A 72,089-nucleotide genomic window follows, 5' to 3' on the forward strand; every position below is an offset into this window, starting at 1 on the left:
TCAAAATTTCAGACCACTCGGTGAGTGATGAAGGTTGCCCGCAGCTTGGTGGAGATGGCTGCCCGCACCGAAGACAGGAAGGGAGGTACTTACCCACACTTTCCGTGCAGGAAACAGAAGCCATTCTAGATACTTCCCGCAGAAAGGGAGTTAACATGGGAGACTGAGTGCTTACACGATTTGCTAGACTGAGCTCGAAGTCAGGAGCCACCACGGGACGGTTGAGATTTCCAAGTACCCGCCCCCACCCCCCCCCCACCCCCGCCGCCCCCCGGAGCCGCAGTTCAGCCACCGGGCAGGTGCGGGCGCAACTCGGAGCACTATACTATCTGCAAAGCGGACCGCGACGGGGGCATCTGCACTGGAAACACACACAGCTCCACCGTTCCTCCCCAGCACGCCGAACGGCAGGAGGACAGCCTCCACCTCACTTCCAAATCCCAATGCTCCTGCGCTGACAGCTCGGTAGCAGAATCTAAATCAAGTCCGGAACTAGGGCTGCAAAAGAGCCTGGAAAATGTAGTTTCGAGCCTCCGCCCCTTACAATCCAGGAGAGAATAAAGCAGCACCCAGATGAAGCGAATTGCCAGCACACCACCTCACCTCGCCAGGGAGAAGAGCTTCGCCGGGGTTCGTCCCTCTTCCCCAACTTGTACATCCGGTCGTTTCATACATAGCCCTGGCGGTTGTCATCTGTCGCCCGGATTACTGGAATGGCTTCCTAACCGGGCTCTCCTCCTCAAGGCCCAACCAGCGTCAACTTGTCTTCTAAACTGCCTTTCTGAAATGCGAATAAGCATTCCTTTCAACGTTCCAGGCTCTTTGGTAGCGGGTTTCCCCTGAGCCACAGAATAATGCACGAGGCCTTCAACACGGCTCACAAGGCCCTTCGTGCCCTGCCAGCCACCTTCCTCTACAGGCTTACGCCAGGCGCGCTCCTCATTCTCATCCCTCTGCCCATCCTGCGACGCATGCTCCAACCACTCCGAACTTCTCCTCCCCTGCACGTGCTATGGCGCCTCGCAGTGCCCTCTTTACATACACTGTTTTGCTGACTGGAATACCATGCTCCCCTTCTCTGCTTAGAGAACGATTCTTCCTAGTTCACACGCCGTATTTTCCAGATGTGATGCCTAAGATCATTACTCACTATGTACTATTTCAGTGCTTCTACTGGGGTATTTAAAAGGACAGGCAGGGCGCCTGGGTGGCTCAGTTGGTTAAGCGACTGCCTTCGGCTCAGGTCGTGATCCCGGGGTCCTGGGATAGAGTCCCGTATTGGGCTCCCGGCTCGGCGGGAAGGCTGCTTCTCCCTCTCCCACTCCCCCGGCTTGTGTTCCTGCTCTCGCTGTCTCTGTCTCTGTCAAATAAATAAATAAAATCTTTAAAAAAAAAAATTAAAAAAAAATAAAATAAAAGGCCAGGCAGTAGATACTCAAGTGGCCCTAGGCAGCCAGTTCAAGAGTCAAAGATCCTTCGGTGGATGACAGTTTGGTTCGCATTCCTCTCTCCAATGTTCTCTGAAGGTTGCCTTTTAAGAATTACCTATTGTTGCAGAACATCCTACAGAGCCCTTTTGTAATGAGTACCTAATTACCTAATCAGAGCTGTGTTTCACCTTAACATTTGTGCTGTATAGGATTTTGTGCAATCCTGATGTTCACCTTATTTATTGAGGACTGGATATTGGTGTGGACACTGATGGTTCTCAGCAATATCTCTGTTATCAAGCAATCCAGAAGCTTTGACCTAGAGGGAGCTTTTACATATTGGCCAGTCAGTCCTGCCTATTATATTAGCTCTAAGAGAACACCGACGATGCATGTTCATCCAACACTAATTACAGGAATAGGTAGGCATAAAATATGTATCTGCTGAATGAGGGAATATAAGGAGTCTACCTATTGAATACACGAGATCATCAAGGATGAACTCTTTTAAATTAGGGGTGAGAGATGACACCATTTCTACTTGATAGCAGTGCTACTGTTTCTATCTTTCTGCGAGTGGCTTCTATTGCTGATTTTGGAATGTCAGTATCATGGTATAAAAGGTCACCGTGTTTAAATGCGGAGAGACACTTAGTTTATATAAACACCTTTTAAAACTTTATGTTGGGGCGCCTGGGTGGCTCAGTCGTTAAGCGTCTGCCTTCAGCTCAGGTCATGGTCCCAGGGTCCTGGGATCGAGCCCCGCATCGGGCTCCCTCCTCGGCGGGAAGCCTGCTCTCCCTCTCCCACTCCCGGGGCTTGTGTTCCTGCTCTCGCTATTTCTGTCTCTGTCAAATAAATAAATAAAATCTTAAAAAAAAACCAAAAACTTTATGTTGGTCTGACTTACCTTATCACCTATACTTATGACATATCAAACAAAAGAAGAACCCACCTGTCCCCAGAAACATTGCCTTTCCAAGGCTGCTTGTACAAACCAGAATTTACTTATTTTTATTTATTTATTTTTAGTATTTTCACTGTTGGGGTGGACTTCCTTGTTGGCTCACCCTTCGGCCCTCTACTCGTTTTCTTTTCTCTGTAGTTTTCCAGACCCCCTCAGCACACCTCTTGCTCTCCACAAAGGGTTGCATCAAGAGCTCAAAAAATAACTCTCCTGGAATTCAATGCCCGTATTTATTTTTACTTACAGCTATTTTGCAAATTGTATTGTTCTCTCGTTATGCTGAAGGTGTGGATCATATGTGGTCTTACTTGCTTTTGTTATTGTTCTGGATAGTTTCTAGAGGATGTGTAAAGAGATTTGGATTTGGGTGACTTCCATTATCCTTAGAATACTAGGTTCCCATTTTTTTTTTCCTCTTGGCCAACCGATTTTAGAAACATTCCATGGCACAAGAGATTGAGTAAGGGACGGCACCATAGCAAGAAGAATACTTTAGACTGCCATACACCATTTCTGCTTGACAGCAGTGCTACTGGACAAGTTCAGCTTTATGAATTTGGTGATCAAGTAATAACCCAGTTCATAATAGTCTCTAACAGCTAAGAGCTGTTTCTCAGAAAGGCAAATTGTTTCAGAGAACCTGGCTTTGTTCCAAATCTTAGGGTCTTCTTCAGTATGTTTTTCCTATTAGAGATTATAAATGCTTCATAGTGACATATTTCAAGTACACTGGACCCATTGAGTCAAAAGCAGTGACGTGCACAGCTGCTTGTATTGTTGCATTGTATTTACCACCTGGGCGTATTTTACCCTGGATCCCTACTCAAAACCTAACTTCTGGTCAGTCAGTGATCAGTGATCAGTGTAGATTTTCTTAATGTACTTGTGTTCAGACTATGGTTCACTAGAGATCTTCATTTTGTTTCTGAAAAGTTACATGTCTTTTTACTTAAAAAAAATATAGTTGATAGATTAGACACACATAGATGATAGATAGATAGATAGATAGATAGATAGATAGATAGATAGATAGATAATCACACTGTGTCTGGAGTAAAGGGAAATTTTAAAGTGTGATCTTATCTGCTTTCTCATAATCACTTAATTTTTTGTATAGTCTTGCACTGGTTGGTGTGCAAATATAAGCACAAGTCTTCTTCCTCTTATTCCGAAATACAGCATATTACACACATACTTCTGAACCTTGCTCTTTTCCACTTAAAATTATCTCTTTCTATATAGGAATAAAGAGTGTCTCTTTTTGTACTTCTTAATATGCACCAATAAATGTATTATTTTAATCAGTCCCCTAATGATGGGCATTTGGGCTATAAAAAATGTTTCAATGAATCACCAAAATATATCATTTTGCACACACATGCAAGTATATTCCAGAATTAGGATTGCAGGGTCAAAAGATTGAAGTATTTGTAATTTTTGACAATAGCTGCCAAATTGCTCTTTGTGTGAATTATACCAATTTATAATCCCAGCGGTAATATATGAGAATGCTTGTTTCTTTAAAATCTTACCAAAACTTTATCAAACCTTTGAATTTCTTCAAATCTGAACTTTTAGTTTGCACTTCTGAGATAAGGCATCTTTTTACACATTTAAGGGCCATCTGTTATCTGCCTATTTTATCCATTTTTCTCTTGAGTGGATGGTATTTCTTTTAAAGATTTTTATTTAAGAGAGAGAGTGAGCATAAGTGGAGGGAGAGGGACAAGCAGACTCTGAGCACACAGCCTAACATGGGGCTAGACCCCACAACCTTGAGCTCATGACCTGAGCAGAAATCGAGAGTCAGATGCTTAACTGACTAAGCCACCTAGATGCCCCCCGAGTGGATGGTCTTTTACTGATATTTTAAAATATTAGAGATTAGCCCTTTGTAAAAATAACTTGCAATTCTTGTTCAAGTTTATCATTTGTCTTTTGACATATGGTATTTTCTTGCCATGCACACTTTTCTTTTCAAATTGGACTTAACAACCCATAATGGCTAACAATAATGGCTAACAATCTATAATGGCTACAAGATTTTAAGTCATACTTAGAGAACTCTTTCCCACTGTAACACTATAAAAGAACTAAACTAGAGAAATGAGGGTAAGCTTTCTGCATAGCCTTCTGATCTGTTTACAAGGGGTTTTATGCAAAATAGATCATCACGGGGACGCCTAGGTGGCTCAGTCGGTTAAGCATCTGCCTTCGGCTCAGGTCATGATCCCAGGGTCCTGGGATCGAGTCCCACATCGGGCCCCATGCTCCGCAGGGAGCCTCCTTCTCCCTCTGCCTCTCTCTGTCTCTCATGAATAAATAAAATCTTTTAAAAAAATAGATCATCACTACATAATAGGACCTACTCCACATCTCAGCCATGGTCTCTTGCACAAAGCTGCAGAGAGAATTTGATAAAGGACTGTCTTAAGAATTGTTTCCTTGACCAATGAGCTATATCAAATAGCTAAGAGGCTTATCCATAATAGTTTTGTGATGAACTAACTAGGGAAGCCCGTATTTGAATCAAAGGCCTTATACAGCCTGTAAGGACTAAAGCATCAAGTAATTACCAGCTATGTTCACAAGCCAAATGAAATTTCATGTGCAGTATGAACAAAATTAATTGCTCATTTATAATATATAAAGGGACAGTGTTTGACATGAATGTACTGATTTCTAGATTTCTGCTTGAAGGGAGAAGAGATGAAACACTGGTACAAATAAATGAATAGTGTATGATTTATATAGTTATATCCAAATAACATCAGCTACCATTTGAGTGCCTTCTACTTGCCAGGTATTTTTAACATCACCATTTTACAGATGGAAAAGTATGGCCCCGACAGATCAAAAACTGTCTTTAAGTTCAAAGAACTGTTTCTTGGCAGAAGTGGTAATCCAATATGATAGCCAAAGCTTACATATTTTCCATATTACTATGGATCTCCAAATACACTGTGTGGCTGGTAAGCGCTCTCAATTGTTTGTGGCTTTGTTTTTTAATGAAAAATGCTATGTGGGAACTTGTAATTATGATTATTTGGGCCATTACAAACATTCCTATGAAAAACTATATTAATGTGTTTTCTTTTGGTTTGGAATCTGAGTCACCTCCATATCCGAAGGGTATTAGCACAGTAGTGACTACTAAACACTCTGTGTGTTTGCCAAAGGAGTGACATGAACCTGTAAATCATGGTAATTAAACTGCAAGATCTACACAATCTATGTCAGGAAAAAAAATTAATTTTGGTTAAGTATAGTATCTATGCTCATTTAAATTAGAAAATCTAAGGCAGTAACCTGGAAAGTTAAGTACTGCATATGGTTATATGGAATGATCATTCTAGAGGGTGAAAAAAAATGAGACTACAGTTGACCCGTGAACAACAAACACAGAGGCTGGGGGCACCAACTCCCCCCCCCTGCACCAATCCCCACATAGTCAAAAATCCACATATAACCTTAGACTCCCCCAAAACTTAACTACTAAGAGTCTGTTGATCTGAAGCCTTACCAGTGACATAAACAGTCTATTAACACATATTTTGTATGCTATATGTATTATATACTGTATTCTTACAATAAAGCTAGAGAAAAGAATATGTTTATTAAGAAAATCATAAGGAAAATAGATTTACACTACTGAGCAGTATAAAAAAATCCTTGTATAAATGAATCCGCCCAGTTCAAACCTGTGTTGTTCAAGGGTCAACTGTAATTTATTCTCCATACAACTTCTGCTAGAAACTTAAGCTAGAAGAAATATTTGCAACCATTTCATATTCTACGTATGCAAATCCCATGTCCTATTATGCTGCTACATAATGAGTTAATCAACAAAGTTAACATCTGGTATCTAAGAGTGGAAAAATTTTTGTCCCTGATTATCAATTATGTAAACCATCATTAGAAATTCATCATAAATGTACATTACCAAACCATTAAACAGTCAAAATGGCTGGATTCACTAAGTATTCATAAATAAAAGAAGGAAACTTCACTGGCTTCATCAACAAAGTATTTCTATTGGCTCCTGAAAAGGATTTTGGTTACTATGTTTCACAAAACTAACAATTTTTTGTCTGCAGTATGCTTTGCTTTGGTCCCATGGACCATGACCAGAGGACCATGGCCTCTGAAGAGGTCAAGGTGACTGTGAGAGCTAACATTTTTGTGCATACTAATAAACAAAAATAAAACACATGCATATTAGAAGCATCACATATTTAATGTCAAAGAATTTGAATTCAAGTACAAAAATTAAACAACACATGATTTCAACATTAAAAAACCAGAACACTTATTATTCAAACAACTATACAGTGAATATCAAAAACACAAAAGAAGCATAACTATAAAAACCTGAAATACATTAACAGCAAAATTAAAATTTATTTCTATAACAAATAATTAACTAAAATATTTATAGTTATTTTCAAGGACCACAATGGTAGACTGCTTTTCCTTTAGTACTGCATAAAATTTGTATCTTAATCTTTTTGCCCTTCATTTCTTTATACATAATAGTTAGATGCTTCTGGTTATGTAACTGTTATAATCTCTAATACAGTTAAGTGATCCTTGGTAATCAAATCTAGTATAACGATCGTCTGCAAGTGCTTAAATATTTGTGAAATGCTATTTGGCAAAGTTATTATGCAAAAATTTAACATAAACTATTGGGTTCTACTGCCCTCTCAGGAATTAGAAGTATTTAAAATCCCAAAAGTTTAAAAAGAGTAGTTTGCTATACCTTTATCAAGAGAAACCACTGAATAACTTTTTAAACTTAGCATTTTTACAAGTTCTACAACTGTAGGTTCTTCTGAATTATGGTTGATGTTTACTACGTTGAAATAAATATATATTTATCATTTTAAAACTAAATGTGCAAACCGATTCTAAAATAAAACAGTATTTTAATTTGCATGCTTTACAAAGAAACTTGCATACTCATGTTTACAATATCTTCTTCAGAAGAATGAGGCCTGATTGGAGATATATAGTCGCTGTCCAACATGGCTGCCATTAGCAAGTGATATTGTTGGTGACAAGGGATAGCTTGGATAAGAATAAGGCCTTGAAGTATAAGGAAGCACGCTGGGAGTCCCAGAAGAGAGAGTAGTACTAACAGGGGAAAGACTATTTATTGAGCTGCGACGGAAATTGTAGTCTGTAAATAAATACATGAACAATTATGCTGCACATCTTTATGGATACAAATTTAATTCAAAGAGACAAAGCATTAAAACTATAATCACAGTTTAACATAATGTTCTAACATTCAAAATCCTGCTAATATTATCTCGCTGGTAAAGACTATTTCAACATTCACAGCATTGCAAATCCTGATAATTTTATCAGTCAGTCCTGTTCCTTTCACTGATACAACACTTCAGAGATCTTACTAGAATGCATTCTTGGATATCTTTTACTTGCATATCTATTAATTGTTTTGTGTGTTTTTGATCACAGAAAAAAGAGAACCTCTGATTTCTCTTGTTCCACAATGCAGCTCCTTTTAAATTTGGTTCTGATGCTAAGGCGTAGTCCATGAAGAAAAGATAAAAAACAGCGAATTCATATTTGCTTATTTTTTTTAACTGTATTAGGCATTAAACCAGCAGAAACATCCTCCCCTGGACTGCAAAAACATTTGGTGTAAACTAACTGTCCAATATTTCATTATTTAATTTATTTAATTTAACATCTGTATACTCAATACACCAATTTAACATTAGTGTTCCTATTTGTACCATAAAACAGTAAAATGAATCATGTTTATAAAATAAACTTCAAGAAACCATTATCAACTTACAGTATAGAAAAATCCAAAAATTAAAACCAAATTATTTTTTTAAAAACCAGTTATATTCGAAATATTACTATTTCACAATAAACATTCATCTTATGCACCAATAATTTCCTGCTTCATTAATTGTAATGTTTATATGTGTGTATGAATATTAAAGACCAAATTTGTAAATCCTGTACTTTCCAAAAACTCAACTATGTTCTTTAGGGTAGAATAAGCCAAGGGTCTAACAATGACTATAAAATGACTATTTATAAAAGTTATGGTGTTTTTAGGAATGGAAGAAAAGGAATTAGGTAATCTAATGTACAAGTTTTTTCTATATTTTCCTGGTTTTATAGATGAGGCCTAAAACATATGAGCATTAACTTAATGTTGTCATGGGACTTAATATTTAGCCAACAGGAATGAGATCAACTGCAGGAGAATAAGTTCAAGCAACATCAGTAAGGACCTAGTTAAGAAAAAAAATGGAAAAAATAAAAATCAGTTAAATATAGGTTTAATTTCTAGCACTGCAAAACTCTAACTTGATTAATTCTATAATCTTTTTATTTTTATTAATGGTACCATAAAATCAATAAAAGCAGTCTGTTCCAAGAAGACAAATACATTTAAGATATCCAGTTCAAAATATTTTCAGTATTTTGAAATTGGATAAGGAATTACTTTGATACCATTTGCTTTTCTAATATCCAAAGTAGGATAAATAGATTATCACAGAATTGTTTTTCTTTTTTTTTTTTTTTAAAGATTTTATTTATTTATTTGAGAGAGAGAGAACGAGAGAGAGCACATGAGAGGGGGGAAGGGTCAGAGGGAGAAGCAGACTCCCCGCCGAGCAGGGAGCCCGACGCGGGACTCGATCCAGGGACTCCAGGATCATGACCTGAGCTGAAGGCAGTTGCTTAACCAACTGAGCCACCCAGGTGCCTGAATTGTTTTTCTTCTCTTAAAGGATCCACTATGCCTAAAGGGTATGGTATTTAGTATTAACAGAAACCTTAGTGCTCCTATAATTCAAATTAATTGCTTAAAAAAAAAGTTCTGATTCTCTCCTCTTAAAGAATATTACACAAATACAGTCAATTCCTTATTAGACATGTATCTATGATACAACTAGCTCTTTCAATTTTTAACAATGTGGTCATAGACTATATGATTCAGAGGAGCAGATCTTTAGTTACACTTCTGTAGGTGGGGAAAATGTAGTTTTCAGAGAAATCACTTTCATTTTGGGTTTATATCCATGTGACAGTTAATGCAGCCTGTTCACTGAAATGTAGATAAAAGAGATATATATCTTCAGGGAATGATTTCACAAAGAAGATAGCCAGACAATTGGCTACTGGCATAGTACTTAGGTCTGAAAATGGGCATTTTAAATAGTCTCCTACTGTAAACCTTTAATTTAAAAATACACTAATCAATTGTCGTCTTCTCACATTTCTAAGGAAACTAAATTAAAATACAAAATTAAAAGTTGACTTTGATGACCTCATTCACACAGGATAAATCAAGAGAAAACAATTTCCCCCTAGTACTACAAAGGTTAGGAAATGAAAAGCTTCAATGTTCATAAGATTTTACAAGCATTTCAAAAATAAATTTTATTATAAGAATCTAAATATGTTCAGAAAAAATCTGGGTAATTAGATTTCTGTTGACAGATAAATGTGTTAGTTGTTTCTAACTTTTGACTATTATGAATAAAGCTGTTACAAACATTCTTATACAAGTCTTTTTTTGTTTTGATATGTTTTCATTTCTTTTGGGTAAATAACTAGGAGTGAAACTGCTGGGTCATAGGGCAGACAGATACTGCTCAACAGTTCCCCAGTGTGACCATCCTACATCCACACCAGTAAACTATCAGAGTTCTGGCTGTTGCACATCCTCACCAACATTCAGTATTGCCAGTGTTTTGAATCATACCTATTCCAGTGATGTGAAATGGTATCTCATCTTGGTTTTAATTTGGATTTCTCTCATGACTAATAATGTGTTTAGTCGCCCATTTGAACATGTTCTTTAGTAAAGTATGTATTCAAGCCTTTTGCTCATTTTTATTGGTTTTACTTTTTATTGTTGATATTAATAAAATTTTTAACTAATCAAATTCTCTAATTCAAAATCATAAACCAGGGATAGGTTGGTCCTCATAAGTCTCTAATTCCAACCACCTCTTTCACTAAAGAATGACACAGACAAAAGATGGTTGATTAAGTGACTGCTGGATACTCTCACAGTTAAATGAAGAAAAATGAATTAAAAATTAGGTCTCCTAATTCCTAGGAAAGTATTATTTCTACTTGACCAAGCTTTTGCACTCTGGCAATCTTCTCAAAACTGGGTTGAGGAAAGTGTCTCAAGATGTTGCTACAGACAGAGAGTAGAAATACAATAGATGGTGCTCTAAGCTATCTGGCTGCTGCTTGCACCTACCCACCCCCACATTTTCCATTTCGACCCACACAGCTCTGCATTCCCGTTTTATACGCTCAATATTATCTAAGAATGCCACTTGAAGAAAAGCCCTTTTGCAAAAAAAAAAAAAAATACTACTAATAATAAAACGACTTGCTCTAATGTAATGATTAGAGATAGCATTTTGATCAAATCGTATAGAATTTCATATTTATAACATGAATGAAAACATACAAACATTTTCAGAGAATAACTTTGGTCTATACAGCAAATAGGCTTAACCTTAAGTGCCAATTCTCATCAAGCAGTAATGGCTCAAAGGACCCCAGATTCCCAAGGATTCAGAAGCTGTGGCTAGGACGAGCAGAGTAACTGTTGGGCCACTGACCTGGGAGTGAGGGCAGAGACTGGCAGCACATTCACCACCTGTTTGTCAGTCCCACTTTTGTAAGTGATAATTCGGTCTACCACCTTTCTCTGTCTGACACAAGAGATAAACACCACCAGGATGCTCCTCGGTGAACATCTAAGCAATGGATATACACTGCTTTACTCCATTTGTGTCTCATTTGTTTGTTTCTAATTCTCCTACACATCTTGGTCAAAAACCATGGATTCTCAAACTGCTTTTCTGCTTCATGTGAAGAGGGAGGAAACCCTTAATGGAGACTTTAAATTGAATTCAAAGTGTCTTCTTATGCTTATTTTGGTATCTTTTTCTTCTGGTTTGTTTCTGACCGTACTTATTAATTTTCCATTAATAAGTACATTCCTCATAATTCTTGTTAACTATTTTTTTTCTTCTCCTTAACTATTTCAGCTCTACCTTCACGTCCTCTCCCTCTTTTTGATGTACGCTTAAGTGTACAATTCAGTGGTTTTTAATAGATGCACAAAGTTGTGCAAACAGTACCACTATCCAGAACATTTTCATCACCCTAAACAGAAACTCTGTACCTATTAGCAGTCACTCCCCTCCCTCTCCCCCAGGTCCAGCAACCACTAATTTTTCTGTTTCTATTGATTTGCCTGTTCTGGATTTTTGATATAAATGGAATCATACAATTTATGTTGTCTTTTTTAACTAGTTCCTTAGCATTTGTTTTCAAGGTTTACCCATGTTGTAGTATATATCAGAACTTCATTCCTCTTTAGATCCCTTGCATGAAAACACCACATTTTGTTTATACACTCATCAGTCAATGGACATTTAGGTTGTTTCTACCTGTTGGCTGTTAGGAATAATGCTGCTAAGGAGTACTGTGTACAAAATTTCATGTGGACATATGCTTCCAATTCTCTGGAGTAAATACCTAGAAATTGACATGCTGGGTCATAAGGTAGTTTTATGTTTAACTTTTTGAGGCGACTATAAGACAGCTATACTGTTTTCCCCTCCCAAAAGCAGTGTATAAGAATGAAGCCCCTGATATTCTCATCTATGAAATACATTTCCCTTACCTGTAATACATATTCTATACCTTTAATACATATGTTAAGTACTTCTTTAGATTTCTATAGGATCTTTATTAAAATTTTTGAAAAAATATCATTTCGCCATTTTATTATTTCAATTTCTAACATTCAAACAGGCCACAACTGAAATAACTCAGTAACTTTCTTTCACTGAACTCCATCTGCCAAAGTGTTAACACTTGTTAACACAGCATTGTATACACACAGAACATAAAACATGGCTGGGTTCAAAGAGAGATTTAAAAAATCTATATTATAAATGACATTTATCATTTATTTTATACTTTCCATACTAGTAAAGAATTGTCAAGAACTAACGGTAAAGCAGAGGAAGGAATTTTCAAAATTGCTAATTATTAAACAACTCATAACCTATGACATATTTAAAAATCATTAATTAGAAATTTTTAAGTGATATTTTTGGCTACAACAAATTAGTTACTATCAAATTTACTGGCATTTTTATCTCCTTTACTTTCCCTATTACAAAATTAAATTAAATTTTGACCAAAACAAGGTATTTTTACCCTCTACTTAATTTTTGCTATAGGCAACTGATAGCAAAGAGCAAGAAGCAGACATGAAATGACCAATGTTTTCTTCTTAAGACTAGGCTCACAGAATAGCTTAGGTCAGTTTTTCTGTTTTAAGATGATTTTTAGGAGGTATGTTAATCTAAGTAATGGTGGCTTGGATAAGAATGAAAGTTATTATCTCTAACTCCTTTTTTATAAAGTTCTAGTTGGTTAGTTCTCTGTTTTTACTAGAGTAATTATATTTTTCAGATTCAGTTTTGGGGAAAAAATCATCTGCTTTTGTTTTTAATTAAAGTATTTTCTAAATTTACAATATATTTTCTATATAACTTTGAAAGAGTGATTTGAGTTTCAAATTCTTACTGTGAAACTTTGACAGTATATAACAATTTTCATAAATGTAATTGTCAGATACCTGTACTTTTATTTTTAAGAATTTACTACTGTTTCATTCTAAGTTATCTAAAGATTGTAATTTAAGCTTTCAAAAACAAAGGTTTGAAAGTCTAGGAAAAGCAAACTAATCTATAGTAATAGCAATCAGATCGGTGGTTGCCTGGAAAAGAAGAGAGGAGGAGGAACAGGTTACTGCAGAGGTGACAGAAATATTTGTTTTCTTGATTGTGGTATCATTTCACAGATGTATATATAAACCCAACTGACCAAAGTGTACACTTTGTGTGTACTTTATTGTATTTCAATTATACTTCAATAAGGTTATAAACAAAACCCAAGTGTTTGAGGGGCGCCTGGGTGGCTCAGTCTGTTAAGCGTCTGCCTTCAGCTCAGGTCATGATCCCAGAGTCCTGGGATCGAGCCCTGCATTGGGCTCCCTGCTCGGCGGGAAGCCTGCTTCTCCCTCCAACCCTCCCCTGCTTGTGTTCCCTCTCTTGCTATCTCTCTCTGTCAAATAAATAAATAAACAAACAAACAAACAAACCAACCCAAGTGTTTGAGTTAGTTTCAGTGTTTCCGAACCTATATCCCCGTACGATTCAAGTACCTCAAAACAAGAATTCCTTAGTCAAATAAAATCTTGAAAAAAATCTAGTAAAACCGGATTTAACACTTACACAGGTTGCTACTACAATGATTTTCAATATGCTAATAAGCATTATGATTTTTCCTAGGGCAGTATATAGTACACAACTTTTCCCAAACTCGTTTGACCTAAGGAACAGTTATTTCACTGACAAACTTTGCAAATCACTTTGGGAAGAATTTTAATGGGGCTAATACGTAATAGGGAAACATTAAAAACAAAACAGAAATATTCTTGAACTATGTTAAACACAGTGATTACAAATTCAAGTGCCCTCAAAGGCTAAGATGTAACAAACAAATGAAAAAAGAACTCAAAGAGGACCAAATGTAAAACAGGTGTCTAGCTATTTGTACTGAAATTAAATCTAGTTGCTTTCCTTTCAAAAAAACAAAAAGACCAAACAGACCATATCTAGAGCTTCCAGTTTGCTACCGTTGTTTAATAGATTATGTCAAATTCCTTTTAAAGATAGTTTCTAAACCATTTGGAAGAGATTAATAGAAAGGCAACCTATAAGAGAGGAAAATTACGATCTGAGTGCTACAGTTTATCTAAGCTTCAGTATGACTCAAAAATTGCAGCTCATTAGAAAAATTATCTGGGCAAAAGTGAAGAGAAGATAAAGGTCTTAGGAAAGATAGCAACTCTTTCAAGTTTCATTTCTATTAGTAAAATTAGTCCTCATAATTCAAAATTTGAACTATAGAATCTTATAAGAAAAGGTATTTCTGAGAATAGCATCATATATTCGAATTTTTATGTTAAGATTAAGATCTACAAAATAAAGTTATAAGCCTCAAGCATAATAAATACATTTCCTTGTATCTGAAGTATGAGCTCTATTAATGAGTTAATATTTACTGAGTACTTATTAAGTGCCAAAAATAACTATACAACATCAGCACTACTTAATCCTTTATAAAAGCCTTACAAAACAAATAGTATTATTTTCCTCTTTAACAACAAGGAAATTGAGGCACAGAAAGATGAAGTTTTAGCTTCCTTAAGAATACAGAACTAAAACATGGATTCTACCCAGGGAACCACAACATTTCTTTTTGCCTCAACACGTGAAAAGGAATTTGAATGAAAGTAATCTTTATTCAAACTATAAACTACCTTTAACATTCTACTAAAACTTATCCTCTCAGTACCATGTTGGAAAAACTAGAGTGAATCCTGGTAAATAACTTTTATTCTAAATTGTATCAACAATAACTGTGGTTTTATTTGTTCAAAAAAACAGATAAGAAATTTTCAGATAAGCTTGAGAAATGCTGAATAATCTACATATAACACACTCACTCCAACATCTACATTAAAATACTGTTTGCCATCTGCGGTGGTTCACAACATACACTAGTATGTTATAAGCTTTGAGAAGAACCTGAAATATGGAAACCAGTTTAATTTTTTAGAACTTTGCTTAATGAATCTATGATTAACAAAGCTATTATAATCAAATATTTCACAAGCTTCTTTAGACAATTTTAAATATTTCTTCTTATAACCATAAGAAGAATAATTTATAACTGGCTTTCTGAAAACTAAATATATCACTTAATATTCCTAAAAGACTTTTTCTTACCTGTTTATTTTCTCCAAATTCTTCTACATAGGTCCAGGCTGAAGAGATTGTGTTCCCTGTCTGTAAGCAGTGAAGACAGAAAAGAATTGAGTCTTTAGATTGATGTTATCCCTAATCTTGGAAGTGCATGGAATCCTTGATAACTTTAAAAACCTTCTGATCAGTAAATAGGAAAATAAACTTAAAGAACAAAAGAAACAAGTGACAAATAATTATCATTTCTGAATCTCGGCAAAGATGAACAAAGAGAACAGTACTTTGATATATGAATGAAAAGTATGAGTTAATACATAATCAAAAAAAAATCTTTCTATACCAATTAAGTCCTTATTAGTTGGTTTTTCCAAGAAGTACTAATAAAATAAAGGACTTTAAAAACAAATAAGATTGCCCAATTTCTGATAAGCAGACAGCCCAAAGAATCTAAACAAATTTGAAAAATATCAAATATCCTTTCCTTCTGTCATAAAAAGAGATAGATGGCCAAAATAATACTAAGCTTAAAAAAACATGTTGCTTATTAACAGCTAAACTTTATCTACTTGAAGCCTAATATAACCATATATAGTACAACTTTGGACATCCATACATTTTAGTGGTTATCTTTATATCCCTTAAAGCTTTCTGGTAGGGATGTACATCCAACCCTATGCTAAGATATTGTGCAAAAAAGTATGAACAAATGAAAATGTTTGATGATCCACATAGAACTACAGATTTTTAAATAGCCATCTTAAAGATTTTAACTCAGTAGAAAAAACAGTCACAATATTTTCTTGATATGTACATAATGAAATTAGGTAACCTCAATCAACCCTCCTGGTGAGAATTAGAAAATGCAGGTAATTATTAAAAAGCAAAAGTACTTATCAAAAAGCACTGAGAAGGACCAAGGAAGACAGTGAAGAATTACGGCACCATGATCTCAGATAAGAAGGAAACCCAAAATAGTTTTCACATCTTTTGGAGGTGTGTTTCCCCTAGAAGGACTGACCAATTCTGAACAGGGATCTGACAGTCAACGGAAGATAACAAGAGACAAATTTCTGAGGATAAAAGGACAAAATCAGAACTGAGGAGCTAGTGATAAGGCATGCCTGGAACCTGAATAAAACTGAACTAGAAATAGACCAACTTTAAAAGAGACTAAATTCAACTTTAACTCTTACCAATCCCTGCCTGGATTAATAAGGCAATCTGTGATTGCCAGTCCCTTGGCCATCTTTCTGAAGCAAAATAAATCTTCCCTGAAATAAACATAACAGCATACTAGCTTTCAAACTGTCCATATATTTTTCATAGACAATATCTGACATTCAATAAAAAATAACCAGTCATACAAAGATAAAACAGTGTGACCTAAAACCAAGAGAAACAACAGTCAACAGTAACTGATCTACAGGGAACTTAGATAAAGTTTTCAGAACTGGATATTAAAATAACTATGCCTAATGTGCTCAAAGAAATAAAAGACTAAAATTTTTTAAGGAAAAATGTAAATCATAAAAGAGTCAAATGAAATTCTAGAACTAAGAAATAAATCCAAATAAATGGTTTTATCAGCATGTTAGACACAGATTTAAAAAAAAAAAAAAATGAACCAGACAAAAGGCCTGAAGAAAATACACAGACTAAACATATAAAAAAGTGGAAAATGCTGGGGCGCCTGGGTGGCTCAGATGGTTAAGCGTCTGCCTTCAGCTCAGGTCATGGTCCCAGGGTCCTGGGATCGAGCCCCGCATCCAGCTCCCTGCTTAGCGGGAAGCCTGCTTCTCCCTCTCCCACTCCCCCTACTTGTGTTCCCTCTCTCACTGTGTATCTCTCTGTCAAATAAATAAATAAGATCTTAAAAAAAAAAGTGGAAAATGCAGAAAGAACATAATAGATACATGGAATATAGTAAAGAGGTCTAACATAGGTGTAACTGGAGTACCATATAAAAAGGAAGAAAAAAATGAGACAAAAGCAGTATTTGAAAACAGAATAACTTAGAACTTTCTACAACAAGTGAATAACATTGATCCACAGATTTTAGAAGTGGTGAAAAGTCTCAATTAACATAAAAAAACAAGAAAATAGTATGTAAGCCCATCATAGTGACACTCCCAACAATCACAATCACAGATAATGAGAAAACATTAAAACTCCCTACAGGGGTGATGAGAATTTATGTTCAAAGGAACAATAAGTAAATTACAGCTGACTTCTTGGCAGAAACAATGGAAACCAGAAGACAGTGAGTGGAATTATAACTTCAAAGGACTGAAGGAAAATAACTGCTGATCTAAATATATATATATATATATATATATATCCTTTCAAAAGGCGGGTGAATCAAAGACATATTCAGGTAAACAAAACTGAAGTAATCTGTCATAAGCATATCCACACCAAAGGAAATACAAATGAATGTTCTTTGGGCAGAATATAATCATAGTGGAAACTTGGAGATGTAACAGGAAATGAAGAGCAAAGGAAATGGTAAATATGTAAATGGTAAATGAATACAAATGTATATGAACAAAAAACTATTATAATTAGGTATGTGGGGGTTAAAATATACAAGTTTAAAACTTTGGAAATACCAGGGTGTAACTGGGTGGCTCAGCCAGTTAAGTGTCCGACTCTTGATCTCAGCTCAGGTCTCGATCTCAGAGTCATGAGTTCGAGCCTCGCATTGGGCTCCATGCTGGGTGTGGAGCCTACTTATAAAAAAAAAAGATAAAACATATGGTAATACCAAGACACTATGGAAATTGGAAGAAATAAAGTGTACAAAGGTTCTTACACTGTTTAGAAATGCATTAATATTAGACTTCAATAAGTTAAGAATGAAAGTTGGAGTCTACAAGGTAATCACTAAAAGAATAGTAAAGACTCTACAGCTAACACAGCTAAAAGAAGAGAAAGGGGCCAAGTAATCATCTCTCTAAAGGTCAGAAAAGAGAACAGGGCAAAAGAACAAGGAATGGAAAGCAAATGGCAAGATGAGAGATTCTAAGCAAATCAAGAAGTACATTAAATGCAAGCTGACCAAACACTCAAAGAACAGACTTTCAACAAAAACAACAGCAACAAGAACAACAACAACAGAACCTAACCATATATTGGTCTCATCTTACGGCTAAGATATAGGAAAAGTAAAAGTTACAAAGTGGAAAAATATATAATATGCAAACTAACCAAAAGACAGTTTATAAGCTTATGTTAACATCAGAGGAAGTACAGTACACTTTAAGGCAAGAATGCATGATAGAGCTAGAATGACAGTATAATGATAAAAGGTATACTTCACCAGAAAAATATAACAATTCTAGATTTCTATGCACCTAATATATAACCTCAAAATATAAAAAGCAAAAACTGACAGAACCAAAGGAGAAATAAAAATAGACCCATAATCACAGTGGGTGGTTTTTATAACCCTCTCTCAATTACAGAATGAGCAGACAAAAAAATCATGAAACAAAAACAAATTTAAATATGACTAACAAACTTGACCTAACTGAATTGTGTGCCCCAAAAAGATATGCTGAAGTCCCAAATGCTCACACCTCTGAATGTGACCTTATTCGGAAATAGAGCCATTGCAAATGTAATTAGTTAAGATGAGGTCATAGTGGAGTATGATAGAGCCTTAATCTAATATGATTGGTATCCCTACAGGAGTAGAGAAAACAGAAAGGAAACTGCCTTGTGAAGACAAAGACACACAGAGAAGACAATATTACAACAGAGGAAGTGACTAGAGTTATGTATCTGTAAGCCAACAACTCGAGGACTGCTGACAACAGAAGCTAAAATAGGCAAGGAAATTCTCTCCTACTGGCTTGAACGGGAACATGGCCCTGCCAACACCTCGATTTTTGACTTAATTTAGCCTTCAGAATTGTGGGCGAATAAATTTCTGTTGCTTAAGTCACCCAGATTGTGGTACTTTGCCACAGCGACCCTCGTAAATACACCGCCATTAACAACTGCAAACCCATTCTTTTTAAGCAGGCATGGAATATGTACATTAATTGGTTGATAAAAATCAAAAGGACTGAAATCATACTTTCTGATCATAGTAAAAAATATATATAAGTAACTACAAAAATTCCCATGTTTAGAATTTAGAATTTCTCGTGTTCAAGAGGAAATTAAAACAAAATATTTTGAAATAAATTATAAAAATAAAATAGAGCAAAACGTAAGTGTTGCAGCTATAACCATACTTTAGGAGGGAAATTTGTAGCCTGAATATGCATTATTATAGTAAAAGAAAGGCTGAAAACTCTAAACTAAGGATGGTTTCCTAGATGATATTTCACATATTCAAAAAATATATCACACCAACTGTATAAAAACTCTTCCACAGAACAAAGAGAAAAAACTTCCTGTTTTTAGGAGGAAAGGTAGGGGCCAATCTCACTAATGAACACAAGTGTAAAATCCTAAAGAAAATATCAAAAACCAAATTTAGCAACACATAAAAAGGATAATGCATGATGACCAAATTGTATCTGTTACAGAAATACAAGGTTGATGTCACATTGAAACACCAATGCAATTCACCACATTAAAAGAATAAAAGATGAAAATTATATAATTATCTAAGTATATACAAAAAAAGCATTTGATAAAATTCATCACCCAACTCATTCCTGATAAAAACTCTTAGCAAACTAGGAATAGAAGAATATGTCCTTAATGTGACAAAGGGCTTCTATAATAAAAGCTACAACAAGCATCACACCTTAATGGAGAAATAGTGAAAGTTTAAAAGGATGCCTTTTATCATCATTTGTATTCAATGCTGGATTATAGGGCAGTAAGGCCTATAATATATCCAGCAGTATAGCCAGTGCAGTAAGGCAAGAGAAAAAAGAAAAGTATAAGGATAGAAAGGAAGGAAAAGGCTCCTTATTTGCAGTTGACATGACTGTGTAGGTAGAAAATTTAAAATAATGTAGGATCAAACCATTAGAATCAAATAAATAGTTTTATTCAATACATAAAAAATAAATTGTATTTATATAAACAGGAACAATCAGAAATCAAAATTAAAAGGCACTTTTACAATGGCACTGAACAACATTAAATACCTACAAATCAATCTAATAAAAGATGTAGGAGAAATTTACACAGTAGACTACTGAGTATTTGGAAAAATTAAAGAAAGCCTAAATAAATGGAGATCTATAACGTTCATGGATCAGAAGTTCCAATATTATAAAATGTCATTTCTTTGCAAATTGATCTGCAGATACAATTCAATTTTAATCAAAGTTCCAGTAGGACTTCTTTTTGGTATAAATTTGGTATAAATTTATAATCTAATTGTAAAATTCATATGGAAATGTAAGGGCTGAGAAGAGCCAAGATAATTAAGAAAAAACATGTAAAGATGTTCTCTACTAAATATTAAGACTTTTCAAAGTTATGTAATTAAGACAATGTAGTGAATTAAATTAGATCAATGGAATAAAGAATCCAGAATAAGCATGTATGTGCATATAGGTGTGCATGTGTGTACATATACATCCATACTCGATTTACATTAAAGGTGGCACTTCAGAATCATGGGAAAAGGGTAGTCTTTTCAATAAATAGTACTATGTAAATGATTATACGTACTGAAGGTAAAATAAAACTTGAACATGTACTTCACACCCTCACTAAATTTAAAAGATAAAAAAATTTCTAAAATATAATATAGGAGAATATTTCATGACTTTGAGGTAAGCAATGATTTCTTAAGCAGGACACAAACAAGACTAACTTTAAAAGATTGATAAATTGAATCATACTAAAATTAAGAACTTCTCTATTTTTCAAAGTGTACCATGAACAGAGTAGAAATAAAGTAGAGTAGTAAGCCACACAGTAGAAGAAGGTATTTGTAGAAAATATACCCAACAAGGGGCTTGTATCTTAATAAAGGCAAAAACAAGCAACGCACAACAATAAAGAGACAAGAAACTTAAAACAAGAAAGACATTTCATCAAGAGTGAATGAATAAAATCTTTAAAAAAAGAAAGAGGTATCTTAATGCCCTATAATCCTATTAAAAGATGTTTGATATCATTAGTAAACAATGATATAAAAGTTATAATCTCGGGGCACCTGGGTGGCTCAGTTGGTTAAGTGACTGCCTTCGGCTCAGGTCATGATCCTGGAGTCCCGGGATCGAGTCCCGCATCGGGCTCCCTGCTCAGCAGGGAGTCTGCTTCTCCCTCTGACCTTCCCCCCTCTCATGCACTCTCTATCTCATTCTCTCTCTCAAATAAATAAATAAATAGAATCTTTAAAAAAAAGTTATAATCTCAATGAGATAGCAATATATACTAACCAGAATGTTCAAAATTTTCAAAGGTTAATAATACCCAAGTGTTGGCAGGAATTTGGAACAACCAAAACCCATATGCTGCTCATGAAGTGTAAATTTATATAATCACTTTGAAAAACTGGCATTATTTACTAAAGTTTTAAAAATATGACCCACTTTTATTCCCATGTATTCAACAGGAATGCATGCAAGAATATTCACAGCATCATTATTTGAACAACACAAACTGAAAGCACCTCAAATTTCTATCAACAATAGAAAACAGCAAATAAATCCTAACATCCTGTTGGAATATTACTATCAGAGAGAGTGAATGAACCGTACTGCCACATGCAACAACATGGACCAATCTTTATTCATAAGCATAATGTTAAAAGAAGCCAGACAAAAGTATATAAAATGCTGTATAAATTTCAAAAACACAGAAGTCAGAAGGATGGTTTGGGAAGAAAGAAGGTAATATGTGCATCAGGGTACAAACGAAGAAGCTTTTTGGAGTGTTGATATTTTATGTCTTCACCTGGTAGTTAAACAGATGCGGTCCCTCTGTAGTAATTCACAAAGCTTACAGTCATGATTTCTGTATGTAATGTAATAACTTACTAAGTTAAAAAAAAAAAAAGTGGGGAATTACAATAGCTACCATAGTGATATACATAAATAAGAAACTGATCATTTATAATTATGATTAAAAAATAAAACTATTCATAACACAGTTATCAAAATAAAATAAAAATGATTCAGAGTAATTTAAAAACTATAATGGTGATTTTCAGTAAAGATGCTAACTGAAATTACTGTTAAATATGGAACCAGTCGTCCTTCCATAAGGCCTTCACATACTATGACCTGGAGTTTTACAATTAATTTTTTGTTAATCTTTAGTTAAGTTTAACAGGAAAAAATGCTGGCATTTAAATTATCAGTCTAGAACAATTACATTTCTGTTAATGTACAGAAGAGATGATGATAATCCTCAAAGGAAAAGTAAAAACCATCAGCAGAATCTCAAGTAAATGTCAAACACAAGGTTACTACTGGTGCTTTGTCATTTGTTAGCGTCATTCCTTTTAAAAAGTATAGACTGTTCTTTATCTAGAACTAATGATGTAATGTATGGGAATTAACATAAGAATAAAAAAAAATTAAAAAAAAAAGTATAGACTGTTAATAAATTTAGTCTAAGAAATTATTTCAAAAGAATTTTTTTTTTTAGTTTCAGGTATACAACATAATGATTATTCAGTAAGGGATTATTCAGTAATCCAGACACAAGGGAAAAGCTAGAGAAAAGAAAAGGCATGTCAAAAAGTCAAGAATAAGAATAGGATACATTAAACTTCAAAGATCAGAAACAGGATCTTGTTTTCTATAAAACTACAATCATTAGATACAGTATTTTTAGTCTTCTGTTATGTAGGAATAAAAGCCAAAAAAAAAAAAGGTAAACTAGATAAAATTCTTACTAATTAGGGTATTTATTTTCATTATATCCACTAAGACCTAACATTGTAGATATGAATTGTTCTATAAACAACACTACATCAAAAACTAATGATGTAATGTATGGTGACTAACATAATAAAATAAAATTTAAAAAAAATTTTTAAAAGTCACTTAAAAATAATTGTATAAGCATACTGTGTATCTTTGAAGATTTCACTGGTTTTCAGTTTGAAGAAGAATTCCATATAAATTTTTAAGTAACTGGTACAAAAAATGAAGAACTGTGTTTCAGACTTTCAGGTATGGCATACTGCTCTTTCTTCTTTTCAAAACAGAAAATACCTGAATGCACAGGATTCCAGTATATTCCAACTTCTATATTAGCAACCTGAATTTTCAGGGTTTTTCCTGCCTTTAGAAAACTAAACTGAAAGAACTCCATCTTCTTAGTCTATACCTGTTTAGAAGAATGAAGAAGAAATGCAAGCTAATATAATAAGTTTAGAAATAACATACAATAAATAAGCTATTGCCAATTATTTTCCATTTGTGAAGTCTTAACAAATGTTATAGATGGCACTAAATGTAACTATGGCTTATGTAATAAACTTAAGAAGTTATCATAATGGTTAATAAAATTATAAAACTGTATGTAATATGATCTGTTATATTCCATACTACTATAATCAAAATCTCCTATTCTTCCACTATCCAAATTTCATTTATAAATACATATATATAACATATACATCTTTAATATAAAATAATCCATGACTCAAGTCTATATTTCAAGGATTTCACTATTTTGAAATACTCACTTCATCAGCATTTTAATAACTATATACTTGTAATTTCTACTTAATTGAACTATAAGTATATATCATCCTGTTAACCACCATTCATAATATAATTGTTCTGTGTTTATACCTACCAACTCCATATCTCAGATATTTCTTTTCCAATATCACTTTTTTTCACTTCCTGCTCAAAGCATAGTCTTTATCTTTCCTAAGAATCTTTATCTTTTAATCTTAGAGCATGTTGATAATTTTCAATTATTTGAAAAGCACTATATGCTAAATATTAAAGGAGACAGTACTAAACTATATAAACGCAGTAAATAATAATTAAAAAAAAAAACACGTACAAAGTCCCTTGGCTTTACAATCCTGAGGGATCAAAAATTTTATAATAGTAAATAAACAGTAATCTAAAAATTACTATATTGTTGAGTAATATTATAAAGAACAAGTCATCCTCAGCAGTTACTATGTCTAAGAAAAGCTTAATATAAGAGGTTAAGTAAATGAAAGTAAGTAGAAGAATATTCCAAGCAGAGTGACCAACACTAAGAAAAGCCTGGAAGTGCCAATGAGCATGATAAATTCAGATGATCAAAACAAGAGGTATTTGTCTATGGTTAGGTAAGATGGGGAAAACCAGGAGAACATTCTGAACAAGAGAATGTGGATTTCAGAGGACCTGATCATACCACAATAGCAAGCCACTGCTGGTTCCTGAACAAGGAAATAACAATGAAAAAACATAGATACAACTGGAGTGAAAATTTATATGGTTGAATTATGTGTTTGAGATGTTTTGAGTATAATCAGAGAGCAAATGAGAGTACCAAACAAGAGACCATGAAATAGATATAAACAAACTCTGCCTATTTGAAATTCTGTCTAGCATCTGACAGAGGTTAAAACATCATCTGCCCCCTTGACACACATGCTACTGGTTGTCAGTGTTCATCCTAAACTTAAAAATCCCAAAGTTACCTTGTAAACAAAATATGTTCACAAGATCTCTGTAATTTAGAATGATTCATTTAGGTTTGAGACAGATGTCCTAGGTCCACACTACACTGAAGTGGTCTGATATATGGGCTTGTAGGACTGGTAAAGATAAACTGTCTCTGAAAAGGATGTAAAGCATGGAACAAAGACCCATCTCCTTCTATTTTAATTTTTAGAAGAATAACTGGCCAATAATATCCTACAAGTTCACAGTTTGTTATCAAATGTTTAACATTAGACTCAGGTCAGTTTTTCACTTGAATCGCGTGATATTACAAAGACCAGCAGCTAAGAGCATACGGCCTCTTAGCTAACTGGGGGATCCTGGACAAACTATTTAATTTCCTAAAGGCTCAGTTTCTTCATTTGTTACCAAAAAAACGTGTAGACATTAAAGTAATATTTACCTCAAGGAAGTGTCAGAATAATGTATTATATAAAGGCATTTAGCATAGTACCTATATAAGTGTTCAAAGAATCTTAACTATTATTATTACTAATAATATTCATTATTATAAATGATTAGAAACTGTTTTCTTAGATTTGTTTTCTGAGTAAATGTTATTTTTCAGTACTTATATGGCACATTTTTATATACAAAAGGCACTATTGTGGGCCTTTTAACATTTTAACTCATTTAATATATACCATTACCCTACGAGATAAATACTGTTAACATTCCCATTTTACAGATGAGGAAACTAAAGAACAAAGAGGTTAAAATAACTTTTCCAAATAAGTAATGAAGCTGGGATATGAACTCAGGAAATCTGGCTCTAAATGCCATGCCCTTTTAGTCTAGGAAGTCTATATGCTATACTAAATTTAAAGTACTGAATTTCATTTTGCTGAAATTCTTTCTAAATGTAATGTACTATTTCCTCACCCTGACCCTCTCATCTCAGATTAGGTCAGGTCATCCAGTTACATATTCTCAGACACCCTGTACCTCTTCAGAGTGTTTATCAGAACTGTAACTGAGTATCTTCCTCATAGAAGGTAAACCCTATGAAGGCAGCAACTGAATCTGATTCACTAGAGATCCTCAGGACTTTATAGACAAAGTACAGTGTTCAGTAAGTATTTATTGAATGAACACACATATTAACAAGGATTAACAATCAATCAGCTGCCAGTTAATAAACCAAAAAGGAGAACAGAAAGCCTAAAGGAGTGAATAATAAACAAAAGGGTTATTCATATGAGAATAAAAATGCCAAAACCAAACTTTCTTATGTTAAAGTTTCGAAAAGCACATTTTTCAGAGGGCTTCAAAACTGCAAGGCTAATCTACTCTAAGTGATGTTATGGAAGATAATTCGGAGTTATAATAGTATAGTAAATAAAGGAAATAGTCTTTCCTTTCCCCATACATTTCTTTAACAGTATAAACAGATTTAAAACAAAGGTTATTTTTTTTTTTTCTTTTTTAACTGAGTGCAACAGAGCTTTTAGTACCTTAAACACTTACATGGTTCTGGGTTGTATTAAATCATAATATGTCCCCCCCCTGAAATTTTCCTCTATTAGACCTAATTCTAACCCCTGGACTTCATATTAAAGTCTTTTCCCTATGTGCCAGCTCTTCAAACACTTGAAGGCAGCAATCATATTTCCCCTGTAAATATTAGTATTTATGGACTAAAAAGCCCCAAATTCTTCAGTTGTTCACTGTCCTACTTCGCATTAGAGTTTCCAAGTCCTCCCTAGTTGTCAAGAATTAAACAAACCCTAGTGCCCAAAAGAAAACAAAACATTTCACATAGAGTCTGAGCAGGATAAAAATATTTGGTCTGGAAACAACACAACTTTCCTATATTACTCTTAATTATATGAATTTGAGAATCTCTAGAGTACAACTCACTCTAATTTTGATAAAATAATTCAAGTTCTTAACTCTTGGCTGGTTGGCTTTCATTTTTTGCCAGCTTATTTACTTAATTGTAAAAGTATGTTATACAAAGTGAAAAATATATAAAATATAAATGTACAGTTACATTATTTACAAAATAAAAATATGTACTCACCCCCCAGGCTTAGAAACAGAAAATTATCAATAACTTGGAAGTCTCTCTTGCATCCTTTCCAATTTCTCCTTCTAACCCTTAAAGTAATCATGATCCTAATTTTTTTTTTAAAGATTTTATTTATTTATTTGAGAGAGAGAATGAGAGACACAGAGCACGAGAGGGAAGAGGGCAGAGGGAGAAGCAGACCCCCTGCTGAGCAGGGAGCCCGATGTGGGACTCGATCCCGGGACTCCAGGATCACGACCTGAGCCAAAGGCAGTAGCTTAACCAACTGAGCCACCCAGGCGCCCATTATGATCCTAATTTTTAAGTGTTAATCATTCCCTTGCTTTTCTCTATGGTTTTGCCACATATTCATATACCCCTAAACAATAAATTGTTTAGTTTTGCTTGGCTTTATTTTCCTACTCATAATTTCCCATTGCTTCAATTCTTTCAATTTAAAATTTGAATCTTGGGGTGTTCTGGATGGCTCAGTCGGTTTAGCATCTGACTCGGCTCAGGTCAGGATCTCAAGATCTCAGGATCTCAGGATCTCAGGGTCATGGGATCAAGCCCCAAATCAGGCTCCCTGCTCACCGGGGAGTCTGCTTGAGATTCTCTCTTCTCCAACTCTGCCCCTCCCTAGCTCGTGTGTGCTCTCTCTCCAAAATAAATAAATAAATCTTTAAAATTTGAATCCTTTCGTATTTTATACATTTTTAATAATCCACTTCACATCTTTCATAAAATGAAGTAAGGATTAAAGTGAATAACCTGTCCATTACCAGCAAAAAAAAAAGAGGTAAGACAGAGGGACGATGAATATTCTACTTAAGTCTGTGCACTCCACCAGCATGAGAAAATGCCATCCTCCCCAACAGGAAACTGAGCTGAGGAGAAGTTTCCAACTTTTCCTAAGTTGGGTTTTATAACAGGGCTTTAGAATGTATGTAAAGTCCCTGAATTGATGAACCATACATGTAAACAGCATCCTGGGATAAATAAATATAATTAAATAAATAAGCCAATTATACTTGGATTATTAAGTTTTGGTTTATTCATACCTCATATCTAAACATAAATATTTGGGAGTTGACTATAGAATTTTTGTCATAGAAACGAAAATGAAATTTTTCTTGTCATTGAAGGAAATGAAAATAAAAATTACCTGAAAATTCATTTAAAATCTTAAGGCAATGGAATCATGCCCTTAGTTACCAATTCAAATGAAAGAGTGCCTGACATCACCAACCTACTTTCTGAAGCCTTAGAGAACTGATGAAAAAGCTTGTCCATCTCCCTCCCCAAGTCATGTTCACTAATGTAGCAACTCCTTCTTGTTTGCACATGAACTACAATAAATACAAATAAATAAATAAGTAAAAATAAAATACAAAGATTTTTAAAAGCCAACAGAAGTGAAGTTTTTTAAAAAACACTGGTACATAAATAAAAGTAGATGATTGCAAAAAGAACAGAAAAAGCACAGATATCCTAGCTGCACTGCAATACAAGAAGCTAAAATATCTTGTCTACTACTAAGTAAATCATAGGATAAAAATTTAAGAAATGAAAAAGGAAAAACAATTATGACTATTTCATATTTGTAAATCCCCCTCAGAAGCTAGGAGAGTGCTTTCATGGGGCAAGTAATCCTATTTTTGCTTAGTATCTCCTTTTTCCCTCTAGTTCTTAAGAGAAAAGGAATAAGCTTTCCAATGCTCTAGTACCATCACTATTTCTGTACTTGATAAAGCTAAGTTTCATACCAAGGAATCCCTAAGGGATTCTTAATCACTCAAGGAAACTTGATTTGTGAGAGCTCAAGGAAACATGGAGACATAATACACACAGGTAAGAATCATTTAAATTAATAAACATGTCCCTGCTTGAATTAGTTTTTTAATTTTGGTAAAAATTATTAACTTTAGTTAGTGCAGAATATAACTTTAAACCTTTTTTTCCAAAGATTCATAATGGCTCACTTGGAGTCTTATAAATTCTGTGCCCAAAATAATCTGTAATTTTCATAAATTCGTAACTACTGATTTGGTCATTCTTGAACCAAAAATTAACACAGCAGTGGAAGAAAAAAAAAAAAAAAGCCATACACATATATGGCACAAAAGCTGCAAACTGATTTGTTTATCCCATAACCTAGCCAGTGACTGAAAAAAGTATTATGAAAACAAAGGTAACAAAAAAAAAATACTAAGTTAATGGGCTTGCACTGCAGTCTTACAAAAATCTACATACAAAACAGGATTACAAGGGTGCCTGGGTGGCTCAGTCATTAAGCATCTGCCCCTGGCTCAGGTCATGATCCCAGGGTCTTGCAATGGAGCTGCACATTGGGCTCCTGGCTCAGCGGGGAGCCTGCTTTTCCCTCTCCCACTCCCCCTGCTTGTGTTCCCTCTCATGCTGTGTCTCCCTCTGTCAAATAAATAACTAAAATCTTAAAAAAAAAAACTGGATTACAAAAAAAAAGTTAAAAAAGTAAAGTATTTCTAGTAATATCCTTTCTAGGAAACATAATGAAAGAAAATCAAAATGTGCAAGAGAAAAAGTGACAGTCAACATAGATATCTACTGTATAAGGAAGCTGGAGTTGTACATCCTAGTTTACACTTTTTTTATTTATTCAAGTTTATTCAAATGCAAATCCCTTGAGTTAATCTGCATATAAAAATCAAGCTCTGCTGTTTAAACACAAAACAAAAGAGACATTTCAGAGTACACTCACCAAATTATCAGGCAATACAACAGACTGTTTTCTTTTTTTTTTTTTTTTTTTTTTTTTTTAAAGATTTTATTTATTTATTTGAGACAGAGAGCATGAGAGGGAGGAGGGTCAGAGGGAGAAGCAGACTCCCTGCCGAGCAGGGAGCCCGATGCGGGACTCGATCCAGGGACTCCAGGATCATGACCCGAGCTGAAGGCAGTCGCTTAACCAACTGAGCCACTCAGGTGCCCCACAACAGACTGTTTTCTAATGATTGCATTCCTACTTACTTTTTAACCTAAAGTTATAGATACAATTATAGTAGAATTCATTATCAGTGTGGTATAGATGATATTTACCGAATCAAAACAATGCAGGAAGGTATATAAACAAATCACTTTCTTAAAATTTGAACTATATTATATATATAAAAACCTACATACAGGTTATTTTTATAGTTCAAATGTCACTTACTATGAGATAATAATGGCTCACATGTAACTAGCATATCTTTAGGCAAATACTACAAATTTAGGGAGCAAGGAAATCAGAGTACTTATTAATATTCTGGTGATTTAAAACTTCTAATTAGATGGGGGGACTAAAGTTTTTTATCTTGTTTTCTTTTGTTTTGAATCCCCGTAAGTAAGAGCACCATTCTTGGAGGTAGTACACTACCATGTCTTACATAGAGGATGTATTACTCTAGAACAGAGGAAATTGCTCTACAGATGATATATCTGAAATTAACTAATAAAAGTAGATACTATATGTAATCTATCCAAATGGCCTGGAAGCAACTGACACTGAATAATTTTAAAGTAGTTAAAAGCACAGATAATTACTTGAATAAAATCATCACAGTAAAACCATCTTTCCAAAACCTTTTGTCTCCATTCACTAGTCCACTCACTAAATTATATTGCTATAGCATAAGTAATTATTGTCTACTAAATTTTAAATAGGAAACAGAAATAGGGGCATGACAGGCAGAAGACTAATGCAGCTTTTCACACAGATTTTGCTAATTCTAACCACCCCTCCCAAAAAAATAAGCCATAAAGGAGAGAAATATCAATATAACATTGAAATTCCTTTCAAAGCCACACTAAAAAAATATATTTAGAAGACATGATGTGGCAAAATTATAAACTGCTGCTGACATCCAAGAATGGAGTATACATGCAAAATTTATTGTGGCATTTGATACAAGAGGGGAAAATTTACAAACCATTATTTTTTAAATATTAAATGACAAGATCAGATATTAAATTTAAAAATAAAGCAGTAGCTACTGTTAAAATGTGTATTAGAACAAGTATTTTAGGAATGTATTAACCAAAGATACAAAAGAAAAAAGGATCAAACATGATTAAATATATAAAGCAAATGAAATCACAGATCACATTAGCCAGTTAATAACATAACTATGGAATAAATACTGGTCACATGATATGTTTTAATACATATCATTATTTTCCTAGATTCTCTGTTATAAAAGAAAACAAATTTCCAAACTTTTAAGTAGTTAAGCTGTTTTATAAAATCTTAGTTTTGATTATATTTAACTGAAAAAATTCAGGGAAGGAAATAACCAAAAAGCAATTACTTGTCTTCATGCAAATAAAATAGGTGACTCTCCTTTTTTTTACCAACTGCTCTGCCGTGAAGTAGACAGATAAAAGCTTTCAATTATATAAAGAAAGGGATATTAAACTGATAATTAATTCTTACAAAAGCAGCTCTTGGTTTTAAACTATTTGAATTCAAATATATGTTTTGGTATATATAAGAAATTCAAATATTATTTCTGGTCCTACATAAGATTTTTTACTGTATTTTAAACAAAACCATAAGTTGGGGGGATAGAGGAATCCTTAAAGCTCACCAAGTAAAAACCCTGATATTTTAGAGGTGAAGGCATGGAGGTGCACAAAGAGTGAATGATTCATTTGCCATCCAAGGTCACGGTTTGTTGGTGGTTGAGGCTACAGGTCCTTATATTTTCACTCAATACTCTGTTAATCAGCTGCTTCTCTCACATTCTAACTCCATGATAATTATGGTTCATTAATACAAAAGTATTAATAAGAATTATGAGTAATACCAGATGATGATATTGCAGGAAAAAATAGTATGTTTCAAGAGGAACAAAAATACATTTTCATTAGCACTGGGCCCTCTGGAGGGTCAAAGACACATAGTTGAGTTAATGGAATTTTCATTTCATTATTTGGTCATATGAAAACAAATTAATGTACACATGTTGATGCTATTCCTACTTCTTATTTAACTAGGCGAATTTTAAAGCAAATTCAGCAAATTATTTTTCTTTAAAACATCAATTTGAAATAGTATCATCGAAGTTAGGTCTGTAATTAAAACTGGAAAAAATAACTTTCTAAAAGCATTATTTTTCTTTTAATTATTTATAATAAATTTCATTATGATACAACCATTATATATATTTAGCTTGTCTCCCAAAATTATTTCCTAAATTAAAAAAAAAAAGTTTCTCTGCTTCAAAGCAATTTGTTAGCAAATTTTTTAAATCAAAATTTTATTTTTGCATTTCTGCCCATCAATCTGGAAATAATGATAGCTCGTAAGAAAAAAAAGCACCAATTATTTTTCAGATTAAAACTTCTCAGAAGTTTTACTTTCATCCTATTGTGTCTTCTATTTTATAACTTTCAACCAAATTACAAGTGGTAGCAAAAATCAAAACCTAATTTTAATGATATTAAAGGGATAGCAAAGATAATGGCTATCATGCTTAGAATATATATCTAAATATTTTACCACTCTATGACCAGAAAATATTAAAAATTCTAATGAGTATGTCATTACAAAGTCAAATATGAGAAGCAATATGCAAGTCAGCCACAAAATGAATACTTTTCAAGTACAAGAGATAGTAGAAAGATGACACATAAAATAGTCCACACAAGTTAGGATGGATTCATCCAGAAAAAATCACTTGCTCAGAAGAAAAGCAACTAAAGCCAACACAGTTGTACTAAAAAAACTTGCAAAGTTTTAAAAAGCAAAACTGATGAAATTTCAATTAACTAATGTCCACATCTTTTCAATTTCTAATCCTTAAAATCCAACTGAAATCACCAAAGCAAACACTATACACAACTGTTTGCCATTAACCCCCCAACATGCTATTTTTCTAGCAGGTATTTGCTCATATTGTGCCCCTCTGCCCATAAACTCTCCTCAAGATTTACAACTCAAATCAGGTGGGAGGTGTGCCCTTTCTTTGTACCCTCAAAACTTCTGCAGAGTTTGTCTCTGCCTTCTTCAATAGATGATGACTCCTTAAGACCAAAAACAAAGTTTCATTTATATTTAACCCCTGAAGGCTACAAAAATATACTCAGCACATGAGAGGCATTCAAGAAAATTTGTTCTTTAACAAACTTCATCAATCATAGCCAAAACAATAGTATACAAGTCAGATGAAATTAAATCAATGGCACAAGCTGGTCTGTGACAGAGGTTCTTTACTCCTGTTGGAAAGCTTTGTGTGGTTCATACAAGTAACAAACTGCCACTTGTGTCAGTATTACACAAACACAGAAGTAAGAAGAGAAATGCCTGCCTTCAATTAGTTACTAATAAATTATATAACAAGGTGAACTGTCAATACACACTTGAGGCTACCTCCCTCCTTCCAGTAAGTATTCTCCAGGACTTTCTTTCTTCAAAACTGTAATTCTCCAGGACCTCCCTTTATCTCCTTGATTTTGCTTATCCCACTCCTACGTGGTGAAGAATTCTCCAGGGGAAAGCAGTGGCAAAATTGGAAGGCCCATACTCAAAACAGAGGCAAATTTTAGGAAAAGCAAGATTATTCACACTGATAGTCTGATCCATTATTAAACAAATACAAAATTATGAAACAGAAAATACTTAAAGAGATATGATACTGAATTACCCACGATATCTCCATACATCAACTACTTAGCATAGAACCTATCTATCTCTTAGCCCACAAGTATGTATTCTACGTATTAAGCCCACTATGTATCCCACATATTATAGGTGCCTAAATATAAACAGGTGACATTTCTTATCCCGTTGGTTGGGTGATCAGTTTCCAGTGAGGTTAGGGAGATCATTCTCAGACATTATGAAGATGAAGACAGTCTCCAACTTTGAAGTTAAAAAAAAAAAAAAAGAGGGTTCAATTTTGGCATTAATCCCAGCTTTTAGCTTCTTCTATTAGGGATATTTTGCTTAAAACAGAGTTCACTTTAAATAGGACCAAAAAACCCAAATTTTTTAAAAATTGATTTTAAAGTACTACCTACCAAGAACTTTTGGGGTTCTGCTAAGAGCATTAAATGGTCACTAGAAGTAAACTCACTGATCTCTAGTACTCGTTTAGGTACCTATTATAATCCCTTTATAAGAAAACTATTTTCCTCATAACACCAATGATAATCCTTTAACTGAAGTCTAACTTTTTCTCTTTTATTTTACAAACTCAAAAAAGGGGCATGGTAACACCAAAACAACGTGGATATTAAAAGTACATTCTTAAAGGACTCTGAAATAAAAAGGTAAATGACTATATTACATGTAATAGTCAAAGATCATCAAGGTAAGACTGGATAATAATGCTCAAAATAGCATCAAACTGAAAGGGTTAACAGAAGAGTATCAAAACAAACTTAAAAAAGAAAAAAATTACTACACCCAAAGAAAACATCTTAAAACCATAGTTAAATTCACTATCTACAGAGGTACATTCAAATCTTTAGAAAACAGAGACAAAAGATGATTTAATATTTAATGAACTCTATTTGAGAGACTCCAGGAACCAATAACAACCTCTCAAGATCTCAGAAAAATCCAATGCTTGCAACATGTAAATATTTAGCAGGATAAGAAGAACACACCACTAAGAATACACCACTACCACCAACTGATCTCAACCCTTAAACCAACGAATAAAACCTTGCAACCTTTAGATCTGCACCTAAAAAGGCATCAACTCTTTAAAGCCCAGAGACTCCAATATTAACAGAAGTAAAAAGCAAACCAGAATACTGCCACAACAATATTCAATCTATATATACCTTAATCTCCCATATAGCAACATGTAACCTCCTGGCTATCTATAGTTCCTGCCCTACTTTAATAACCTCCAAAGGTCAGGCATTTGTTTTCTGATCAAAGATTTCTAGACCCCTGATTTCTGATTCTTCTACTTCCTTAAAATCTATCCCTCCTTCTCCTCAGCTGCCTCTACTCAACCTTCACTCACATTTCTAGTCAACTGCAGTAAGGATTTTTATGTTACTTCCTGTAGACAAGGCCTCAAGCCTCGTGTAGTGCATCCAAGCCCTAGTGTTTAATTAAAATTTTTGGCTTATATTTGGATCTTAGGTATTCTCTCTGATGCTAATTAGAAACTGAGAAAATATATGAAACACAAATTGTCCATTGTTTTATTATAAGGAGCTTTTTATATAAGGTTGATAAAATCTGAAATAGATGACTAAAGCAAACTGTGCCCTCTAAGTATTTCATTTATTGAAGCTAATTTCATCCCTAAATAAGTTGGGAATACTATACCTGAACAGGGGTTCTCTTTGGGAACTATAAGGTCAATACAAATTAACTATGGTCCTAGGACTCAAGTAAAAACCATCTTAATAATGGAATTAAAAGCTGATGAAAAACCTCTGGTTCCATATAACATCTGATCTTCTTTATGGGATAACCAGATGGGCATATCATGTCTAAATAGAAAATCTGACATAAACTAAGACTATATTTTAAGAATCTTGGAAATTTAAGCCAAGTTAAATTTGTAAGGAAACTGAGTAGAGATAGAAATATGTTTCAGCATTACTATGTTAGATCAGATACAAGTATCTTGAGAAAATCTTGCTCAGCAGCTAATTACCTGTATTCCACTCCAAAAAAATAATTTGATCCATTTCTTCTAAGAGCCCTAATTTGAATTATTTGCTGTTATTATAATTTTTCTTTAACTTAATTGTCTTTATTTAAAGAAAAAAATGGAAGGCCTCTATTTTGTGCATTAATGAAAATCATACTTAAGAATTTATTAATTTCAATGACTGTAAAATTCCCAAACGTTTCCAACTAATAATTGAAGATACTACTGAAAAGTTTTTTTGAAAGAAACCCTACCTTCAGGCCTAAAATTCTAATGATCAGAATCTCCTAAAAATATGCATACTGTGGGAGTGGTTATGATGGATAAGCACTGTATAAAATACATCTATCTATACAATGTATAAAATTCCCTCTCCCCTTGACAATGGTTTTCCTTTTAGACTGCCTTCTTTTTAACAAATTTGAGAGTATCAATTTTAAATAGACATAAGCTTCAGTAGTATGGTTCTGCAACCATATAACAAATCATCAATGTTAAGCTAAGAGTTTGACAATTATAATTAAGAAACAATTATAATCCTTCTTGGGGACTCTTCCTTTTTATTGTTTTTTTCAAGAAACCACTATTCTTCTAATAACTATCATTTGGGGCACAAAATAATCACCAACTGCTATTTATAGCTGCGTTAAAAAACAGAAAAGTGGTGGTGGGGGGAGGCTAACATAATAAAAAACAAAAGAAATATGAGAGTGATATTGCATCTCTTCCTTCACAATGCAAACTCTTTTGTTACCAAAGCCTTTTTAACTATCCCTCAAAGGCATTAGAGAAACTTACTTTTTTAAAAGCATGAAATTAAAGAAGAGAATGGTCATAAACATCTCTTAGTGATGCTTTTTGTCTTTTATGAGTAATAATGACAAATTTCCAGATTGGTGAGCATAAGGCTATGTCTACACATAACCCATCTGAAATACCTCTGATTTTACCAACTCCCTACCGCTGTCCCCCAAAATGATTACTGTGTAGACTTCACCAAAGATGCAGGGACACTCTTACAAATTGGTTTAAGTAACATCCTATAACTTACATAGAAATTATTAAATGAGGATTAGTCATTACAAAAACAATAAATTAATGAAATAAGATCATGTACTCTGTAAGAGTAAATCAAAACCAAATTTTCCGGGCGCCTGGGTGGCTCAGTCGGTTAAGCGACTGCCTTCGGCTTGGGTCATGATCCCAGGGTCCTGGGATCGAGTCTCGCATCAGGCTCCCTGCTCTGCGGGGAGCCTGCTTCTCCCTCTCCCACTCCCCCTGCTTGTGTTCCCTCTCTCGCTGTATCTCTCTCTGTCAAATAAATGAATAAAATCTTTAAAAAAAAAAAAAACAAATTTTCCCCTAAGTAATGTTTAAAAAGCTAAATATAGGAAGATAATACGAGAGAAAAGTCTCAACAAAATTTACCATGAATTCACAAAATTGAGGTAACATTTATGCTAAATACCACGAATTCAAAGTAATTTATAATAACTGGATTTCCTAGTTTCATATTCTACAATAATTATTTAAAGTATTTTTAAACTTACCCAAATGAAGTAATGTAAACTGGGCTGCCAGTTCCTTTGCATCTTCTAACGTAGTACAGAGCTTGTCTGGCATAAAGTAACTCTGGGATCCATTTGCAATAGCAGGAATAACAATTTTATATACCAAGAGTACTTTCCCATCTTGACTTGTTGTTGAATATAAATAATATTCTGGTGGTGCCCAATTATTTTTGTTGCAGTAATAATCCAAATGCATTACTGCAGAATTGAAATGATTGGATTTTAAAGAATACATACTAATTGGAGTAAGCTTTGTTCCAGGAAAAAATGGGTAAGTGCATCTTTCAATTTCGGGGGGGCTTGGGCTATGCTGACCATTGAGACGAGCTGGAAGAGTTGGCGGTTTGCCTAGAGTTTTTGGGTGGCTCTCTTCCTTGTTAGCAAACACAATCAGGTTTTCAGAATTAGGGCTAATCTGACCATTAAGATGCTGTCTCCAAGTGTTTTCTTTATTTACTGGTTTTGCCAGTGTTACCTCAATACTTGCTCCATCAATGCATTTTCCATTCATAACAGACATAGCAGCCACTGCATCTTCTCGGTTGAAGAAGTGAACAAAAGCATAATCTCTAAGTTTCTTTACTCGTTCAACTGCACCAGGTTTGAATTTGTTGAATTCTGCTTTAATAGTTTCCTCGGTAGTTGAGATCATTAAATTTCTTACATAGAGAACTTTAACTCTCTGCATGGTTTCCTCATCAACCTCTTTCTCCGGGTCAGCCCAATCTACCTGAATGGTATGGCCCCATAGTTGGAATGTACCTGTAAAAAAATAAATTAACCTGAAGACAATTAAAACAATTAAAAGTCAAAAACTATTAAGTAAAACTTTCTCCAAAGAAGCAAGAACTCAAATACCTATCAGTGTATTTGGTTAAACACTAGTTTTTCACATGAAAACTTCCATGAAAGTTTTTACTAAGGCAAACCCAGCCAGAACTTACAGTGGAATTCATTTCAAGAATCAACAGAACAAATACATTTCAAAAATAGACTTTTATCAGGATGCCTGGGTGGCTCAGTCAGTTAAGCATCTGCCTTCGGCTCAGGTCATGTTCTCAGGGTCTTGGGATGGAGCCCTGCATCGGTGGGGAGCCTGCTTCTCCTTCTCCCTCTGCCCCTCTCCTTCCCTCACCCCCTGTTCATGCTGTCTCTCTCTCTCTGAAATGGGTTAGAGCTTAAAAAAAAAAAAAAAAAGGCCTTTATCAAAAGAATCAGGTACTGTCCTTTGGATTTTTATCAAACAACAACACCACAATAAAAGCATATATATTCAGTAAATTAGTATATTATTACAGATAATGACTCATTTTATAGGAACAACTTCTTGTCTTTTTAGAACCCTTTATTTTACTTCCTTAGTCAAAAAATCTCTATACCTCTTTAAGGGCATTATATATTTTCAAAATATTGATCTATGAGGTGCTGTCATTTTTCCATATTTACAATAAGGTTAATATGAAAAAATAAACTTTAGAAGGACAAGTTTACCTGGGATTAGTTTTCTCCTAGCCATAGCAGCAGCTCTGTGAGATTCATATTCAACAAATGCAAAACCACGATTTTTGGTCTTATCAGTTGCACTTGGATAAACAATGACATCTACAACTCCTTCCGTAACTTTCTTCATTTCATCCAAAATTTCTTCTTTCTTCTTTTCCTTAGGAATAGCTCCAATAAATAATCTGCAATTATCCAAGCTTACACACACACCAATAAACTTCCCTGGTCGAATCTCATAATTATTAAGAATTCTGATGGCTAATTGGGCCTCTTCTTTTGTAGTGTACATCACAAAAGCATACCCTCGATTTTCACCACTAAATTCCATCATAAGTCGAAATTCATATATCTTTCCAGCTCTTTCAAATACAGGAACTAACTCATCTTCATACATATCACGAGGTATTTTTCCTACAAAAACTTCACAGCCTCTAGGTGGAGGTGGACCTTCCCAACCTGAAAGACAAAAATAAACAAATTCTAGTAAGATATTTATATGCACTATTCAATGACTCATTCATTCCACAAATTTACTGTGCCTTCTATGTGCTGTGCACTATTCTAGATGTTGACGATACAGCAGTGAACAAAACAGAAAACCCTTCCCTCATAAGGCTTATATTCAATAGAGAAAAGAGACAATGATTGGTAAAATGCTATGAATAAAAAGCCACAGAAGAGTTGGTATTTTTGGTAGTCAGGTAAACCTTCTCTGAGCATATGAGGTTGAAGCGGAGACCTGAAAGAAAAATGAGGGAATAAACCTTCACAATATATCATTAAGAAAGAGCAAGTGTTTTATACGTTAGGACAACATACAGCGCGCAGACCTGTACGGCTAACGCATACCTGAGGCATAATTGAAGTGGTGGTCAGTGTTGCCATCCCTGTGGCCAGAGGTCAAGATTTTATTTTACGTCTAGTAGAAAGTTAATTGGAGGGTTCTGAGCAAATCAATTACACCGGCTACTAGTAGAAAGGCAGGACATCATATTTATATAGCGGTTTCCATCTGGTTTGCCTCTAGTATAAACACCACTCCTCTCTACTCACTGCTTTCAAAATCCTCCCCAAAACAACCTCCCCTTTAATAGCTAAAGTACTCTTTTCCCCAGTGACCCAATCCTGACTTCTTTATAAACCCAACTAGAAAACCTGAAAGACTCCAACAAAAGTTGCTAGAACTAATACACAAATTCAGCCAAGTCGCAAGATATAAAATCAATGTACAGAAATCTGTTGCATTTCTATACACTGATAATAAAGAAGCAGAAAAAGAAATCAAGGAATTTATCCCATTTACAACTGCACCAAAAACCATAGGATACCTAGGAATAAACCTAACCAAAGAGGTAAAAGATCTATACTCTGAAAACTATAGAATGCTCATGGAAGAAAATGAAGAGGACACAAAGAAATGGAAAAACATTCCATGCTCATGGATTGTTAGAACAAATAATGTTAAAATGTCTATACTACCTGAAGCAAGCTACACATTTAACGTAATCCCTATCAAAATACCACCAGCATTTTTCTTTTTTTAAAAGATTTTATTTATTTGAGAGAGAGAGAGCACGAGATGGGGGAGGGTCAGAGGGAGAAGCAGACTCCCCACTGAGCAGGGAGCCCAACATGGAGTTTCATCCTGGGACTCTGGGATCACGTCCTGAGCCAAAGGCAGACACTTAACCAACTGAACCATTAAGGCATTCCATCCACCAGCATTTTTCACAGAGCTAGAATAAACAATCCTAAAATTTGTATGGAACCAACCACAAAAGACCCCAAATAGCCAAAGCAATCTTGAAAAAGAAAAAGCTGAAGGCATCACAATTCTGGACTTGGAGCTATATTACAAAGCTATAATCATCAAGACAGTATGGTACTGGCACAAAAATAAACACATAGATCAATGGAACAGAACAGAAAACCCAGAAATGGACCCACAACTATATGGTCAACTAATCTTTGACAAAGCAGGAAAGAATATCCAATGGAAAAAAAGACAGTCTCTTCAGCAAATGGTGTTGGGAAAACTGGACAACAACATTCAGAAGAATGAAACTGGATCCCTTTCTTTTACCACACACAAAAATAAATTCAAAATGCATGAAAGACCTAAGTGTGAGAAAGGAAAACACCAAAATCCTAGAAGTGAACATGGCAGCAACCTCTTTGACCTCAGCCATAGCAACTTTTTTTTTTTAATATTTTTATTTATTTATTTGGAGAGAGAGAGAGCGCACATGCAAGCATAAGCAGGGGGAGGGGCAAAGGGAGAGGGACAATCTAAAGCAGACTCCCCATTGAGTACGGAGCCCAATGTGGGGCTCGATCTCATGACCCTGATCGTGACCTGAGCTGAAATCAAGAGTCAGATGCCTAACCAACTGAGCCACTCAAGTATCCCAGCTGTAGCAACTTCTTACTAGACACATCTCCAGAGGCAAAGAAAACAAAAGCAAAAATGAACTATTGAGATTTCATCAAGATAAAAAGCTTCTGCACAGTGAAGGAAACAATCAACAAAACTAAAAGTCAGCCTACAGAATGGGAAAAGATATTTAAATGACATATCTGATAAAGGGTTAGTATCCAAAATCTATAAAGAACTTATCAAACTCAACACCCCCCAAAAAACAAATAATCCAGTCAAGAAATGGGCAGAAGACATGAATAGACATTTTTCCAAAGAAGACATCCATATGGCCAACAGACATGAAAAGATGCTCAATATCACTAATCAACAGGAAAATACAAATCAAAACTACAATGAGATACCACTTCACACCTGTCAGAATGGCTGAAATTAACAACACAAAAAAGAACAAATGTTGGCAAGGATGCCAAGAAAGGGGAACCCTCTTACACTGTTGGTGGTAATGCAAACTTGTGCAGCCATTCTGGAAAACAGGAAGTTTCTCAAAAAATTAAAAATAGGACTACCATATGACCCAGCAATTGCCCTACTAGGTTATTTACCCAAAGGATACAAAAATACTGATTTGAAGGGGCACATCACCCCAATATTTACAGCAGCATTATCAATGATAGCCGAATTATGGAATGAGCCCAAATGTCTGTCAACTGATGAATGGATAAAGAAGATGTGGTGGTATACATATACATGGAATATTACTCAGCCATCAAAAAGAATGAAATCTTGCCATTTGCCACAACATGGATGGAGCTAGAATGTACTATGCTAAGTGAAATAAGTCAGTCAGAAAAAGACAAATACCATATGATTTCATTCATATGTGGAATTTAAGAAACAAAACAGATGAACATAGGGAAGGGGGAAAAAAAAAGAGAGGGAAGCAAACCATAAGAGACTATTAACTATAGAGAATAAACTGAGGGTTGCTGGAAGAGAGGTAGGCCGGGGGACAGGGGGGTTTAAAGAGGTGATAGTTATTAGGGAGGGCACTTGTTGCGCTGAGCACTGGATATTATATGTAAGTGATGAATCACTAAATTCTACTCCTGAAACCAACATTACACTATGTTAACTAACTAGAATTTAATAAAAAATTGAAAAAAAAAAAAAAAAACTTCCTTACTATTTCTTAAACAAAGAGCAGAGTTGAAAAAAATGTAAGGGTCAAACATGCATAACACATATAATCTATCTCTTCTCCCTCACAACACTAAAAACGATTGCTAAGGTCTTAAAGCAGTTATAAGGAAAGAACTATTGTGTGGGGTATTTGTGGATATATATACATAATGTACATTAAAGAGTCAGTATTTTTTAACATAAATCCATACCTGGAGGAGGACCACCAAATTTCCTTTGCCCATTTTCTTGAACCATGTTGTAACCAGTCTTTTCCATCAAAGCAAGTAATGCTGCTTCATTCTGAGTACCAGTTCTGACTTTACTGCATCCATTTGTTCCATCTATGTTTTCTTCATTCATGGTTGCAGTTCCTGAAACAAAATTCAAAAAGTGTTTATGACATGAAGCACCTGAGATCTATGAAGGATTTCTTTGCGTTTCAAGAAACCAAAAACAGTTGTGGCTGCTACATTTGGTGACCACTGTGGTCCTGCCCACAAAGTTCTGCTCCACAATGGATGCTGGGAACTTCATTTAATGTCACTGATCAATTAAGTAGTACCTTTAGAAAGCCTTAGCTACAAGAAAGGGAGGCAAAATTTAAAAAGAGAAAAGAAAAACAAAAAAAAATATAAAACACAAATAAGTGAAAAGGAGTTAGCGAAGAAAAAAGCAGAAGTAACAAAGATACTGCCATCAACGATTATATGATCACTGCTGATCTACAGAGCACAAGGTTTAAATTATTTTTATCATATAGGCCAACTGGATTTTACTATGCCTTACACTTTTCAGATAAATGTAGCCTAATGCCAATATGGCTCATGTTGCCAGCAATCATTAAGAGCTCCACCAGTTATCAGAAATTGAACAGATGCTTGGAGTAAGTAAACAGAACTTCAAACCAGCCCCTGCTCCCAGAAGAAGCTACTAGAGAAAGTAGGGATCAAAACCACTTCCTCTGAGCAGAAACAGGAACTACTGTGATTTCCAACTAGCAGCAGCTTAAGAAAATTACATCAGGGGCTCATCGGTGGCACAGTGAAGCATCTGACTCTTAGTTTGAGCCCCAGTGGTGATCTCAGGGTTGTGATATTGAGCCCCGTGCCTGGCTCCATACTCAGCGCAAAGTCAGCTTGAGGTTCTCTCTCCCTCTCCCTCTGCCCCTCCTGCCCATGCTCTCTCACTCAAATAAATAAATCTTTAAAAAAAAAAAAAAAAAAGAAAGAAAATTACATTAATGGGTAAGCAGGAGCTAGGGAGAACCTGAGATCTGTGTTGACCACTGTATATAAAAATGTGTTTTTAATTTTTTTAAATGAACTTAATTACCAAATCCTTAGGTTGTCAGAAAAATCGCATTGATCCTAAAGATTAATACTGTGATTTATTCTGTTTCTTAATTTTATTTTTCTCTCATTTGGTGCTATCATGAACAAATACAAAAATTAAAATCCACAGCAGTGCCTGGGTGGCTCAGTTGGTTAAGCATCTGCCTTCAGCTCAGGTCATGATCCCAGGGTCCTGTGATCGAGCCCCGCATTGGGCTCCCTGCTCTGGGTCTCCCTCTCCCTCTGCCTGCTGCTCTCCCTGCTTTTGCTCTCTCTCTGTCAAATAAATAAAATTTTTTAAAAAAAATTAAAATCCGGGACGCCTGGGTGGCTCAGTCGGTTAAGCTTCTGCCTTCAGCTTAGGTCATGATCCCAGGGTCCTGGGATGGAGTCCTGCATCAGACTCCTTGCTCAGCAGGGAGCCTGCTTCTCCCTCTGCCTGCCACTCCCTCTGCTTGTACACTCTCTCTCTCTTTTTCTCTCTGACAAATAAATAAATAAAATCTTTAAAAAAAATTCTCTTTAAAAAAAATTTAAAATCCACAGTATGGGAAAGGCACTGGGCAAGCCATTTTGACTTTCAACAGAATTTTCCTAATTATAAATGGAAACCAAGTCATTGTAGCACAGCATTTTAAAAAGTATGAAATTTTCAGCCAGAGCACCTCAATTTGACTTAGCTCTGCCACTTCCTAGCTGTGCAAACTTGGTCAGCTTATTGTCTCTTTACTCACTGTAAAATGAGAATACCAATACAAGTTATTGCAAAGTTGCTGTTAGGATTAAATGGGGCAATAATGTAAAAGTCTTGTTAGAATTACCAGAGGCTTAATTAAAAAGTTAGTTCTGATAAATACTAGAGGGCAGCACATCTTAATTTTTCCCATAGCCACATGGCTTTTGTTTTTGCTTTTTTCAGAAACATCTTGCATTTTCTCAAAGATTGGGGCGGGGGGATTGTGATGTGGCAGACACAAACCTAGGGAAGGTGGGAATGGAGAAGACATCACCAAAGAATCACTGCTCTAGAGTAAGTGAAACTGTCACTGCAGTTTTACTCCCCAGTACTTAGTATAACACAATAGCTCTGACTGCCTAGATTCAAATCATTTTGCACTCACTAGCTATAATTTTGGGTAAGTTACTTAGCCCTTCTGTATCCTAATTTCCTCATCTTTAAAATGCGGATAATACACTGCCTATCTCATAGCTTTTATGAATATTAAGTCAGTTAACTGTTCTTAAAAACCTCTAGGACTCATTTTTTGGACATGAACACAAAAACCAATGTTTATGCATATATTGGAACCTTTCAAATCATTAAACATCGGCAAATAACCATAGCTTAGAATCCAGATATTTATCTTTACAGTAACTGATTTCAGAACAGAAGTATGACACTGGATAGAAACAGGCTAAAAATAACAATCAGAAGAGGTTCAGTTTATTTAGTAGACTATTATAAATGACAGAAAATTTCTACACATTATCTCTAGTCTCTACAACTACTAAAAGGGAGTCTCAACCTTGCTAAAAGAAAATTATTTCCACAGATAAAAAAAACCGAAGCTAAGAAAGATAAATTATCCAAGGTCATAGAGCCAGAAAGTGGCACAGACAGAATTCAATCCCAAGTCTGCCTGATCTCAAATATCCCCTCCTGCTAAGAAAATGCCTTTTTGCCACTTTACCTTCAAAGTCCCTCAAAAAACAAAGTATCCAAATTGACTTTTATGCAAGTAGAATATTCAGAAATTATAAATTAATATACCTGAGTCAGGTGACCTCTACGGTCCCTCCTAGTTGTAAAATATCTGAAGTTTTCTGAGTGATGAATATAGCTATAAACACATTCATATCAGACACATCACACACATACAATCTTTTCAGTCTTTAAAGCTCTTTGCAAGCTGTTATATTGCATTCAATGGAATAATTCTGAAGAAAACAAGGCAGGAAAGTAGCTCCTAGACCCATAATAGTTTCTACCTGGCATCTACCTCACTTCCTTAAACTTAGTAGCCCAGTTTTTTTTATGACGCTAAGATTCATTTATCAAACTACCTAATGAATGTATTGAAAATGAGATATTAGGGACACCTGGGTGGCTCAGTCAGTTAAGGGTCTGATTCTTGATTTCGGCTCAGGTCATGATCTCAGGGTCCTGAAACAGCCCCACATCAGGTTCCACGCTCAGCGAGGAGTCTGCTTGGGATTCTCTCTCTCCCTCTGCCCCTCCCGCACCCCCACTACTGCTCTCTCTCTTAAAAAAAAAAAGGAAAGAAAATTAGATATTCAGTAGGCATCCTGAATTCAACATATCCAAAACTGAATATCACTTTATCTTCCAAACCTGTTTATGTTCCTTCCTGTTTTACATCTCTATCAATTCATCCATTCAACCAATAAATGGCACCACAACATACCCCCTCTCTTCCAAACTTTCACAACCAGAAACTCATGAGCTAATGCAGTCTTCCTTTGATTCACAGTTAATCAGTCACAAAGACCTGCATATTTTACCTCTGGATATATCTTGAAATCAATCTCTTCCTATCCATCCCCACGGCCTGTTCTCAATTATTTTTTACTGGAATTAGCACTAGGTTCCTAACTGTTGTTCCAGGTTTTAGTCTTATGCCCCTCAAACAAAATCTCCATGATGCTATCAAGGTGATATAAAATACGTATCTGATCATCTTAAACTTTGACTACAAATCAAAACTGAGGGGGAAAAATGAGTACATTTATGGTTTAATCTTAGAATCAAGAAGCCCCTTCTAAAAAATAAACAAAAAAGCCTCAAAGGAAAATATTACTATATTATTTTTACTACATAAATATTAACTATTATTTTGGAAGGCAAAAAACAAAATCAAGACAGAAAATTATAAATAGGGAAAAATGATCTGCAACACAGAGCAGCACGGTGTCATAATTAAGAGCAAATTCAAGTACCTAAATAATTGCTTAAATGCAAATCCTGGTTCTCCCCCTTACTAGCTCTCACTTTGGGCTTCAGTTTACTTGTCCCTAAAAAATGGATACTAATAGTTTCTACTTTACAGGGTTGTTACCAGGATTAAGCATAAAGGGCTTAAAACAGCATTTTGCATATAAACACTATAAATGTATTTACTAATTAATATACAATAAATAAAACTAACTTCTAATAAAGTATTGTCTAGTAAATTTATTAATAAAATAATAAGAAAAGCACAAACTGCAGACCAGGAATTGCAAACTCAGATTCATTCACTTGTTCAACATATGTTTGTTGAGCACCACTGTACTATTCCTTTTGTCTGGATACATCAGTAAATAAAAGACCAAAATTCCTCCCTGGCATAGCGTGTTAGCCAGTGGCAGAAAACAACTGATAATAAAAGTAATAAGGAAATAATATATGTTAAAAGGTAGTAGTGTGGCGGGGGGGTGGGGGGAGACAGGGATAGGACACATGGAAGGAATTGAGAGAAGACAGGGTGCAATTTTAAATAGGATAACTACTGCTGACCTCAATAAGAAGATAACATCTGAGCAAAGAATTAAGAAACCTGCCCATGCAGTTATTTCGCAAACAGAAAAACGAAGACAAAGGTACAAGGTAGAAGTGTGCATGGCACACAAAAGGTATAGCAAGGGGACTGGTATGGTAAAGCGGGGGTAGGGATAAGAATAGTAGATGAGGTCAGAGAGGTAACAAGCTGCCATATGACACAGACCTTGTAAGTCAGATCACAAAGGACTTCAGCTTTTATTCTGAGTTAAATGAGGAGCCACCTAGGTTCTTGAACACGGGAGTAATATGATCTTTCCTTTTAAAAGGATGATTTGGCTACTGTTTTGGAAAGTCAAAAGAGGTGGGATGCCTGGCTGGCTCAGCTGGTAGAGCATGGGACTCTTGATCTCAGGCTGTGAGTTCAAGCCCCACACCGGGTGTAGAGTTTACTTAAAAATCAAATCTTTAACAACAACAAGAAAGGAGAGCAAAAGTGGAAGCAGGGAGACCAATGAGAAGACTATAATTAAAACTCAGGTGACAGATAATGGCAGCATGGACCAGAGAGGTTGGTGAAGGGGAAAAGAAGAAAAGTAGTCTCTGATATGAGATATATTTTGAAAATATATCCAACAGAATTCACTGACAGACTAGATATGGATTGTGAGATAAACAGAGAAGTCAAGGGTAAGACCCAAGTACTGGCCTGAGCAATGAGAAGCAGAAAGATGAGGAAGACAGAGTTAGAACAGATTTTAGGGGTAGGATCAGAGTTCAGTTTTGGACATGTTAAGTTTCTGTATCTACTAAAGGACCAACTCAAATGCCTACAAGGCCCTGGGAAAAAATGTTAAATGAGCAGAAAGGCCAAGGATAAAACTCTAAGAAATGCTAGGCACCATCTGAAAAGGGCATTGACTACCCAATTCTAGCAAACTGTTACCATGATCAAATCCAGTTTGCCAAATTTTCCAATTTTTCAGGAGGGAAGCCAGAAATCTGCAGATTTTTATGTGAAATCGCAATTTTTAAAATTTGAGAACCACAGAGCTGCTTTTACCTACTAAAATGGCAAAACTGGTGGGAATGCAATTTGGTGCAGCCACCATGGAAAACAGTATGGAGGTTCCTTAAAAAATTAAAAACAGAATTACTATATGATCCAGTAATTCCATTACTGGGTATTTACCCAAAGAATACAAGAACACTAATTTAAAGATATATGTGCCCCTGTGTTCACTGCAGCATTATTTACAATAACCAAGAAATGGAAGTAACCTAAGTGTCCACTGATAAATGAATGGATAAAGAAGATGTGGTACAGTGGAATATCACTCAGTCATAAAAAAGAATGAAATTGTGCCATCTGTGACAACATGGATGAACTTAGAGGGTATTATGCTGAGCAAAATAAGTCAGAGACAGACAAATACCATAAGATTTCACTCATATGTGGAATTTAAGAAATAAAACCAAATGGACAAACGAAAGAGACAAAACAGAGACCCTAAAAAATCCTCAAAACAAACTCTTAAATACAGAGAATCTGGTAGCTGCCAGAAGGGAGGTGGGTGAAACAGATAAAGGGGATTAACAGTATACTTAGTTAGATAAGCACTGAAAAATGTACAGAATTGCTGAATCACTATATTGTACACCTGAAACTAACATAACACTATATGTTATACTTTAATAAATAATAAAGTAAAATATTGCAAAGCTACATAAATGTCATTTCATTTACAGGTGCAAATACTCACAGGCATTAAAATGGCATGACTAAAAAGTAATCTGGTAGAAAGTCATGTTCAAACTTAGTCCTGGGTATATATTAGTTCTAAATTCCAATTCAAAACTTAATGAGTCAAATTCTCACAATTCAGTACAATTCTCTTACATTTATTAAATGTTTTCTATGTCCGAGTCACTTTACTGGACTTTCAGTCACATGATGACCCTGAAGGGTAGAACTACAATCATGAGTGTTTGGTGCTGGGGATAGAGAGTATGCCTTAATATAACTTTCTACTAAGCAGACAGAACTGTACTAAGTTAGAAAGGACTACCACAGAAGGTAACTTCCTGCCAAGTGGAAGTATTCAAACATGGGCTAAACATGCTGTAGAGATTCAAGCAAAGGGGGCACTGCTGGACCATGTGGTTTTTACCATTCCTTCCAAAATTTAGTACAGAGTTAAAGCAATAGATGCTGCCTTAAAAGAACTTATAATCCAGGACATAGTAATATCATCATCATCCAGTTAGATGCCTTCTGTTTTAAGCCTGCATTTTCAAGAGCAATCTCTCTAAGAGATTCATGGTTCCTTAAAAACAGAGTATTGCATAGCCAAAACAAACCAAACAAAAAACTGAAAATTATTTCAAATATAAAAACAGTAACAAAAACTATACAGACCAAACAAAACACCTACAAATGTTCTATGGTTTTAACTCTGGGCTGCTTAAGGGCAGAGATTCCATCTGCCTTGAGCACTTTGCCTGTTATCCACTACAGTGTTTGGTACACAGTAGGTACTCAATAATTATTTGTTGGATGTGGAGCCTAACAGAAAATTCAGAAAAATTCTTACCAGGACTTCATAGACTGTTAAGAGGCATGTATTTCATTGGAATTATCTTTTTAGAGGGAAATTCGGCAATATTTATCAAAATCTAAAATGTTTATAAACTTAGTAATTACTAAAAAATTAACTACAGATATAGTTGCACAAGTATGCAAAATATATATGTGCAAGCATGTGGACTGAAACAATGTATGTAAAAGCAAAAATCTGGAGGGGCCCCTGGGTGGCTCAGTCCATTAAGCATCTGCCTTCCGCTCAGGGTCCTAGGATCAAGCCCCGCATCAGGCTCTCTTCAGCAGGGCATCTGCTTCTCTCTCTTCCTCTGTGCACTCTCTCGCTCTTGCTCTCTCTCAAGTAAATAAATAAAATCTTAAAAAAAAAAGCAAAAATCTAGAAAATAGCTATTTGTCTATAAATAAAGTATTCAAAAATTATGGTATAACTACATAATGGAATATTATGTAACTGTCAGAGAATGTCAGATTTTTATGTACTGATATGGACAAATACTCAAGAAATATATGAGGAAAAAGTACGTTGGAGAACAACTGAATGCTTTGTTTAAAGATATTCACGTATACATTCACATGTTTGTAGAAGCGTAAAAAAATTTTAGAAAAATTTACAAGAAACTTTAACAGTAGTTATCATTGGTAAGTAGGAATGAGGAATCAAAGCACCCTAACTTCTCACTTTCCTGTGACTGTCAAGAACATGTGCTACTTGTATTGAAAGTAAGAAGCCTTTTCAGGGGCTTCCCACTGTTCCTTAAATATAAAATCTAAACTCTTTAAAAAGCCATAGGGGCGCCTGGGTGGCAGAGTCGGTTAAGCATCCAACTTTTGATTTCAGCTCAGGTCTGATCTCAGGGTCTTGAGATCAAGCGCATATCCAGGGCTGTGCACTCAGCGAAGAGTCTTGCTTGGGTCTCTCCCTCCTCCTCTGGTCCTCCCCCTCACTGCAATAAATAAATCTTTAAAAAGAAAGAAAGAAAAAGAAAATAAAAAGTCATAAAGGTCCTTTCATAATCTGGCCCAGCCTACCTCTCCCAACTTCATTTCTTACTATATGTCAACAATACTTACCTATTTGCAATTTGTCAAATGTGCCAAGTTCTCACATACCAGCCTTTGTGTAGCTTGTTCCCACAGTCCTTTCTCACTCTCTTTGCCTTTCCCATTTCTAATATCCTTCAGGAAAACCATCCCGCGACCCTCCCTTCTCAATGCTAAATTAGGTATTCCTCTATTTGTACTACCATCACAGAACCCATCTCAGAGTGCTGGTCTGTCAATCCCTTCTACCTCCTCCTCCCCTAAATTCTGCCATCTATCAAGAAAGGTCTAGTCTTTTATTTCCAAATCTCTACCACCATGTATACTCCCTGGTATGTGATTACTGTTCAGTGAATGAGACAGAAAGGGAGGGATACTGTGATTTAGAAATAATAGGCTTGGATGAGAGAAGACCTGAGTGCTATGCTTAGTCAAGAGAACTTTGATGAATTACTTTACAACCTTTATCTTTCCTAATCTGTGAAATTCCATTTTATGTTTATTTCTGCATTCAGCTATTTATGCCTGCATGATGACAGGCACTTTATAAACATTATTTCATTTAGTACTTAAAATAACCCTGTGAGGTATTATTCTATTCCGTTTATAGTGCTAGTAAATTGGTAGAGTAGATATTCAAATCAGAGACCTGTCTGCCTAAATATTGGGCTCCTAAAGCCCTACTTTAGATTACCTTCATTTTAGATATTTAATAATCTGAGATCTCCAAAAAGTGATGTGATTTGCCTGAAATCATATAAATTGTGAAACTGAACCTAAATCCAGACTTTTTCCCATCAATAGTTTTCTTTAACACGACTATAACAACTATTCAATTACTCATGCCTCTTTTGAAAACTATAGCATCATTTAAAAAAAAAAAAGCTGTATTAATTTAAGAGGGAGAAAAGTCAATAAAAAAAAACTTTTTGGAAAAACTCTAATAAAATAATTTCAGATTTATTAGAGACCTTAAAAATAATTTCATTTTGGGCGCCTGGGTGGCTCAGTTGGTTAAGCGACTGCCTTCGGCTCAGGTCATGATCCTGGAGTCCCGGGATCGAGTCCCGCATCGGGCTACCTGCTCAGCAGGGAGTCTGCTTCTCCCTCTCCCGCTCTCCCCTCTTGTGCTCTGTCTCTCCACTCTCTCTTTCAAATAAATAAATAAAAAAAAAATAATAATAATTTCATTTTATCACCCACCTGATGTTTGCATCTCCTTTACAAAATTGGTGCAAAGCAGTCACCTATTTTATTCTTGAATTCTTACAAGAAACTCACTGCTCTCTAGAACAACTTAACTTTGGCTAACTCTTTAAGAAAGTTCTTCCTTATAATGGATAATTTCTTCCTTTGTAACTTTCACACATAGATCCTCATTTTATTCTTCTGGCCAAACTGAACATGCCTCTTTCATAGAACTGCACGTGAAAAATGATTCTCCTCTTCTTCAAGCTAAACATTACCAGTTCCTTAAATCCAACATTTCCTAAAATGTTATGTCCCTTAGAATATTATTCCAGGAGCTATTAACAGGCCTCAAAAATGTGTTCCATACCTAAATACATCTGAGAATCACTATACCTCTCTCTTAAAAGTATCGCAATAAGGGGCGCCTGTGTAGCTCAGTCATTAAGCATCTGCCTTCGGCTCAGGTCATGATCCCAGGGTCCTGGGATCGAGCCCTGCATCGGGCTCCCTGCTCCGCGGGAAGCCTGCTTCTTCCTCTCCCACTCCCCCTGCTTGTGTTCCCTCTCTCACTGTCTCTCTCTCTGTCAAATAAATAAAATCTTTAAAAAAAAAAAAAGTATCGCAATGAACATCAGCATATTTAAGGCCATGAAAAGTTTCACTTAAAACAAACCTTTCACCTTTAACTCCTGTTTTTCAAACATTTCAACACAATACCCTAATTTTCCTTGCTACTTCTATTAACTTTCTATAAAATTATTTGGAAAATGCTGCCTTAACTCTCTTTACATGATACAGTTTCATGTTCCCACACTATCCTGTCTCTTTTTCCTTTAAAAGCATAGTGGCCAAAATTACAGAGGAAAGATGACATTAGTGTTCTACACAGCTGCATGGCATTGATGGTTCAAATCAAGTACACCGTCAACAAAATACCCAAATCTTCCCTAGCCTATGTCAAAGTAACTGGATTTTAAAGCCATACTGAATTTCATATTAGATTCAACCCACAAGTTCTTCTTAACCTCCCCTGATCTTTTACCCACTTGTGTCCCAGCTATGAAATGGCCTGACTTAACCCCCTTTTCCAAGCCATAACTTTTTTTTTAAGGGAGGGAGAGAGGCAAGAAAGGGGAGAGGGAGAAGGAGAGAGAGAATCCTAAGCAGGCTCCACACCCAGCACAGCCCCAAGATCATGACCTAAGCTGAAATCCAGAGTCGGACATTTAACCAAATGGCCCCCCAGGCACTCCCAAGACATAACTTTCTTATTCATGCTTAATTAAGAGCAAACTTTCCAAATATAATCAGAAAATATCTAAAAACTGCCCTAGTTGGACCAGTGAATAGTAATGATTCTACATTTTCTTTTTAAATAGTCAACATTCTGTCATCCTTGTAATGTGACTGATTATCCACCCATTAATACTATTTGGGTCCTGATAATTCATTTTAAAAATGTATTTACATCTGAAGAACAAGTATATGTGACATTCTGAAGAAACTTTTTTTTTAAATAATAAAGCTACCTTTCTCCATTTAAGATTGTTTTTACTAGGTTTCGACATTATACTATCATTGAAGATTTTCTACTAAGAGAATATTAGAATTGCAAGTGGACCTTAGACCACCTCCAATTTTACACATAAAAAACCAAGAGCAAATAAAGTAGAGACTTGCTTAAGGTCACAAAACTACTAACTGAAAAGACCTGTGGCTTAAACCCTCAGACATTTATAAACTCTGGCTCTCTTTCATAATTTAGTCCAGAGGGACCTTAATGGTCTAAACATCCCATGGGACACTGCACTAGGCCCCTTACACTAAAGGGGCCATGTTGATACAATGTGGAGAATAGGAAAATATGAGATTTATATATTTTATTTTTTTTAAAGATTTTATTTATTTAACAGAGAGAGACACAGCGAGAGAATGAACACAAGCAGGGGGAGTGGGAGAGGGAGAAGCAGGCTCCCTGCTGAGCAAGGAGCACAATGTGGGGCTCCATCCCAGGACCCTGGGATCATGACCTGAGCCGAAGGCAGATGCCTAATGACTGAGCCACCCAGGCACCCCGATTTATATATTTTAAACATGCTACTAGTTTAATATGCTACCTTACATATATATTTACTGCTATAAAAACAACGGATATACCTTCTGCTTCCATTTTACCCAAAATGTAGAATTTAACTAATACACAGTTTTGTTTTGTTTTTCTGTAACTCATAGCTTACTCTAAATGGCCAATTTGTGCAATCCAACCCACCCCTGCAATTACTTACAGACCTATACTTTGGGTCAATTCATGTCTCTAAAGTTGTATTTTTAAAGATATTACCTAGGGTGTCATGCTGAAATTGGTTAATCTACACATTAAAGACTCTTTTTTAATAGATGACTAGAAAAATATGCTAGACTTAGTACATTTAAAGAAATCTCAATCAAAATATTTTAAAAACTTAAAATTACAGAAGTATAAGACATACAGAGAGTCACTAATCTCACCCTATTTTTTTTTTTGTCTCACCCTCTCTTTAGAAAGGAATGTGTTTTGGGGCACCTGGGTGGCTCAGTCAGTTAAGCATCTGCTTTTGGCTCAGGTCATGATCCTGGGGTCCTGGGATCCAGTTCCGCGTCAGGTTCCCTGCTTAGCAGGGAGTCTGCTTCTCCCTCTGCTCCTCTGCCCCCCAAGCTTGTGCTCTCTCTCTCTCTCTAATAAATCTTTTTAAAAAAAAAAAGAATGTAAAGCTTTATCTTAAAGCCTCCACACAAAAGTAACATATACACATATCTAATTTAAAAATCTAAAAATATCTACCTTTAATACCACACTTAATTTAACAAAATACATTTCTAAAAAAGCCAGGATTCAAGAACCTCAACCAGAGAATTAAAAATCAAATCTAAAACAGGCATATAATATCTTTATATTTATTCTAAAACATTCCAGAATCAATCTGAGAATTACCAAAATTCCAAGGAAGCATAGCAGTCCTATACATTATAACAAAACGGACATACCACTGAAGCTTCTAGGCTCAATTAGTCTTGCTGAGCCAAGGAATCTGAGTAAAGGAAGGAGGGTCCTGAGCAAGAGAATGACATAAACAGAAAAGAAAAGAAAAAGTGGGGATGACAGATTAAAAGTTGTTATACCCACATATAAACACAAATAATCTGTTGTCACAGATAAATCTTTTTTCCTAAACTTTGGACTTTCCTCTCCAGCTCAGTTTCAAAAGGAAAATTAGAAGAAAAGTTAAAGAAAAAACCTAAGCTATAAATTAGAAGGCCAAATGGCATAACCAATCAAAGGATAGGTATTCAAGGAACAGTTTGAATCAAGCCTTTAGCTTTAAATGCTAACTATATCCTCATTAATTTTAAGCATCTTAGTAAGTTGACAAAAATACAAATTTTCAAATTCATACTTTCAAAATAGAAAATATGTTAATAAAAAAACTACTAGCACAATTTTAGCAAAATATACATGAAATTAATCACTTATCTAAAGGAATTTGTGTCAGCCGAATTCAAACTACTTAAATTGAAACTTCATCTTATGAATTACTGTAAAAATTTATGAAGTGAAAATGAACATTTTTATAAATTTTACTATAATTTTTAAAAAGTGAATGCAATAAGTGAAGAAAACATTAATTTTTAAGGTATCAAAATGCTTTTATAGAAAGCACATTAGATCTTTATGGAATTCTTAAATTACATGGTATTAAATCCCTATTTGTTAGTTCAATTGTTATTGAGTATGGTATGCTGAGACCACGGTTGCCAAGTCAGTGGAGGTTTTTTGGTGGCAACTCATTTTAGTGACAGACTGCACTATTTTCCACATGGTTGGAAACTTAGAAGGATTACTCAAAAGTGTATGGATTTAGAAGTCTAACATTATTTCAAAATAAAAGGTTATAGATGGATCAATTCAATTCCATTTTATTTTTATTAAAAAAATGAGGACACATTTTTGTTCCTAGAAGTTAAATATATAATGTATAAAAAGTGTTGGTACAGGGTGTTTCACAACTTTTAGTAATACTGTGGAGGGCAGTATTGTTTTTAATTATGTAATTAAAAATAATTTTTTTAAATATTTTGTTGAACACAAAATTCTCTGAATTTAGAATAAAGATATCCACAATACAACCAAAATCTTGTATGCCACTACACAATACACTGCTATTCCCTACATAAGGTCTTCTATAAGCTTTCATCCAAAATGTTACAATTTGAACACAGAAATCATATTTTCTTTCCTCATTTTTTTTTTTGTTTTACCAACGATCAGATAGTAAAATAAAATAAGACACAACCCAGCATTAATATAGAAATCTGGACAGATTTTACAATTATTTGATTTGTATTCACAAACACTCCTTAAAACATGTCTGTTTCCTAACAACAAAAATGACAGCATTAAAAATACGAGGCTTAATTTCAGTCCATAAATTCGGCATACTCTCATAATTGTTAACTCATAATACATCCAATAATACACGTTTATATTCCAGATGTTGATATGTATTATAATCTTTGGCAATAATGTTCAAGTCCAATACTCCACCCTCTAAAGTGAAAATTAGTAATTAGAGCAGTGTCTTAAACAGAAACTAAGGTGCTGCTAGTATTTAGCAATTGCAGCCATCTTTATGTCTATTATGGCATATAGGTGCAAACAAATTTTTAAAAAGAAACTTTTAGATGTGTACCCTGGAAAGAAGACAATCATTACAGCTGAGAAGGAGCTTTAATTCTGAAAATCTCTGAATGGAAGTTTGTCCGACTGCTCAACATTTGGACATTGTAGTGATTCTTGAAATGAAAATATCTTCCTATTATTCAAATAAGGAAAATTCTACCGACATATGCGTATGTTATTTATATATTAGTGTACTTAAACATTCAATATATCCTGCTTCCTGTTTCTAACGCCAGTCTCAAACACAAAGTGGAACAGATCTGTAAAGAGAAGCCAAGTCTTAAAAAGCTCCTCCTGATATTCCCTCGACAATACTGGCCTATATTAAAATCATCGTATATTATAAAGGCTATGTATTATTTGTCAAGAATCTAAAGAGAGAGCTTAACGAAACTTCAACGTTAACTAAATTCACAAAGGAAGAAACTGGTGCTCAATTAACTGGTCCTGGCTTCCCAAGGATCTTAGAATTAACATCAATGCCACGATTAAGTCCCGGGTCTCTGACTCCAGGTTTCGTGGTCTTTCCAGGACTCCAAAGAAAATACTCTAAAAAGTTTGTAATTAAAACTATCTGACGTTAGGAAACACAGATGATTCTATTGCGTGTTATTACCGTCCATGGCTGCCTGCCGCGCGTGTCGGGGGGAGAGGGGGTCAATTATCTTTCCCGCACACCCGCAACCTCCCACTGTTCAAAACCCTACACACGAGAGAGCACTTGGGGAATAAAAAGAAAGAGTCAAAGGCAGAGGAAAGTTCGAGGCTCATCCCCAGTTAGAACTCAGTGAAAACGACCTGATAGCCAAATCTCACCCAGCAGTCGGGACGCCCCGGACGTCGTCCCAAAGCCTCTAGAAGGGACGCGCGGGCGCGACAACGGCCAGACGCCCTTGACGTGTGGCGGTCGACGGACGCAGTGTTAGAACATGGAGGGCAGCAGGTGGGAAGCAGCCGGAAGGTGGCGGGGGAGAGCGGAAATAAGGCAGAGAGAGGGCAGGGCGCCGGGGGGCGGAAGGAGCCGCCAAAGGGCCCCCGACGACACGGGGAACTGGGCGCCAGACGGCTGGGACCACGCGGCGCAAAGGATGACAGCAGGAGCTATCCAGTCAAAGATGCCCTCTGGGGCCGGGAAGCCGAGCCTATGATGCTCGTCGGGGCAGGGGAGTGAGAAGGGCGAATCCCGCAGACACTGCCTCCAGTGGGGCGTGGGTCCCCACTGCGTATCTGGCGTGACAGTGTGTCGGACAGGACCTTTTGCGGCCGGGAGGCAGGGTCTCCAGCCGTTACCAGCGGTTTGGCAGTGACCCCGCTGTCCCCATCCCCTCCTCACCCCTTCGGGTCTTCAAATGTTGGTCCTAAATCCCTGGGACCAACGACCACAAACCGCCGCCACCGTATCGGGGACCAGTCGGTCGGAGCGGGAGGCGTGGGCGGGGGGGGTTGCCACAGGGGGAGGGGAGCCCACGAGGAGGAGCTCGCGCCGTCCTCGCGCCTAGGTTTGTCTCCCAGCAGGCGCTGCGGGCAGCGGCCTAGGCAGCCCCACGAGGAGTGGAGCCTCAACCAATCAGGGACCAGCCCCGGGGAAGAGTCAGGGAGGGGAGAGTGGGCGGGACCAAGGTTTTAATTAGAAGGAGGCTCTCGAAAGGGGGTAAAAGCGGTTGGAGTGACAGGCACTTTAACCAATTGGGATTAGGAGAACGAGTTTTAGGGGGTGGGCGTACATGTAATGATGCCAAAAGAAAATGCTGCGTGTTTTGTTAAGGTGTTTAAAAACAAAGGCTATGATTTTGACATACTTTTTTTACATCGGGGAAAATATAGGTACATGGTCATGGTTCTCTAACGACTGAGCCATGGTTCTTCTCATTTGACGGAGTTTTCAAGTCTTAAACTCCTAATTTAGACCACTTTTAATAAGGGCGTAGGGATGGAGGATGGGAAGGTAGAAGGCTAACAGGCGGATTTGCAAACAGGACTAGACACATAAAAATTAAGTGCTTTAAATGCCTAGGAGAATGGGCTAAATCAGGAGACCTCATAATAGGCCTGATTCCACCGGTAATCAGTTTGGGGGAGAGATGGCGGTGTCGGAGTTGAAGAACCAGGTATTACGCTTGTGTAAAACCAACTTTGGCAGATACAGTTGTGTGTTATTCTGCATACACGCCTTGAATTTTGCTTACTTTGAAGATAGAACATGAGTTTAAATTGCAAAGAAAATAAAAATGGCTTTAGGGACCTATTCTGTTGACTAATAGAAGAACAGGGCTGGAAAGAACCTCGATCACGTAGCTTCTGCTTTAACAAATGAGGGACTTGATGCCCAGAATAATTCACTGGGTTACACAAAGACATAGGTGCCCTCATACCCAACCTCGAGGTGCTTTCTTGCACATTAACTAGTGATTTCAGTTTGTTGTCTCCATATGTTCAAGACACTAACAAATGTCTCAAATTTTGTTAACAAGACATGCTTATGTACTTTTTACCCCTCCTCTCACAGTAGGAATTAACAAGGACTTTGGAGTCTGACAGAGCTGGACTCAAATCCATGTTACCATTTTGTGGTTGTGTCATAACTTCTCTGAGCCTGTTTAAAATGGGGATTGGGAGGATTTTTTTTTTTTTAAGATTTTATTATTTATTTATTTATTTATCAGAGAGAGAGAGGCAGAGGGAGAAGCAGGCTCCCCGCCCCGATGCAGGACTGCATCCCAGGACCCTGGGATCTTGACCTGAGCAGAAGGCAGATGCTTAACCAACTGAGCCACCCAGGTGTCCCAGGGATTGGGAGGATTAATGATAAATAATGTTAACAAATACTGAGCACTTGGTTATGTGCCAGAAACAACTATAAGGTATTTTCACATATTAGTTCATTTAATTCTCACAATAACGTTGGCAAAGGTACTTGCCCCATGTAGCTGCACGTGTCAGATGAAGACAGCCAGACAGAGAGCTTGAGTAGTTTGTTCAAGGTCATACAGCAAGTAAGTTTATTTCTCCTCAGAACCCTGCAAACATAACCACTATGCTATACTGTCTCAAAATGTGTCCAGAGAAACAAGTGGCGTAATGCCCAGAGCATGTTAAGTAGAAGTTTAACAAATATCTTCCTAAACTGTCTGCCCTTCAGTCCATGAATACCACCAATCTCACATATATAGACTATATGCCTATATAAATGATAATGAAATATAAAACAACTAGAAAATCTAGGCATAGAATGTAACTACTTGGCTGTTATTTTGTTTTGTTTTTTTTAACACGTCAATTCTCTACCTCAAGAACTGCAAAGGTGGCAAGCTCTATCATATTGATTACCATTAGTGACTAAACTATTTCTAGGACTTGTTCTAACAGTTAAAGTATTTCTAGGAGTTGCTGTAAGATCCTTAAAACCTCACTAGGTGGAGATGTCACCTTGTGAGGTGCAAAAGATAGTTCCTGGAAGTGGCCTGAAGGGTTATTTTACATTTCTATCTTCCTTTTTAACTTCCACCAGACACCCTCCCCCACCCCCATATAAAGAAAACCAAATAAACAAAGGCTTCTCAACTGGCATTAGCCAGGCCATAGAACGTTGCTTAGATGAAGACAATGCTATTTAAAGACCCTTGCAGTACTTACATTGTATGTCCTTTTGGTCAGATTTCTTCTAAATTTTTTTACTATCCAAAATCTATTAATAGATGTATTTTTCAAATGCTATAAAAACTATATTCTCTGTATATAAAAATAAAGGAATGACTTTTATTTCTCAAGGCTCCTAGAAAAGAACCTCTTAAATACCTTTACCAACTAGAATTCTTTTTCAGGAATAAATTCCAAATTAGGGTTTGTTATAAGTTTGCAAGTTTATGGGGAAAGGAGATCCAAATTAATAGGAAGAATGAAGATAAGTGATATGGAGGTATTTTTTTTTACTGAAAAGAAGCTTAAATTTGGATACTTGTTGGTAAGGGAAGAAAATAGAAAGGGAGCTCTCTCCATGACTATGGGACCTGGGAAGAAAAGTTATCAATAAAAATTGAAAGGGATGTAAAAAATATAGTTGGTTCAAGTAGTCTAGATATCATGTAAATGTGTTTTTTCTCATATGAAATGCAATTTTTCAGAATAAATATCTTCATATACCTTCTGTAAAAGACAAACCCCCCAAAAAGGGAGAAAAACAAAAGGAAGTCTATATAAATGTTTAAAATCCAACTTAGTCCTGGGGCGCTTGGCCAGCTCAGTTGTTAAGCGTCTGCCTTTGGCTCAGGTCATGATCCCAGCGTCCTGGGATCGAGCCCCGCATCGGGCTCCCTACTCAGCAGGAAGCCTGCTTCTCCCTCTCCCGCTCGCCCTGCTTGTGCTGTCTCTGTCGCTGTGTCTCCCTCTGTCAAATAAATGAATAAAATCTTAAAAAAAAAAAAAAAAAGTGCAACTTAGTCCTAACAAAAGAAATGGTGAATAGTTTCATACAAAAAAGAGCATTGTATAGTGTTAGAGCTTCCTCCCTCTGTATCTGGCAGTGTTAGCACAGATCCACCAGGAACATAGCAACTGTTTGCGTGTTTATAGAATTAATGATCTTTCTACAGGACACAGCTTGGAAGCTAAAGACCATCCTTTAATCTGGTGACTCTCCAGTCTAGATGATATCTCAAAATGCTTTCAGAAGTATGGGAGCTTTTAAAAAAAAAAAAGTCTCAGAGTAAATATGTGTATTTCAATTCACTGACCCTCATTTGATACTTTCTGCTTAACAGATTAATTTGAACTTTTGATGTCTCCGGGGTGTAAATGTCAGCACCAAGATGATTATAAGGTGGAATAGGTGCTTTTTCCAATTGTGTGATAGGCTATCCCGAGCCATCTTTACATTCAGTCAGTGTACCTCCCGTGATTAACAACCTATCTTCCCAAGGCAACAAATTAGAAATAGAGATCTTTGTACATAAATTAATGGTCTCTACAGGGACCAAACCTGTAACTAAGGCCTCAGTTAACATAGGTGCTAACTAAAGGAAGCAGCAGTAAAGCCAACTTTTGCTGATTGGTATTAATTGTTAGTTAACATCAAGATCCAGTCATCCAATTGTTATTTTTTTAATCAACTACAATATTAGAAATAGTGCTTGACAATCCCATAAAAATCATCTTTTTCCCCCTTTGAGAAACATAGACTTAACTCATATGAAATAACTAGCATATGTAAAAAATAACTTTCTCTCTCTCTCTCTCTCTCTTTTTAGGTAGGTTCCACACCCAATGCAAAGCCCAATGCGGAGCCCAACCCCGGGCTTCAGCTCATGACCCTGGGCTTGGACTCATGACCCCGGAATCAAAACCTGAGCTGAGATCAAGAGTCGATGCTTAACCGCCTGGGCCACCCAGGCACCACTAAAAATTAACTTTCTGATTAAAAATTTAAACACTTGGTTGGGGAGAGAGTATGATGAACTCTTTCCTGTCTTATCTCACTGGAGAAGCTTTCTTAGGTAACAAATTACTGTGGAACTACAGCTGACCGACACCCTAGCAATTGTTCAGCGAGGAGAGCCAGAATGGCTTGCCCCAAATCACAGAGCCAGTTCGTGGCAATACGGGATCTCCAGCTTCTCTTCTGACTTTCAGTCTTAAAACCCGGCTCTCACAGAACTTTTAAATTGTGCTTTAAATTCTACAGTGGTTTAACAAACCCCATCATAAATATATTCAATGAAGAAAATTGTTTTGGCTGAGGACAAGAGGGTCAGCTTTGGCTCAGGGATATTAATACACCTGGCCATAAAGGATGTGTGAAGCAAAGCAGTTTCTTGGGTATTGACATTTCTTTCTTCACACTGCATGGGTGGTGCCCTCCCAAGGTGACTCCAGCTATGTCTATCTAACTCAGTTATTGTCTTAGCAAAAGAAGCAGGGGAGACTCCCTCTCTTTGCCTAGGAGAACGTTTTTGCATTTTCTCAAATGCAGGGAATAGAGTCCATGGAACTCTAAGGGGGAAGTAGAATACCATTACAATCCACAATCCAGCCGGTCAGTGTTTTAAATTAAAGCATCAGATCTTTCTAATAAATCATTATATTTGTTTTAATTTGCATTGATCTGCTTATATGTACAACCTCTAGGGCATCCTTGAAATCACTGACCTTTTAAGTTTCGCCAACTTTTACTTATTCCATTACAATCCTCATTCTTAATAAATGGGATACTTTCCCTTTTCATCTCTACCCACATCTTAGCACCACTGAATTACTAAGCCCTTGCAAGTTAAAAAACAAAAACAAAAACAAAACCCCGAATCTTGTTCTGTCGAAATAATATATTTAAATGTAAACTGTGGAAAGAACTATGATGTGTAATTCTGATTTTCATCAGGACTGTCCTGTATACACGAGGCAGGCTAACCAGACTGGGTTAGAACTGCTTCTTTGGTTCAGTCCAGCAGCCCTGTGTAACCCAAAGATAGGGCTTCAGTACTACAATAACCAAGAGACACAGCAAGTCTGTAGTATGTGTTTAGAGGGCTGGGAAGTGGCTGAGTAATATATACATCAATTAGCTAGATGTGGAGAAGTAAAGAAGGAATAGGTGTAGAATGACCATAAGGTCTAAATTCATAATGACTGCTTTGTTTTAAGAACAAATATTAATAGCATCAAATCATATTAAAATTTTACACAGGTTTGTTTTTCTCACTACTTATTTATTACATGCAACAGTTAAATATATATCTTAGTTTATCTTTGTAGAAAAGCCTGTTTTTATATACATCTCATATGTAGGATGGTTTAAAAAACAAAGAAAGAAAGAAAACACTGGAATTAGAGCCAAAAAATCTATATGCCAATTTCAGCTCTTCTTTTTCCAGTTGTATATGGCCTTGGTCAACTCAACATCTCTGAGCTTCAGTTTTCACGGTTGTCCAATGGACAAAACACCAACTGTCTCACAGGCAGGTCATATAAGAGGAGGGAACAAGTGAGAGGCCTGTAGGGCCCATTTCATTTGTGGGATGTGAGATTTTTAAGTGTCATCTTTTGTATTGTTGGTTGTGTGTTATTGTAATTTTAGCAGTTTAAAAATAGACATTTAACGGGGCGCCTGGGTGGCTCAGTCGTTAAGCGTCTGCCTTCGGCTCAGGTCATGATCCCAGGGTCCTGGGATCAAGCCCCGCATCAGGCTCTCTGCTCAGCAGGAAGCCTGCTCCTCCCTCTCCCACTCCCCCTGCTTGTGTTCCCTCTCTCGCTGTGTCTCTCTCTGTCAAATAAATAAATAAAATCTTTAAAAAAAAAAAACAGACATTTAACAAATTAAGTGCAATGTACTTTCTCACAACTCAGAATTGATTGCTGTTAACATCCAGTCATCTTTGCTTTAATTCTTCTTTTATTAAAAAAAAAAAGTGTATACATATGCACACATATGATAAAAATTGAATCTCCTTTGGCCTCCCATATATTCCCTTTGCCCATTGATAGGTTCATTTATTCGACATACGTTTATGGAGTGCCTACTACGTGTCAGGCATAATGCCAGTTGCTAGGGTGGGGATTCATGGTGAACAAGACAGAAATATGTCCTTGCCTTCACTTTACTACAGCCACACTGACTTCCTGATTGTTCTTGATTATACGAGGCAAACTTCTGCCTTCGGGCCATTACTCTTGCTAGTCCATATTCCTGGAATGTGCTTCCTATACATGGCCAAGTAGAGGGCTATTTCATCTTCTTTAAGGCTTTATTCAAATTCCCCTTTCTCAGTAAGACCCTCCAAGGCTATACTATGTAAATTACATTCTTCTTCCTCATCACACATACAAGCTGTATCTATCTCTGCTTAATTTTTCTCCACAGTGCTTCTCGCCATCTACCTCTCCATATTTTATCTTACCATTATCTGTCTCTCCTCCTAAAATATAGGATTCAGGAAAGCAGAGATTTTTGACTATTTTATTCCTTGCCCCATCTCCAGTGCTTAGCACAGTGCCCCGAACAATTATTTGTCAAATGACACAAAGGAATGAATAAAAGTTTAAAAATTAGAGGCAGCTAATTTCTTCTCAAATTTGAATGCTTAAAGTGACTGAATGAAAGGAAAGTATAATTCCTATGTGATTTCCCAAATTCCTAAAATGTTCATAGACATTATCTCCATCTCCCTGCCTCTATAGAAAAACTAAAGTACTTATTTTCAAAATATGAGTGAAATGATTTTCATAATGTCAGGGTTTAGAGAAGTTATCACTGAAGTATTTTGAAACTGATAGAAACGGGACTCCAAAATTAGCTTTCGCACAACTTAAGCTGCTCTGTTTATTTATCCCTGGATTTGAAATTACAGTGAAGCTTAAATTCCTGTAAACCCCAAGGGAAATTTTACAGTCAGCCTTCTCTTTGGCCTCTGGAAGTAGACTTGGCTGGCCCAATAGAGGACTCCCACCACAAGCATCACTGCAAGAGTAGTTCAAGGACATGAGCAACACTGTTCAACAAATATTTGTCTACCGCCTACTGTTCTCTAAGCACTTAGGAAGTCTAATGAGCTGTGTTTCAAAATATTTTTTTAGTTACAGTAATAAAGCGGAAATACAGCGGGCTTTGGAATGACATAGTTCAACTGCTGGCTGTGTTAAGTTTGGACACAAACAATTTAGCCTCCCAAAGTCTCCATCTACATATCAATTACACATACAGCAATCCTGGCCGCCTTGGATGTTGGTAGTCTAGATGAAATAAGATACTCTATCAGTCAGGATGAACTAGGTTATACTGCAGTAATATACAATCCCACGGATCTCAGCTGAAAGTAACAGAGGTTTATTTCTCTCTTGAGCTACACTAGCTGTGGTGTGGTTCCCATGCAGTCATTCTGCAGCCCTTTACTCAAGAGCCCGGACTGATGGCGAACGGCTAGCTATTACATTGCAGGCTGCCATGGCAGAGGGAAAGGACCATCTCACCAGGCAATTAATTGCATGCCAGATGTCAGACTGACACATAGCCTTCCAGTCACATTGCATTAGCTGCGACTGGTGACATGGTGCCACTCACAAAGGGGCCTAAGAGGTATAATGCTAGGGACCCAGAACGTGAGCACCTGCATTTTGGCTGAGCAGCAAAATCAGTGACTGCCATACATGGTAAATATAAAGTGTTTGATATAGATAGCATCCACCTCAGATCTGTCCCTTTCCTCTCTCAAGGTGACATCCTGTATGCCTTCTTGTTTACTAAGTAGAGATACCCGCATTTCAAAAACAGTATCTTTGAATTCACAAACTGTGTTCAGTACAATGCTTGAACTAGAAAATGCGCCATGAAAAAATAATAATGTGATCAAATTAATTTGAAAAACACCATTCCCAATACATCGCCCTTCTTAAGAATTCTTATTGTCTAGGAGCTTATTAGAAGCTCGGAAATGTCCTATGGTAAAGATAACTGTTAACTTCTGTTTAACCCAAGGTTTAACAAACTTATTTTTTCTAAAGATTTTATTTATTTGAGAGAGACAGACTGAGAGAGAGAGAGGGCACATGAGAGAGGGGAGGGTCAGAGAGAGAAGCAGGCTCCCTGCCGAGCAGGGAGCCCCATGTGGGACTCGATCCCGGGACTCCAGGATCATGACCTGAGCCGAAGGCAGTCGCTTAACTGACTGAGCCACCCAGGCGCCCCTTAACAAACTTATTTAATTACCAAACAGGTTCATATTGTTGGAAAATGCTACTCCAATGACTGTAAATTTAGCCTCACTAAATTTCCGGATGACAATGAAAAGGTCTTAGCATTTAAAAACAAAATGTCTTATTCTGAAATTTATTATAGATTTCCTAGTGTGTTAGTTGTTTAAAGTAGTTCTCTATCAGTATATCAGTGAAAGGATGTTAATTACTTTATTCAACAACTATTTATTGAGAATTTAATTCTACCTCCGGTACTACCAAGACTAACACTACTATTTGCATTTATTGAACACCTCCCATGTACCAAATTGATATTCAACCCTCAAGAAACAAAACTGAAAAAGGCAGACAAGATCCTTGCTTTGATGGTGGTCGTGGTCTAAAAGAGGAATATCAGTCAGCATGGTTCTGAAGATTTTGCATGTGTTCATTCCTTTAATTCTCTTGACAACCCTTAAAGTTGGCATTATTATTGATCTCATTGTACAAATGAAGAAAAGAGAGGTTACACAGCTAGCAAAATGTCCAAAATCCAAGGATTGAATAAATAAATTGTAAAACATCCATATGGTGGTGTGTTTGATAGTCACTAAAAATTCTGTTATGGAAGAATATCTAAGAGGTGGAAAACACTGCTTATGATTTTAATGGCAAAAGGAGAGTCCCATTTTTATTAAAAGTAGAATATTCTTATGTAATCTTAACAGAATGTTAAAAAAAAGAAGAAGATAGCAGGAGGGGAAGAATGAAGGGGGGGAAATGGGAGGGGGAGGCAAGCCATGAGAGGCTATGGACTCTGAGAAACAAACTGAGGGTTCTAGAGGGGAGGGGGTTGGGAGGATGGGTCAGCCCGGTGATGGGTATTAAAGAGGGCACGTTCTGCATGGAGCACTGGGTGTTATACGCAAACAATGGATCATGGAACACTACATCCAAAACTAAGGATGTAATGTATGGTGATTAACATAACATAATAAAAAAACTATATTCATTTTATTCTGCTATAGTGTACATGTAATATAATTCTTTTGTTAAAAGAAAAAAGATAATGTGATTTTTAAGGAAAAAAAATCAGATAATTTATTTTTCTTCCTGCACTGTGGTGGCAGCCGTTGAGTTTGTCTGGGGTTCAGAAGAGGCTGGCTTCCAGCATCCTCCGTTATGGCAAGAAGAGGATCTGACTGGACTCCAATAAGACCAGTGAAATAGTCAATACCAACTCCGGTTGGCAGATCTGGAAGCTGACCACGTGCAAGCCTGTGACTGCCCGTTCCTGGGCTTAATGCCAGAAAAGGGCAGGCATCTGGGCATAGATAAGCCAAAGGGTACTGCTGGTGCTCGAATGCCCAGAAGGTTACCTGGATGAGGAGAATGAGAACTCTCTACCAGCTGCTCAGAAGGCACTGCAAATCTTAAGGTTGGTGGTCACCTGTGTAACAGCCTGTACTTAGCAGTGAAGGGGAGCATGTCCAAGAGCAGGTGGATTCTCACGCAACACGTCACTAGCTGAGGGTTGAAGAAGCCCACAAGAAGCTCTTGGCTGACCAGGCTGAGACCCACAGAGGTAGGCCAAGGAAGCACCCAGTGCCCTGAGGAGTCACTTCAGGCCAGGAGGAGCTCATTGAAGCTATCTGTCCAAGAAGAGACCAAGAAATTAACCTTCCCCTCCTTTGTGTGTACACTGTGACCAAGGCAATTATATAGATCAATCATTCAGTAAAATTAGCCTTCATCTGCCACAGAAGAAAAGAGAGATAACTTAGTAATCCGCCAAAGAAATATGTGTTGCATTTAGTTTTAATAAGGAATCTGTTACTTGATTATGCACCATTTGTCTTGTCTGAACACACCCTCCTGATAAATGTAAAGTTAAAAAAAATCTAGATACTGCTTACTCTGAGGAGTAGAATCACCATGGATGGGTCGGTTTCTTATTATGAAGTCTACGCTGTCAAATAAGATTAACACGAGGTCAGCTAGAGTGTTATGTTGCACTTAGTAAATATTTAATGCTGGATTCCTCTTTACAGTAGAAATTTACCTCTTTAATTCAGATCAAAAGAGGGGAAAGAGCTTTTAGCTTAATTTAAGAAAAATTCAAATGTTTTACATGTCCAGACTGACAATAAGCATTTATTATTTTAATAACAGAAACTTGAGCAGAAAATACTGACTGAAAGAATTCTTTTGAGAACCGACTTAATGAATACATAAGAGTGATTTATTTACCTTAGCGTATTTGCAAGTAAATGGGTGTGAGTAAATGACTGCTTTAGAAGTATTTGGGATCCTTAAAATGATTGTCTCAAGCAGTTTAAATATTCTCCCTTGTAATCTTGAATACACTACTAGTTTTCTTAAATTCTTGCAGAATTAAGCCTTAACCCATCCTGTTAGTAGTGTCAAGGAATATAAAGTGTAGCTCTGAATTGATGAGGTTTTAGGTCTATTGGCATATAATTTAGCCTCATTTTATCTGCCTTTTGCAGCGACAAGGGAATAACCAAATTGAGTATGTGACCAATTGTTAACTACTAATGAGGTTGGCAACTTGTGCATGGTGAAATTAAGAATAAAGGAAGTAGGGATTTAACATGATGGACAAGAAAAGGATGGGGTTCTTTTTTTCTTTCCCTTTCCCAACTTCTACTATAGATTATTTTTCTGTTGATATGAATATTATACATTCTATATGCCTAACTTAACTAAGACCTATACTCATCAACATTTTTATTTTTTCTATGATTAAGGCAAGGACTCTAGAACTCTCTCAGCTCCCTCTTTTCTTTACCTGCTCCCCAGCCAAACCACACACACATGCTTTGTTGCTGTTACATGGAATTTTCACTTTGGATTATCAGACATGTGTACACATGCACACATACACACATTCCTTTTCTTATCAATTATTTAATAAGTTATTTATTCACCCATTATTCCCATATATCTTATGGTGACTGGTTAGATTAATTTCTTTTTTTTCTTAGGGTATTTCCTCCAATAGTCTTTTCAAAGTTGTCCTTTGAATACAATCTTTCTGAGCCCTGAATGCCTGACACCATCGTTCTTGCTCCATCATATTTAAATAATAGTTTTCCTGGATATAAAATTTTACTTTCTCAGCTCTCGTATTTCAACACCTTGAAATAGTACTTTGTTTTCTTCTTGTATCCAGTGTTATCGTGGAGATGTCTGATGTCAGTCTTGTTCTTTTGAAGGTGTTCTATTCTTTCTTTCTGGAAGCATTTATAATTTCTTTCTTTGACCTTAAATTTTATCATAATGTGTCTACATATAGTTTTTTTTAAAGATTTTATTAATTTATTTGAGACAGAGAGAGAGAAAGAGAATGAGCAGGGGATGGGGCAGAGGGAGAGGGAGAAGCAGACTCCCCACTGAGCAGGGATCCTGATGCGGGGCTCGATCCCAGGACCCGGGAATCATGACCTGAGCCAAAGGCAGCCACTTAACTGACTGAGCCACCCAGGTGCCCCTCTACGTATATATTTTTTTCTCATCCATTTTGTTTAGCTCTCTCTGAGCTCCTTCACGCAGAGATATTTCATCCTTCTTTCATTCTGGAATAGTCGTAGGCTTTTCCTCAAACATTTTCTTTTTTCCACCTAATTGTTTTTCTTTTCAAGGATTCCTATTAATTGAATGTACTTCTCTCCTACATTTAAAATTGTTCTTTTATACATCCTATCCCTTAATAATAATAATAATAATAATAATTTATATTTATGTAGCATTTGCTATGTGCCAAAGACTCTTCTGTCCATTTTGCATATATTAACTAATTTAATCTTCACTACAAATCTATAGGGTAGGTCCTATTACTCTATCCATTTTACAGATGAGAAAATGGTTACAATTAAGTGACTTGCTCAGGGTCATTCAGCCAGTAAGTGGCAGAGCTGAGATTTGAACCTCTGCGTCTAGATCCAGAGTTCACATTTTTATTTAAAATCACTATGCCTTGAAGCTTGTCTTTATTTATCCCTAATGCTGCGGGTAGAGTTTTTTGACCTGTTTTATCCAGCTTCTTGTTAATTTTTGGTTATACACATTGTGCTATTTATCTCTCCTATTAAATTTTTATTTTAGCTCATGTTTTTCATACTTCGCTATTTTTCTGTTATTTTCTTCGAAAGTACTGGTTCTTGCTTCATGTTACCATTAACCTCCCTTATTTCTTAGGGAATATGTATGGTGCTTATTTTAAATTTGACAGCTATTTCATTAATGTAACTTCATCCACTACAGCTTGTCCAGTTCTTTGGTCGCTGTTGTGCTCCTCAGCTCTCTAATGTTCCTTGTGAGCTCAGGGTCACGTTGATGCTCTTCATTAGTAATGTGAACTGAGGCCCAGTCCCTATATTGTATCCTTGCTGGTGAGTTTAGGGGGTTGGCAGCTGGCCAGAGGCTCCCAGAGTAAAGGAGGAAGCAGGGAGAACTCCAGGACCCCCTCTTCACTGCAGCTAGTACCACCCTGATACACTCCTCCCACTAGGGGCTGCCATTTTTCTGCATCCCAATGTCACTGTAGGGGTTCTATTCTTTCCAATAGAATTTGAATGAATGAAATGATGTAACACTAACTCTTCCAAAAATTGTTCCCATGTTCTCCCAGGAACATAGGCAATATTAGGTCACCATTCTGTTATTAATTTTGGAAATGTTAGAAGCAGGATCTGGAAAATGTCTGCGTTCAAGGAAAGTGATTTTGGTTTTCCCTTATTAGAAACTTCAGAGAAGAGGTTTAAGAGAATGTATTTAATAAAGTCTCACAGATGTTTTATCATCTAGTCAGAAACACACAATGAAGCTGAAACATTTAATAGAAGGAAAATTTACCAATCACAGCTAACATTTACTGAGCACTTATGTTGTTTTGGCACTGTGCTCAGAACTTTAAATGTGTTATCTTACTTATTCTTCACTACAATTTGATGTAAAAGTACTATTTTTATCTCTGTTTCATCAGGGAAGAAAACCAAAGCTTAGAAAGTTTAGTTGTTCTTCTTTTTTAAAGTTTTATTTATTTATTTATTTTTAAAGATTTTATTTATTTATTTGAGAGAGAGAGAATGAGAGAGAGAGAGAGCATGAGAGGGAGGAGGGTCAGAGGGAGAAGCAGACTCCTCGCTGAGCAAGGAGCCCGATGCGGGACTCGATCCAGTGACTCCAGGATCATGACCTGAGCTGAAGGCAGTCGCTTAACCAACTGAGCCACCCAGGCGCCCAAGTTTTATTTATTTTTTTAAGTAATCTCTACACCCAAAATAGGGCTCGAACTCACGACCTTGAGATCAAGAGTCACATGCTCTGCCAACTGAGCCAGCCAGGCACGCGCCCCCCCCCCACTTTTTTTTAACTTCAGTGTTCCTGATATGTAGAGATAAGAATTTAACAACAACTTTATCGTCAAGCATTGCCTTGGTGATAATAATTATGAAATCTCTGGCACTAGATCTCAGTAGCATATTCCAATGCTCACAGAGCAAAAAGAAAAGATAATAACTTGGGTAAGTTGAAAGATTCAGTGTCCGAGGGAATATGGAAATACAAACAAAAAGCTGGATTTTTTACACCCTTTTAGAAACGTTGGATAATCAATGTCTTGAAGCATGAGGTGGATTATTTCCAAAAATCTTGGTGAGAATCCCATAGGTCATTAACATGCATCATCCTTGACCCCCTGGCACCACAGTTCTAAATGAAAGATATAACTTCTCATTCAAGTAACTGGCGTTTTTCACTAGGGTGATTATCACAGTTAATAGTTACCATAATATAGGAGGCCATAGAATGCCCAGGAACTTGTAAGTTTATTTTGTTCATAAAATGATGTGTGTGTCTCTATA

At 36.0% G+C, this 72,089-nt stretch overlaps 1 protein-coding gene across 2 annotated transcripts; it reads right to left on the reverse strand.

Annotated features, from left to right (window-relative positions):
* Nucleotides 1–6,615: 6,615 nt before the first annotated feature.
* RBM46 (RNA binding motif protein 46) lies at nucleotides 6,616–43,303 on the reverse strand. 2 transcript variants are annotated; one of them, XM_031026196.2, is made up of 5 exons: nucleotides 42,373–43,303; nucleotides 38,590–39,057; nucleotides 37,078–37,860; nucleotides 15,294–15,353; nucleotides 7,498–7,579 (listed from the first exon to the last, which is right to left on the reverse strand). In XM_031026196.2, exons 1-4 carry the CDS (start codon nucleotides 42,521–42,523, stop codon nucleotides 15,298–15,300), a joined length of 1,458 nt encoding a protein of 485 aa, XP_030882056.1. In that variant the 5' UTR covers nucleotides 42,524–43,303; the 3' UTR covers nucleotides 7,498–7,579; nucleotides 15,294–15,297. The 2 variants fall into 2 exon arrangements, with proteins under 2 accessions (XP_006727330.1, XP_030882056.1); XM_006727267.2 differs by lacking the exon at nucleotides 15,294–15,353 and having other exon boundaries at nucleotides 6,616–7,579.
* Nucleotides 43,304–72,089: the final 28,786 nt, after the last annotated feature.

Source organism: Leptonychotes weddellii, chromosome 2 (assembly GCF_054177405.1).
Source record: "Leptonychotes weddellii isolate Sample4059 chromosome 2, ASM5417740v2, whole genome shotgun sequence".
Classification (NCBI taxonomy): Eukaryota; Metazoa; Chordata; class Mammalia; order Carnivora; family Phocidae; genus Leptonychotes; species Leptonychotes weddellii.

Coding starts and splice junctions, on each gene's coding strand:
- RBM46 (XM_006727267.2), bottom strand. CDS start 42,523: ATGAATGAAGAAAACATAGATGGAACAAATGGATGCAGTAAAGTCAGA. Junction 39,058..42,372: donor ATTTGGTGGTCCTCCTCCAG/GTATGGATTTAT, acceptor TTTGTCTTTCAG/GTTGGGAAGGTCCACCTCCA. Junction 7,580..37,077: donor GTTTACATTACTTCATTTGG/GTAAGTTTAAAA, acceptor ATTTATTTACAG/ACTACAATTTCCGTCGCAGC.